Source organism: Mustela putorius, unplaced genomic scaffold, assembly GCF_011764305.1.
Source record: "Mustela putorius furo isolate JIRA1106 unplaced genomic scaffold, ASM1176430v1.1 tig00000695_pilon_pilon_pilon, whole genome shotgun sequence".
In the NCBI taxonomy this organism is placed as follows: domain Eukaryota; kingdom Metazoa; phylum Chordata; class Mammalia; order Carnivora; family Mustelidae; genus Mustela; species Mustela putorius.
The window spans coordinates 4,268,073-4,340,161 of NW_025421447.1; the positions used below are offsets into that span (position 1 = coordinate 4,268,073).

A 72,089-nucleotide genomic window follows, 5' to 3' on the forward strand; every position below is an offset into this window, starting at 1 on the left:
AAGTTGAATGGGTCTTAGGTAGCTTATCTGTAAAATGAAGATAAGTAGTTACTTACTTATTTAGTACCTGTCATATGTAGGTAAAGTTGAATGCCACCTTTGTAATTTTAGGTTTTATAGTAGAACATTAAAATAAAAAAATATTCTCACTTTAACATTATAGTAATATCTTACTTAATGAAATGATTAAAGTGAAATCTGGTCCTACCAAAACAGTTAATTTGTGTTTAATGGAAAAATACTTCATCCTTCCTTGATTTTTAAGTTAAAATTAATTAAAAATAAGTAAAATTCCTCGGTTATACCAGCCGTATTTCAAGTGCTCAGTAGCCACACATATATGACTAGCAGCTACTGACTTGGACAGCATAAGTGTAGTGCTTAAAGAAGGTAGTATAGTAAGTAATTATACTCAAGTGGATTATGTGTCACTTAGGGGAGCATATGATAGAGATAACAGTCTCGAGGATAAGTTGCAACTTTCTGGAGAACTGAAGGATGAGAAAAGAAGCCATCTGTAGAAAAAGAGGAAAAGTACCCCAGGATATTACAATAGCATAGTCAAATGCCTAGAGGCATGTTTCCTCCTGAGCTATCTATAATCTTCCATTTGACTTTGAGCATAATGGGGAAGAATGAACAGAAGTTGAAAATTGTTGTGTTTTAGTAGGACTATTTTCTAGTTGGCAAAGTACTGGGAAATATAGCCATAATATTTTACTCTCTTTGCTCTAAGTAATATCTCTATATCTACATGGAAAGTCCTATAAATAATCAAATATTGAGGGGAGCATACTGAGAAGTCATGTCAAGGGAGAGACATGAGCTGCAGGTTCAAGTAAAAGGACAGGAATAGAGTTGGAGCTGGCAAAAAGATTACTGAAACTTTGAGATCATGGAAGCCAAACAGGATGGGGCTGGTTGAAAGGAATAGAGATAATTTACAAAACGAGTAGTTTAACAATGGTTACGAAGGAGAGGAGATGTAATATTAAGGCTTTACTTGAGTTCTGGTGAATATGAATCATCTGGTTCAATAATTGAGCTAAATTTTAGTTTGTAAGAAAGAAAAGTTATCTAAAAGAGGGAGGCAAAATGGTGGAGGAGTAGGGGGCCCCGTTTCAACTGGTCTCCTGAATTTAGCTGCGTATCTATCAAACATCCATGAAATCCGTCTGAGTTTTTGTGAATATTTGTCTTTGAATTTGCATAGAAGCATGCCCTGAGAAAACCTAGTAGTGGTGAGCAAGTGAGCCTGGGATGGAATAGCAGTCAATCAGGGATCATTCATTATTGTGGGGATCTGTAACTTAGCACTGCTGTAAAACTCTGGGAGCCTCAGGATTATCCCATCAGGGTACAGGAAAGGGGCAAGAGTGCTGGGTTACATATGTAGATCCCTTCATTCATTGGTTATGGGATGGCCCTTGGTGGAATTTGGACGATGGAATATTTCCTCGTTCGTATAGACTACTGCACATAAATGGCTTATGGCAGCCAGAGAAATCCCTGAGGCAAAGAAATGGAATTGCTGGAAATTGGAGATAGAGCCAGTGTCACTGAAGATAGGGCAGGAGATATGAGTAGGGTGTCAGCAGTGTCCTATAATGTTTAAATGAGCCATGTACATTGAACAAAATGGAAGAGGGGAAGATTTATATTGCAATTAGGAATTTTGTATTACTTAGTTCTCCAGAGCAAGCTGTCCCTTATCTTTTTACTGTTGAATAATTGTTACTATTTTATGAACAATACGCTATTTGTCTCTCATTCATGAGTGTAGAAATAGAACATATATGGTGTGTGGATACTTAACTCTGTGGGAGAACCATACTTTCACTCAGTGGGAAACATTATTATGTAGGTCTGTTTTGAATTACTTGGCTCAGGCTGACATGAGTGATGTTGTTGACTTAGGAAACAATCTGGCCTGTGAGCATAATTTCGCCAGTTCTCTGGAAGTGCTTAAGTTAAGGCAACTGAACTCATAGTAATAGCATGTGCTAACATTATGAATTCTTCCTTGTGGGACATTCTTCTAAGTACTGTACTATGTACATTAGCTTAGTTAAACCTCATAATTACTTTTGTGAAATGGGAACTATTGTTATCATCCCTAATTTTCAGAGGATTCTAAGACATATAGAGATTAAGTAATTTTTCTTTGGTCATAAAGTAGTATGTGACTGAGCCAGGATTCTAATTCAGGAGCTCTGGTTTCTGAGCTGTGGTCCTGGCCATTTTGTTACAGTGTCAATAATAGTAATAGCAATTGATAACATGATAACCCTGTGATTTTACTATATGTCAGGGACTTTACTTAAGTGCTGATCATGTCAGCTAGATGTCATTAATAACTCCATTTTATAGATGAGAGAATGGAAATACAGATAATAAACGGCAGAGTCAGATAACTTACAGAATCTGATCCCAAATTCTCTTAATTACTCAGGTTGTATTCCTTGAAGTTTAATAGTTTAACTACATGTTCAACTACTTAGAGAAAAAGCATGATGGAAATAAAGAGAATAGCAATAAGTTCTCTTTATAATGTCATCTTTTAGCACATTTGACAAATACAGTTGATTACTGATGTTAATTTCTGTATTGATTAGTATGGCTGTCTGGGTTTTCACAATTTCTGCGTCTTCAAAGAACCATTCCTGTAGAGGGCAGCAGAGACACAGCAGTGGTTTCTCTTCCTACCATGCATTTTTCAGGAAGTGTGAAGGATGTTTGATTTAGGTGAGCTTTGTTATGTAATTCTCATGTATTTTATGTATTCTCAAGTTAACAGGCATAATAAATATCAGTTAAACTGAATAAGGTTCAGGTGTTCGTTGAAGGTGTGCAGCATAAGCTGGCTGACACAAAGATCTCAAAGTAGTTCATGAAGTTTTAAAGAGAAATGAGGTTTTCAGATTTGAAATAACTATTCATCTTTATGAAATAGATGGTTCCTTTGTATACTTAACCGTAGTGGTAGAACAAATGATTTAGTATCTCATAAATGAAATATGGAAAAGTTTCAATAAAGTGAGGATAAAATTTTGTATTCTTACATGGGACTATATTATAACCATTTACAGAGTGATCTTTGAAAATATTTCTAAAACTGAGCATATTTATAATTTTATCTTTGTTTATTTTTACTCACTTCTTTAAATTTATACAGACATTTGAAAGTAATACTTTTAATTACATTTTTAATGAGTTTTAATAGTGAATTGGAATAAAATGATGTGACTGTGTACTAATTGTTGATGTCTAAGAACTGTTCATTGCATATATCATATGTAGACTCGAAATAATTATGGTGATCAAAAACAGATTTTAGCAGCTGGCTTCCAAATATAATTATGTTTATATATAAACTGACAAAATTTAATGCTTGTAAAGGGAGTCTGGAGTTTTTAATAATTTTTTTAAATTATATTTTAAAGATTTCATTGTACATTGCACTTCAGAAGAAATCCATATTCTAATGTGGTCTTGTAGTAAAAAAAGGAGGAATGGTAGAGGTTATATTGATGAATGTGTATTTTTTGTTTATATTATAATTTATGTTTATACAAGGCCTACCTTGGAGATATTGTAGGTTCCATTACAGATCACCCCAGTAAATACTGTAATAAAGTGAGCCAAGTGAATTTTTTGGTTTCCTAAGGCATGTGAAAGTTGAGTTTACGTTATACTAACGTCTCTTAAGTGTGCAGTACCATTATGTCTAACAAAACAACCTAGTATTAATTAAAAAATACTTTATTGCTCAAAAGTGCTAACCATCATCTGAGCTTTCAGCATCTGATAATTACTGATCACAGATCACTGTAACAAATATCATAATAATGAAAAAGTTTGCAGTATTCTAAATTTGAAAAATTACCAAAATGTGACCCAGAGACACAAAACGAGCAAATGCTATTGGAAAAATGGCACTGATAGGTTTGTTTGATGTAGGCTTGACACAGACCTTCAACTTGCAAAAATGTGCTGTGAAGCTCAGTAAGGTGAAGTACAATAAACAAGGTAATGCCTATATATATGATCTGTATATGATAGATACATGATCTATGTGTTCATGATCTCATAATAAGCATATTTTGGTTTTTATTCTCTATGAAAGTATGTGCCCATATGATTTATAGCATCTGTTTCAGAATTTACATCCTAAATTTTCCATCTACCTTTTTAATTGTCTAAACTTCAGCTAATGAGTTACCAGGTCAGGACCTTTGTCAGTTTCTCTTAGTATAAATGTTCCTCCTATCACTGTCACCTTGTTATCCCAGGCAGAAAAATATGACTTATACTTAAAGTGAAAAAGCAGTTAACTGAGATGAGCCTGATACGACTCACATATTAGAATCAGCAGCTGTTGCACCTGTTTAGGGACATAAAGGGAAATATGCACGTAATGAATGTAGACACAAAAATAGAAACATGAAAATTTTGTAATTAAATATACAATATATGAAATAAAATAATTACATGGGATTATAGAAGATTGGGAAATAAGTCAATGAACTTGATAGATGAGTAGAAATTGAAAAGTGAAAAAGGATTTTAGAAAATGAAGTTAACCTAAGTGACTTGGTAGGATGGTATCAACGGATCCAGCAGAAATTATTTAATCTGAAAAGTGAAAAAAGATTTTAGAAAATGAAGTTAGTCTCAGTGACTTGGTAAGACAGTATCAAAAGATCCAGCAACATGTTTTATTTTATTATTATTTTTTTAAGATTTTATTTATTTATTTGACAGACAGAGATCACAAGTAGGCAAAGAGGCAGGCAGAGAGAGAGGAGGAAGCAGTCTCTCCGCTGAGCAGAGAGCCCGATGTGGGGCTCAATCCCAGGACCCTGGGATCATGAACTGAGCCGAAGGCAGAGGCTTTAACCCACTGAGCCACCCAGGTGCCCCCCAGCAACACATTTTAATGGAATTCTGTAAGTATAGGAGAGGAGAAATTGGAGCAAAATTGTTTGGAAAAATAATGGTTGAAAATTGCCCCAAATTGGCGAAAGGCACAAATGTACGTATTTAAGAAGCTCAGTGATCTCCAAACAAAATAAATACAAGAAAATCACACTTCGGCACATCATAGACAAGCAGTTGAAATGACAAAGACAGAATCTTGAAAGCACCCTGAGAACTAACAATAACAATAACTCATAGCTGACCACTTATCAGAAACCATGCTGGCTAGCAGGCTATAGAACGCCTTTACATTGCTGGAAAAACAAATTAACACAGAATTCTGTCAGTGATGATATTGTTTATGAATGAAGGCAAAATAAAAACCTTTTCAGATAAACAAAAATTTAAAGATTTTATTGCAGCAAAAATACATAACAAGAATGGTAAAGGAAGTTCTTCAGGCCAAAGGGAAGTAATACCAGATGAAATTCACATCTTCAGGATGGAATAGAGGACATGGCAATTGGTAAATATGTGAATAAATAAAAAAATCTCCTCCTCACCTCCTGTAAGTTAAACCTTATAATTTAAAGCAAAAATTACAACATTAACACTATAACATGGTATTTATGGCATATGTTGATGTAATAAGACAGTTGTAGAATAAAGGATTGGGCCAGATAGATAGAATGATGTGCCTTACTTTGTTCTTATTTTACGGGAGTGGTAGAATAGTAGCTCTATGTCCACTGTGAAAAAAATTTAACGGTGTATTTATGATTCCTACAACAAACACTAAGGATGAAAAATAAAACACAAATAAGTATAGCTAAAAATCAATAGGAAAATCAAAGTAGAGTTTAAAGTGTATTTAGAGAATATAAAAGGAGGTATAAAGATAGTAACAGATGAATATAAACAGATGAGATGAAAAGAAGACAAATAGCGTACCTGGGTGGCTCAGTGAGTTAAGCATCTTCCCTTGGGTTCAGGTCATGATCACAGGGTCCTGGGTTGGAGCCCCACATTGAGCTCCCTGCTCAGTGGGGAGTCTGCTTCTCCTTGTCCCTCTGCCCCTCACCCCCCCAACTTGTGTGTACTCTTTCTCTTCTTCTCTGTCACAAATATGTAAAATCTTAAAAAGAAAAGAAAACAAATAGTAAAATTATAGACCTAGATTAACCTATTAACAATTACATTAAATGAAAATAGGTATTTTACTGAAAAGGTAGAGCTTGATACATGGTAAAATGCAAGACCTTCCTGTCTGCTATCTACCAGAGATGCATTTTTTTCAATTTTTAAATTTTTTTAATAAACATATAATGTATTATTAGCCCCAGGGGTACAGGTCTGTGAATCGCCAGGTTTACACACTTCACAGCACTCACCATAGCACATACCCTCCCCAATTTCCATCACCCCACCACCCTCTCCCGATTCCCCTCCCCCAGCAACCCCCAGTTTGTTTGTGAGATTAAGAGTCTCTTATGGTTCATCTCCCTCCCGATCCCATCTTGTTTCATTTATTCTTTTCCTACCCCTCAAACCCTCCACATTGCATCTCTACTTTCTCATATCAAGGAGAGCATATGATAGTTGTCTTTCTCCAGTTGACATATTTCACTAAGCATAATACCCTCTAGTTCCATCCACGTCGTCACAAATGGCAAGATTTCATTTCTTTTGATGGCTGTATAGTATTCCATTGTGTATGTATATATATATATATATATATATATATATATATATATATATATATATATATATACCACATCTTTATCCATTCATCAATTGATGGACATCTAGGTTCTTTCCATAGTTTGGCTATTGTGGGCATTGCTGCTATAAATATTCACGTGAATGTAAGCCTTTGGATCACTACATTTGTATCTTTAGGGTAAATACCCAGTAGTGCAATTGCTGGGTCATAAGGTAGCTCTATTTTCAACTTTTTGAGGAACCTCCATGCTGTTTTCCAGAGTGGTTGCACCAGCTTGCATTCCCACCAACAGTGTAGGAGGGTTCCCCTTTCTCCACATCCTTGCCAGCATCTGTCATTTCCTGACCTGTTCATTTTAGCCATTCTGACTGATGTGATGTGATATCTCATTGTGGTTTTGATTTGTATTTCCCTGCTGCCAAGTGATATGGAGTATTTTTTTCTTGTGTCTGTTGGCCATCTGGATGTCTTCTTTGTAGAAATGTCTGTTCATGTCCCCTCCCCATTTCTTGAATGGATTATTTGTTCTTTGGCTAGAGTTTGCTAAGTTCTTTATAGATACTAGCCCTTTATCTGATATGTTGTTTGCAAATATCTTCTCCCATTCTGTTAGTTGTCTTTTGGTTTCATTATTTGTTTCCTTTGCTGTGCAAAACTTTTGATCTTGAAGAAATCCCAATAGTTCATTTTTGCCCTTGTTTCCCTTGCCTTTGGCGATGTTCCTAGGAAGAAGTTGCTGCGGCTGAGGTCGAAGAGGTTGCTGCCTGTGTTTTCCTCAAGGATTCTGACGGATTCCTTTCTCACATTGAAGTCCTTCATCCATTTTGAGTCTATTTTCATGTGTGGTGTAAGGAAATGGTCCAATTTCATTTTTCTACATGTCGCTGTCCAATTTTCCCAACACCACTTGTTGAAGAGGGTGTCTTTTTTCCATTGGACATTCTTTCCTGTTTCTTCAAAGATTAATTGACCATAAAGTTGAGGGTCTATTTCTGGGCTCTCTATTCTGTTCCATTGATCTATGTGTCTGTTTTTGTGCCAGTACCATATTGTCTTGATGATGACAGCTTTGTAATAGAGCTTGAAGTCTGGAATTGTGATGCCACTAACCTTGGCTTTCTTTTTCAATATTCCTCTGGCTATTTGAAGTTGTCTCTGGTTCCATATAAATTTTAAGATTATTTGTTCCATTTCTTTGAAAAAAAAATGGATGTTATTTTGATACGGATTGCATTAAATGTGGAGATTGCTTTAGGTAGCATAGACATTTTCACAATATTTGTTCTTCCGATCCAGGAGCATGGAACATTTTTCCATTTCTTTGTGTCTTCCTCAATTTCTTTCATGAGTACTTTATAGTTTTTTGAGTATAGATTCTTTGCCTCTTTGGTTACATTTATTCCTAGGTATCTTACATTTTGGGGTGCAATTGTGAATGCAATTGACTCCTTAATTTCTCTTTCTTCTGTCTTATTTTTTGGTGTAAAGAAATGCTACTGATTTCTGTGCATTGCTTTTATATCCCGACACTTTACTGAATTCCTGTACAAGTTCTAGCAGTTTTGGAGTGGAGTCCTTTGGGTTTTCCACATGTAGTATCATATCATCTGCAAAGAGTGATAGTTTGACTTCTTCTTTGCCAATTTGGATGCCTTTAATTTCTTTTTTTTTTTTTAAAGATTTTATTTATCTATTTGACAGAGAGAAATCACAAGTAGATGGAGAGGCAGGCAGAGACAGAGAGAGAGGGAAGCAGGCTCCCTGCTGAGCAGAGCCCGATGCGGGACTCGATTCCAAGACCCTGAGATCATGACCTGAGCCAAAGGCAGCGGCTTAACCCACTGAGCCACCCAGGCGCCCCGGATGCCTTTAATTTCTTTTTTTGTCTGATTACCAAGGCTAGGGCTTCTAGTACTATGTTGAATAGCAGTGGTGATAATGGACATCCCTGCCGTGTTCCTGACTTTAGCAGAAAAGCTCTCAGTTTTTCTCCATTGAGAATGATATTTGCTGTGGGTTTTTCATTGATGGCTTTGGTGATATTTAGGTATGTGCCCTCTATCCCTACACTTTGAAGAGTTTTGATCAGGAAGGGATGCTGTACTTTGTCAAATGCTTTTTCAGCATCCATTGAGAGTATCATATGGTTCTTTTTCTTTCTTTTATTAATGTATTGTATCATTGATTGATTTGCAGATGTTGAACCAACCTTGTAGCCGTGGAATAAATCCCATTGGTGGTGGTGAATAATCCTTTTAATGTACTGTTGGATCCTATTGGCCAGTATTTTGGTGAGAATTTTTGCATCTGTGTTCTTCAAGGATATTGGTCTGTAATTCTCTTTTTTAATGGGATCCTAGTCTGGTTTTGGGATCAAGGTGATGCTGGCCTTATCAAATGAGTTTGGAAGTTTCCCTTCCATTTCTATTTTTTGGAACAATTTCAGAATAGGCATTAATTCTTCTCAAATGTTTGGTAGAATTCCCCTTGGAAGCCATCTGGCCCTGGGCTCTTGTTTGTTGGGAGATTTTTGATGACTGTTTCAATCTTCTTACCTGGTTATGGGTCTGTTCAGGTGTTCTATTTCTTCCTGGTTCAGTTGTGGTAGTTTTTATGTCTCTAGGAATGCATCCATTTCTTCCAGATGGTCTAATTTGCTGGCCTAGAGTTGCTCATGGTATGTTCTTATAATTGTTTGTATTTCTTTGGTGTTAGTTGTGATCTCTCCTCTTTCATTCATGATTTTATTTATTTGGGTCCTTTCTCTTTTCTTTTTGATTAGTCTGGCCAGGGGTTTATCAATCTTATTGATTCTTTCAAAGAACCAGCTCCTACTTTTGTTGATTTGTTCTATCATTCTCTTGGTTTCTATTTCATTGATTTCTGCTCTGATCTTTATGACTTCTCTTCTGCTGGGTTTAGGGTTTCTTTCTTGTTCTTTCTCCAGCTCCTTTAGGTGTAGGGTTAGGTTATGTATTTGAGACCTTTATTGTTTCTTGTGAAAGCCTTGTATCACTATATATTTTCCTCTCAGGACTGCCTTTGCTGTGTCCCACAGATTTTGAGCCGTTGTGTTTTCATTATCATTTGTTTCCATGAATTTTTTCAATTCTTCTTGAATTTCCTCGTTGACCCATTCATTCTTTAGAAGGATGCTCTTTTGTCTCCATGTATTTGGGTTCTTTCCAAATTTCCTCTTGTGACTGAGTTCTAGCTTCAGAGCATTGTGGTCTGAAAATATGCAGGGAATAATCCCAATCTTTTGATACCAGTTGAAACTTGATTTGTGACCCAGGATGTGATCTATTCTGGAGAATGTTCCATGTGCACTAGAGAAGAATGTGTATTCTGTTGCTTTAGGATGGAATGTTCTAAATATATCTGTAATGTCCATTTGGTCCAGTGTGTCATCTAAGGCCTTTATTTTCTTGTTCATCTTTTGCTTGGATGATCTGTCCATTTCAGTGAGGGGAGTGTTAAAGTCCCCTACTATTATTGTATTATTGTCGATGTGTTTCTTTGATCTTGTTATTAATTGGTTTCTAGTTGGCTGCTTCCACATTAGGGGCATACATATTTAAAATTGTTAGATCTTCTTGTTGGAGAAACCGTTTGAGTTTGATATAGCATTCTTCCTCATCTCTTCGGATAGTCTTTGGCTTAAAATCTAATTGATCTGATATAAGGATTACCATCCCTGCTTGCTTCTGATGTCCATTAGTATGTCCATTAAATCTGGAGGTGTCTTCGGGTCTAAAATGAGTTTCTTGTAGGCAACATATTGATGGGTTTTGTTTTTTTATCCATTCGGATACCTTGTGTCTTTTGATTGGGGCATTTAGCCCATTAACATTCAGGTAACTATTGAGAGATATGAATTTAGTGCCATTGTATTGCCTGTAAGGTGACTGTTACTGTATATTGGCTCTGTTCCTTTCTGATCTACTACTTTTAGGGTCTCTCTTTGCTTAGAGGACCCCTTTCAATATTTCCTGTAGAGCTGGTTTGGTGTTTGCAAATTCTTTCAGTTTTTGTTTGTCCTGGAAGCTTTTAATCTCTCCTTCTATTTTCAATGATAGCCTAGCTGGATATAGTTTCTTGGCAGCATGTATTTCTCATTTAGTGCTCTGAATATATAATGCCAGTTCTTTCTGGTCTTCCAGGTCTCTGTGGATAAGTCTGCTGCCAATCTAATATTTTTACTATTGTATGCTATGACTTCTTTTCCCAGGCTGCTTTCAGGATTTTCTCTTTGTTTCTAAGACTTGTATATTTTACTATTAGGTGACAAGATGTGGACCTATTCTTACTGATTTTGAGGGGTGTTCTCTGCACCTCCTGGATTTTGATGCTTGTTCCCTTTGCCATATTAGGGAAATTCTCTTCTATAATTCTTTCCAATATATCTTCTGCTCCCTTCTCTCTTTCTTCTTCTTCTGGGATCACAATTATTCTAATGTTGTTTTGTCTTATAGTGTCACTTATCTCTTGAATTCTCCCCTCATGGTCCAGTATTTTTTGTCTCTCTTTTGCTCAGCTTCTTTATTCTCTGTCATTTGGTCTTCTATATCACTAATTCTTTCTTCTGCCTCATTATCTTAGCAGTGAGAGCCTCCATTTTTTATTGCACCTCATTAATAGCTTTTTTGATTTCAACGTGGTTAGATTTTAGTTCCTTTATTTCTCCAGAAAGGGCTTTTATATCTCCCGAGAGGGTTTCTCTAATATCTTCCATGCCTTTTTCGAGCCCGGCTAGAAACTTGAGAATCATCATTCTGAACTCTAGATCTGCAATATTACCAATGTCCATATTGATTAGGTGCCTTGCCTTTGATACTGCCTCTTGTTCTTTTTCTTTTTGTGGTGAGTGTTTCTGCCTTGCCATTTTGTCCTGATAAGAATATATGCAGGAGCAAATAAAATACTAAAAGGGTGGCAAATACCCCAACAAAATGTGCTTTAAGCAAATCAGAAGAGACCCCACATCATGGGAGGAAGAAAGGGGATAAAAAGAAATTCATAAAAAAAAATTAAAACAAATAAAGAAAAAATATAAAAAAGAAAAAAAATACATATATATTAGCCTGGTGACTAGAACAGGGTCACCCCCTTAATTTTGGGAGTATTTTGGTCTCTTAGAAGAAACTACCTCCCAAAATTTTAAGGAATGAAGAACATATATAAGGGTAAACACAATGAAGAGATGGAATATGCCTATAAAGAGGAAAAAAAATTTTTTTTAACTTCTAAAAAAGGAGTTGATAAATTAAGTTGATTGGGAGAATAAAGTAAAAGAAAGTGGAGAGAATTTGCTCGGGCTGGAGACTAGAACAAGCCCGTAGCTAGATTTAGCGTATATTTTGATCTATTAGAGGAAGTTGTACCCCAAATTTTTTAGAAAAACCCTATGTATATACAGAAAATAAAACTAGCTAAAATAAAGGATAAAACATGAGTATAAGAATGAAGGTTCAAAAAGATTATAATTATTTTTTTATGAAAGGTATTAAGATAAACTAGTTAAAAAACGTTAAAAGTGGAAAGGGTAAAAGTTAAAAAAATTAACAGAAGAAAAAAATTTTTTAAAAAATTAACTGCAAGCCTAAAGAATCATGGGAGAAAGCCATGAATTCCATGCTTTGCCTTCTCCTCCTCTGGAATTCCGCTGTTCTCCTTGGTAAGATCTTGTCTTGGCTGGATTTCCTGTTGATCTTCTGGGGGAGGGGCCTGTTGTAGTGATTCTCAACTCTTTTTGCCCGAGGCAGAATTGCACCGCCCTTACCAGGGGCCAGGCTAAGTAATCCAATCGGTTCACTTTCGGTAGCTTTTGTCCCCTGAATGCTTTCCATAGAGTTCCAATGTCTGTATTGATTAGGTCCCTAGCCTTCTTCCCAGAAGAAGAAGAAAGAGAGAAGGGAGCAGAGAAGAGAATTATAGTAGAGAATTTCCCTAATACGGGAATGAAAGTGGTGGCCTCCCAGTCTCCAGCCTGGTGGAACTGAGAGCTTGGGTCCCCACTCCTCAGTGCACCCTCAGAGAAAAGCGCTCAATCATTCCTATCTCCCTGGCCTCTGGCCGTGCTCCGGTCCCACCCAGGCTGTGACCAAGCATCTCTGTCTCTGGTGCACACCTCTGTCTGGAGTCTCTGAACCCTGCAGATCTCTGAGCTCTTCCAGGGGGTGTCTCCCCAGATCTTCTGGGGACCCCACACAGAGAGCAGTGGCCTGTGCCATGGATTATGGTTCAAGGTAACCCCAAGTTGAGAGCTCACTCCTCTGCTCTCTGTAGCTGGTTTCCCCACTCTAATACCTGTGAGCTCTGGGACACTCATATACCCCTGATCCTTCTGTCACTCCGCGGGACCTGGGGTCATGCTGACCCTGTGTGGACTTCACCCCGGTTTAGCCTCTAGAGCGATGTCCCTCAGTGGGGCAGACTTTTAAAAGTCCTGATTTTTGTGGGCACCTGGATGGCTTGGGGGGTTAAAGCCTGTGCCTTCAGCTCGAGTCATGATCCCAGGCTCCTGGTATCGAGCCCCATATGGGGCTCTCTGCTCAGCGGGGAGCCTGCTTCCTCGTCTCTCTCTCTCTCTCTCTCTGCCTGTCTTTCTGCCTACTTGTGATCTGTCAAATTAAAAAAAAAAATAAAGTCCTGATTTTGTGCTCTGTTGTTTGGCTGCTTGCTGGGAGCCGGTCCCTCCCCCCGCAGTCTATCTTCCCGTCACTATGGATTCACTTCACCGCTGGTCCTACCTTTCAGAAAGTGGTCAGTTTTCTGTTTCTAGAATTGCTGCTCTTGTTTTAGATCTCCTGTTGGATTTGTTGGTGTTCACAGTAGTTTGATAAGCTATCTAGCTGATCTCTGCTACCTGATGTAATCTCAGCCTGATACTTCTATGCCATCTTGACTCTTCCAGAGATGCATTTGAGATGTAATAACACAGGGATGCCTGGTTGGCTTAGCCAGTTGAGTGCCCAACTCTTGATTTCTCCTTTGGATGTGTTCTCTGGGTAATGGGATCTAGCTGGTCTAGCTTGGTCTTTAGGGTCAGCCCACTCTTCCTCTGCTTCTTCCCCCATTTCTTTCTCTCTCTCTTAAAAAAGTACATAAAATCTTTAAGAAAAATCTAATGACATAGATAGATTGAAAATAAATGCATGGGAAACAATGTAGCATGCAAGTAGTAGTTATATAAGAAAGTTGGAGTAATATTAGTAATTAGTATTATTAACATTAGGTAAAATGATTTCAAACATGTTATTGGAGATGAAGAACAGCATTTCAACATATCAGCCACAAATTTGTAAGTGCTTAATATCTGTAATCATAGCTAGAAATCTTAACAGCATACTGTCTACAAATTATAGAAAATGTAGACCAAAAAAAAATCAGTTTGAACATAAAGGATCTGAAAAACCACTATCAGTCACCTTGACATTTGTAGAATATCACATGTAACTAGAATACAATAGAATGTACATTCCATCCAAATGCATAATAATACATACCAAGATAACTCCTATATTGGGCCATAAAACTTCTCAATAAGTTTCAAAAGTTTGAAATTTTAAGGACTATAATTTCTAACTCTGGTTAAATTTAATGTAGGGACCGTTAATAATAAGATATGCAGAAAAATCCAAGTATTTGGAATTAATGTAGTTTTCCCTAGCCAGTCTACAGGTTTAATGTGATCAAAATAATTTCCCCCTGACTGGTATTATTTATTTATTTATTTATTTGAGAGTGAGATAGAGAGCAGAGGAGGAAAAGAGGGAAAGGGAGAGGGTAATTTAAGCAGATTCCATGCTGAGTGCGGAGCCAGATGTGGGATTCAATATCATGACCCTGAGATCACGACCTTAGCTGAGACCAAGTCTGCCACTTAACTGATTGTACCATCTGGGCTTCCATGGGCGTTTTTTAAAATGCCTATTAGTCTTCGCTGTATTGCTTTAAGTCAATCTAAGCTTGCATTAATTGTGAAAGACCAACTCCATATTTGTAATAATGATATTTCTCTTACTTCAAGTTACAGGAATACTGCTTGATACCGCTTTGAAACTTTTATTAAGGTATAATTGACCTATTCCATTATGTAAGTTTCAGGTATACAACAGAGTGATTCCATATTTACATACATTGTGAAGTGATCACAACAATGTCTAATTAGCATTTGTCACCATACAGTTATAAAAATTATTTTTCTTGTGATAAGTACTTCCAAGATTGACTTTCTTGGCAAGTTTCAAATATGCAGTACAGTATTTTTAACTGTAGTCAACATGCTATACATTATATCCCCATAACTTAATCATTTTATACCTGGAAATTTATGCCCTCTCTCCTTTGCCCCAGTCCTGACCCCACATCTGGTAACCACCAGTCTATTCCTTATATCTGTGAGCTTGGTTATGTTGTTTTTAAAATTCCACATGTAAGTGAAATCCCACAGTGTTTTACTTTCTTTTTCTTTATCTCACGTAACCTAATAGCTTCACGGTCCATCCATGGTGTCACAAATAACAGGATTTCCTTTTCTGATGAAAACTATTCTATTGTATATATGTACCACATCTTTATCCATCCACCTATGGATGGACAGATCACTTTGATATCTTGTCTGTTGAAAATAATGCTGCAGTAAATGAGGGGGTGGCATATATTTTTTCCAATTAGTGTTTTTGTTTTCTTAAGATAAATACCCAGAAGTGGAATTGCTGAACCATATGGTGGTTCTGTTTTTAATTTTTTGAGGGATTTCTGTACTCTTTGCTATAGCACCTATAGCAATTTACATTTTCACCAACAGTACACTCCCTTTTTTATACATTCTAATGCTTATTTTTTGTCTTTTTTTTTTAATTTCTTTTCAGCGTAACAGTATTCATTGTTTTTGCACCACACCCAGTGCTCCATGCAATCTGTGCCCTCTCTAATACCCACCACCTGATTATTTTTTGTCTTTTGATGAAGGGCATTCTAACAGGTATGAGGTGATATCTTATAGTTTTGATTTGTATTTCTGTGACTATGTTGAGCATCTTTACATGTGTCTCTTGGCCATCTGTATGTTTTCTTTAGAATAAACTATCTATTCAGGTTCTCTGTTTCTTACTTTGTTTTTCTACTAGTGAGTTGTATGAGTTCTTTATATGCTTTAGATATTAACCTTTATCAGATATAGGATTTGCAAATATATTGTCCCATTCCATAGGTTGCCTTTGTATTTTATGGATGATTTCCTTTCCTGTGCCAAAAATGTTTAGCATGGTATAGTTATACTCATTTATTTTTGCTTTTGTTGCCTTTGCTTTTGCAGTCAGATCCAAAAACCCAGAGGCCACAACCAATATTGAGGAGTATACCATCTATGTTTTCTTCTAGGAGTTGTATGGTTTCAGACCTCACATTCAAATTCCTCACATCAGAGAGATCATATAATTGTCTTTCTCTGGTCAGTTAATTTCACTCAGCATAATACCCTTTAGTTCTATCAATGTCATTGCAAATGGCAAGGTTTGTTTCTCTTCATGACTGCGTAATATTATATATATATATATATCTCACATCTTCTTTGTCCATTCATCTGTTGATGGACAACTAGGTTCTTTCCATAGTTTGGCTATTGTGGACATTGCTGCTATAACTTTGGATCACTACATTTGTATCTTTAGGGTAAATACCCAGTAGTGTGATTTCTGGGTCATAAGGTAGCTCTATTTTCAACTTTTTGAATGTTTTCCAGAGTAGCTGCATAAGCTTGCATTCCCACTAACAGGGTAGGAAGGTTCCCCTTTCTCCGCATCCTCGTCAACATCTGTCATTTCCTGCCTTGTTAATTTTAACCATTCTGTCTGGTGTGTGGTGGTATCTCACTGTGGTTTTGATTTATATTTCCCTGATGCTGAGTGATGTTGAGCACTTTTTCATGTGTCTGTTGGCCATCTGGATGTCTTCTTTGCCGAAATGTCTCTTCATGTTTTCCACCCACTTCTTTCTTTCTTTTGTTTTTAAGATTTTATTTATTTGAGAGAGAGACAGTAAGAGAGAGCACGACAGGGGAGAAGGTCAGAGGGAAAAGCAAATTCCCTGTAGAATTGGAAGCCCAATGCGGGACTCAATCCTGGGACTCTGGGAGCAAGACTTGACCTGAAGACAGTTGCTCAACCAATTGAGCCACACAGGCACCCTTCTACCCATTATTAGATTGGATTATTTGTTCCTTGTGTGTTGAGTTTGATAAGTTCTTGATAGATTTTAGATACTTAGCCCTTAATCTGATATGTCATGTGCAAGTATCTTCTCCCATTCTGTCAGTTGTCTTGGTTTTGATTGTTCTGTTGTGCAAAAGCTTTTGAACTTGATGAAATTCCAATAGTTCATTTTTGCCCTTGCTTCCCTTGCCTTTGGCGAAGTTTCCAGGAAGAAGTTGTTGTGGCTGAGGTCAAGGAGGTTGCTGCCTGTGTTCTCAAGGATTGATGGATTCCTGTCTCACAGTAGGTCTTTTATCCATTTTGAGTCTGTTTTTGTTTGTGGTTTAAGGAAGTGGTCCAATTTCATTCTTCTGCATGTGGCTGTCCAGTTTTCCCAACACCATTTGTTAAAGAGACTGTCTTTTACCATTAGACATTCTTTCCTGCTTTGTCAAAGAAGAGTTGACCATAGAGTTGAGGGTCCATTTTTGGGCTCTCTATTGTGTTCCATTGATCTGTGTGTCTGTTTTGGGGCCATTACCTACTATCTTGATGATTACAGCTTTGTAATCATCTGGAATTGTGATGCAGCCAGCTTTGGTTTTCTTTTTCAATATTCCTCTGGCTATTCAGGGTCTTTTCTGGTTCCATATAAAATTTAGGATTATTCCATTTCTTAGAAAAGAGTTGATAGGGATTACGTAAAATGTGTAGATTGCTTTAGGTAGCATAAACATTTTCACATTATTTGTTCTTCCGGTCCAAGGGCATGGAACATTTTTCCATTCTTCTCCATCTTCCTCAGTTTCTTTCATGAGTACATTTTTGTTCTCTGAGTACAGATTCTTTGCATCTTTGGTTAGGTTTATTCCTAGGTATCTTGTGGTTTTGGGTGCAATTGTAAATGGGATAAAATCCTTAATTTCTCTTTCTTCTGTCTTGCAGAAATGCAACTGATTTCTGTGCATTGATTTTATATCTTGACACTTCACTGAATTCCTGTATGAGTTCTGGCAGTTTTGGAGTGGATTCTTCTGGGTTTTCCACATAAAGTATCATATCATCTGCAAAGAGTGAGAGTCTGACTTCTTCTTTGCCGATTCGGATACCTTTTATTTCTTTTTGTTGTCTGATTATCAAGGCTAGAACTTCTAGTACTGTGTTGAGTAGCAGTGGAGAGAGTGAACATCCCTACCCTGTTCCTGACCTTAGCGGAAAAGCTCTCAGTTTTTCCCTGTTGAGAATGATACTTGCTGTGGGTTTTTCATAGATGCCTTTGATGATATTGAGCTGTGTACCCTCTATGCCTACACTGCATCTATTGAGAGTATCCTGTGGTTCTTGTTCTCTCATTTGTTAATGTATTGCATCACATTGATTGATCTGCGGATCTTGACCAAATTTTGCAGCCGTGGAATCAATCCCACTTGGTCGTGGTGAATAATCCTGTTAATGTACTGTTGGATCCAATGGCTAGTATTTTGCTGAGAGTTTTTGCATCCGTGTTCATCAAGTATTTTTTTCTGTAATTCTCCTTTTTGTCTGGGTTTTGGAATTAAAGTAATGCTGGTCTCATCAGATGAGTTGTGAAGTTTTCCTTCCATTTCTATTTTTGGAATAGTTTCAGGAAAATAGGTATTAATTCTTCTTTAAATGTTTGGTAGAATTCCCCTGGGAAGCCATCTGGCCCTGGGCTCTTATTTGTTGGGAGACTTTTTTGATGAGTGCTTCAATCTCCTTACTGGCTATGGGCCTGTTCAGGTTTTCTATTTCTTCCTCATTCAGTTTTGATAGTTTATTTGTCTCTAGAAATGCATCCATTTCTTCCAGATTGTCAAATTTGCTGGCGTATAGTTGCTCATACTGTGTTCTTATAATTGTTTGTATTTCTTTGGTGTTGGTTGAGATCGCTCTTCTTTCACTCATGATTTTATTAATTTGGATCCTTTCTCTTTCCTTTTCGATAATTCTGGCCAGGGGTTTATCCATCTTATTAATTCTTTCAAAGAACCAGCTCCTAGTTTTGTTGATTTGTTCTCCGGTTCTTTTGGTTTCTATTTCACTGATTTCTGCTCTCATCTTTATTATTTCTCTTCTCCGGCTGGGTTTAAGGCTTTCTTTGCTGTTCTTTCTCCGGCTCGTTTAGGTGTAGGATTAGGTTGTGTACTTGAGTCCTTGTTTCTTGAGAAAGGCTTATATTACTATATACTTTCCTCATAGAACCTCCTTGTGGTGTCCCAAAGATTTTGAACATTTGTGTTTTCATTTTTGTTTCCATAAATTTTTTAAATTCTTCTCTAATTTCCTGGTTGACCCATTCATTCTTTAGTAGGATGCTCTTTAGCTTCCATGGATTTGAGTTCTTCCCAACTTTTCTCTTGTGATTGAGTTCTTGCTTCAGACCTTTGTGGTCTGAAAATATGCAGGGAATGTTCCCAATCTTTTGGTACTGGTTGATACCTGATTTGTGACCCAGGATGTGATCTATTCTGGAGAATGTTCCAAGTGCACTAGAGAAGAACGTGTATTCTGTTGCTTTAGGATGGAATGTTCTAAATATATCTGTGATGTCCATCTGGTCCAGTGTGTCATTTAAAGCCTTTATTTCCTTGTTGGTCTTTACTTAGATGTCTATTTCAGTAAGGGGGGGCGTCTTAAAGTTCCCTACTATTATTTTATCATTGTTGATATGTTTCTTTAATTTTGTTATTAATTGGTTTATAAAATTGGCTGCTCTCACTTTAGGGGCATAGATATTTAAAATTGGTAGATCTTCTTGTTAGACCCTTTAAGTATGATATAGTTTCCTTCCTTGTCTCTTATTATACTCTTTGGCTTAAAATCTAATTTATCTGTGTAAGGATAGCCACCCCAGCTTTCTTTTGATGTCTATTAGCATGGTACATTGTTTACCACCCCCTCACTTTAAATCCAGAGGTGTCTTTGTGTCTAAAATGAATTTCTTTTAGACAGCATATAGATGGGTCTTGTTTTTTATCCATTGTGATACCCTGTATCTTTTGTTTGGGGCACTTAGCCTATTTCCATTCAGGGTAACTATTGAAAGGTATGAATTTAGTGCCATTGTATTGCTTGTAAGGTGACTGTTACTGTATGTTGCTTCTGTTCCTTTCTGGTCTGTGTTACTTTTAGGCCCTTTCTTTGCTTAGAGTTGCATGTTTCCAGTGGGCTGGTTTGGTGTTTGCAAATTATTTTAGTTTTTGTTTGTCCTGGAAGCTTTATCTTTCCATCTTTTTTCAATGACAGCCTAGGTGGATATAGTATTCTTGGCTGCATATTTTTCTCATTTAGTTCTCATAATAGTTCTCATTTAGTTCTTCCTGGCCTGCCAGGTCTCTGTGGATAAGTCCGCTGCCAATCTATTATTTCTACCATTACATGTTACAGACTTCTTGTCCCAAGCTGCTTTCAGGATTTTCACTTTGTCACTTGTAAGTTTTACTATTTGATGACGGGCTGTTGACCTATTTTTATTGATTTTGAGTTGGGTCCTCTGTACCTCCTGAATTTTGATGCTTGTTTCCTTACCCAGTTATGGAAATTCTCTGCTATAACTTGCTCCAATATACCTTCTCCTCCTCTCTCTGTTTCTTCTTCTTTTGGGATCCCAATTATTCTAATATTGTTTCATTTTATGAAACAATAAAACGTATTATTATATAAAACTTATCTCTGAGATTTTCCTTTCTGAATCCTGTAGTTTTCTATCTCTTTTCTCAGCTTCTTTATTCTCTATCATTTGGTCTCTTCTATATCACAAATTCTATTCTGCCTCATATATCTTAGCAGTAAGAGCCTCCATTTTTTATTGCATCTCATTAATAGCTCTTTTTATTTCAGCTTGGTTAGATTTTTGTTCTTTTTTTCTCCAGAAAGGGATTTTATTTCTCCAGAAGGCATTTCTCTAATATCTTCCATGCCTATTTTGAGCCCAGCTAGCACCTTGAGAATCATTTGGAACTCTACTCTGACATATTACCAATTTCTGTATTCATTAGGTCCCTAGCCATTGTTACTGCCTCTTGTTGTTTTCTTTTGTAGTGTATTTTCCCACTTTGTCATTTTATCCAGTTAAGAATATATGAACAAGGGAGTAAAATACTAGAAGTGTGGCAAAGACCCTACAAAAATGTATGCCAACCAAAACAGGGGAGAAAAAATGGGGAAGAAAGAAATAAAACAAAAAGTTTAATAAAACTAAGAAATATATATAGATATATTAGACTGGTGAATAGAACAGAGCCACCCACTTGATTTTGGGTATATTCTGGTCTCTTAGAAGAAATTACCTCCCTAAATTTTAAAGAAAGATAAACTTCCATATATATACAAAAATTAAGGTAAATGTGATGAAAGGATGGAATATGACTGCAAAGGCGAAAATTCAAAAAAATACTCCAAGAAAGGACAATTCCTTTAAATTGGTTGGAAAAGGAAAAGAATAGGAAAAAAGAAAAAGAGAGAGAATGTGTTCAGGCCGAGACTAGAATTAAGCCATGTACTAGATATAGGTTATATTTTGATCTATTAGAAGAAATTATGTTACTAAAATTTTAAAGAAAAAATCCTATATACGTACAAAAATAAGTTTAAATACAATGAAGGGATAAAATATGACTAACAATTAAATTTTAAAAGGATTTTTTAAGAAAAGTATTTTTAAGATAAACTAATTAAAAAACATTAAAAGAAGAAAGAGTTTAAAAAATAGAATAAGAAAAATTTTTTTTAATTGACTTTGGAAGACTAAAGGATTATGGGAAAAAAGCCATGGATTCTATGCATTGCTTTCCTTCAGCTCTGGAGTTGTGCTGTTCTCCTTGATCGGGGAGCTTGGTCTTGGCTGGATGTTCTTGCTGATCTTCTGGGGCAGGGGCCTTTTGTAGGGAGTATCATATGTCTTTGCCTTAGGTGGAATTTCACTGCCCTTGCCAGGGCCCGGGCTAAGTAATCTCCTCATGTTCACTCTTAGTAGTTTTGTTCCCTAGACACTTTCCATAGAGCTCTGGAGGACAGGAATGAAAATGTCGGCCTCTGAATCTTTGGCCTGGAGGAGCCAAGAGCTCGGGCCCCCAGTCCTCAGTGCACCCTCAGATAAATGCAGTCAATAACTCCTGTCTCCCCTACTCCATCCGTGCTCTATGCTCACCTGGCCTGTGACTGAGCGTTTCTGTCTCTGACGTACAGCGTCATTTGGAGTCTCCAAACCCAGTAGATTCCTGCCACGCATTCCTGCACCAGTCCTCCTGGAGGAGGAAGGAGGGGGTCTCTGGATCTGCCACTTGTGGGGTCGCCACTTGAAGAGCAGCGACCTGACTGTTACTTGGGTCTTCGTTTAAGGTAATCCCGAGCTCAGAGCACATTCCTTGACTCCATCTCTGTAGCTGGCTTCCCTCCTCTGATACCTGGGAGCTCTGCCACACTCAGGCACCCCTGGTCTTTCTCTGATCCCGCAGGTCCTGAGGCCACACTGTCCCCGCGAAGGCTCCCTCTGGACGATGTCCCTCAGTGGAGCAGACTTCTAAAAGATCCAATTTTGTGCTCTGCTGCTGTCTCACTTGCCGGGAGCCGGCCCCTCCCCCCACGGTCTATCTTCCCATCACTTTGGATTCACTTTGCATCTTCTACCTTCCGGAAAATGGTTGATTTTTTGTTCCTAGAATTCCTGGTATTCTTGTCTTCTATCTCCTGTTGAGTTTGTAGGTGTTTAGAATGGTTTGATAACTATCTAGCTGAACTCCTGGAATCCGATGATATTTCAGTCTCTTAATCCTCTGCCATCTTGCTTCCTCCCCATTGGTATTTCATTCTTGTTATGTAATTGTAAATACAATCTTTTTCTTAATTTATCTTTTTACCACTTTGTTGTTAGTGTATAGAAATACAAATTTCTGTATATTGTGTTCTGCAGCTTTATGGAATTTATTTATTCTGTAGTTTTTTTGGTGGAGTCTTTAGGGTTTTCTATATATAATATCATGTCATCTGCAGATATTAACAGTTTTACTTTTTCTTTCTAATTTGGATGCCTAATGTTTCTTTTCTATGCCTAATTTTTCTTGTACGACTTCCATACTATGTTGAATAAAATGGTGTTAGTGGGGTATTCTTGTCTTGTTGCTGATCTTAGACAAAAAGCCTGCAGCTTTTCACTATTGAGTATGATATTAGCAGGGTTTTGTTGTATATGGCCTTTATTATGTTAAGGTACATTCTATCTATATCTGCTTTGTTGAGTGCTTTTATCATAAATGGATGTTGAATTCTGTCATGCATTTCCTACATCTTTTGAGATGATCATATGATTTTTATGTTTTATTTTGTTTATGTGCTCTATCATGATTGATTGATTTGCAGATGTTGAACCACCTTGCATCCCTGGAATAATACCCACTTGATCGTGTTGAGTATGAGCCTTTTAATGTGTTGTTGAATTTGGTTTGCTAATATTTTATTGAGAATTTTTCATCTGTGTTCATCATGGCTGTTTACCTATAACTATCTTTCTTATGGTGTCCTTGTGTGGTGCTAGAATCAGGCTAGTGCTGATTGCCTAAAATGAGTTCAAAAGTATACCCATCACTTTTATTTTTTGAAAGAGTTTGAGAAAGATTGCCATTAATTTTCTTTAAATGCTTGGTAGAATTTACTGGTGAAGGCATGTGGTCTTGCAGTTTTTTGTTTATTGGAAATTTTTGATTACTGATTCAATCTCTTTAGTAATCCATCTGTTAAATTTTTTTTTCTTTATGATTCAGTCTCAGAAGACTGAATATTTGTAGGAATTTATTCATTTCTTATAGATTTTTAAAAATTTGTGGCTTATAATAGTATTTTGTGATTCTTTGTATTTAGTTGTAATTTCTGATTTTCAGTTCTCTCTCTCTTTTTTTCTTTTCTTTTCTTTTCTTTCTTTTTTTTTTTGTGATCCTTGGTAAATGTTTGCCAGTTTTATGTATCTTTTCACAGAGGTAACTCTTAGTTTCATTGATCTTATTTATTATCTTTTTAGTCTCTTTGATTTATTTCTACTCTATAATTTCCTTTTTTACTAACTTTGGACTTCACTTGTTCTTTTTTTAGTATAATGTTATGTTGTTTATTTAAGATTTTTCTCCTTTCTTGAAGTAAGCATTTATTTCCTGAACTGTCTGAATTGCTTTTGCTGTATCCCATAAATTTTGATATTGTATTTCCATTTTCATTTGTCTCAAGGTACCTTTTTATTTGTCATTGGTTTCATTGATCCCTTGGTTGTTCAGTAGCATGTTGTTTAATCTTCATATATTTGTGAATTTTCCAGTTTTTTTCTTGTAATTGAGTTTTAGCTTCATCTTATATTTAGAAACTATGGTTGATATGATTTCAATCTTCTTGAATTTAGTAGTACTTATTTTGTGGACTCACATATGGTCTATTCTGAAGAATATTCCATGTGCGCTTGAAAAGAGCATGTATTCTGCTTTTGGATGGAATGCTTTTCAATTCATCTACAGAGCATGTTGTATAAGTTTGATGTTTCCTTATTGATGTTCTGTCTGGATGATTTATCTGTTACGAAAGTAGGATATGAAAATTTCTTTCTGTTGTTGTATTGTTGTGTTTTGTTCTTTAGGTCTGTTAAATGTTTGCTTTACATATTTATGTGTTCCTAGTTTGGGGGCATTAATATTATAAATGTTACATATCTTTGTGGATTGATCCCTTCCTCATTATGTAATGCCTTGTTTGTTTGTTTTTAATTACAGTCTTTGCTTTAAAGTCTGTTTTGTCTAAGGATAATTATTCCAGCTTACTTTTTTTGTTTACATTTATATAGGATATCTTTTTCATTCCTTCATTTTTAGTCAGTGTGTGTTCTGAAATCTGAAATCTGGAATGAGTCTTTTGTAAGCAATATATAAAGGTCTTTTTTTTTTTCTTCTTTAAACCCACTTAGCTACTTGTCCTTTGACTGTAGAATTTAGTCCATTTATACTTAAAGTGATAATGATGGTTATGTACTTATTGTCATCTTAATTGTTTTCTGGCTGTTTTCTTTCAGTTTCTTCTCTTGGTTGCTTCCTTCATGGTTTGAACATTTTGTTAGTGGTGTGCTTAGATTCCTTTCTCACAATCTTCTTCTTCTTCTTCTTCTTTTTTTAAATAGCCCTTAATTCACTTTAATTTTTCTTGTATAAGATCTATGTGGTGGCCATAGCTGGAGCCTAGGTCCTCTGCATGGAGATTCCTGTTGTGGGTCTTCACAAGATGGTCAGTGAATTCCTGATAGGGACACTTGGTGAATACAGTCTCTTTCCAGAGGTCAGGGGTGAGATACCTATAGATATTGGAAATGGCATCAAAAGTAGCCATGGTGAAGTTGCCTGGGATGGCAGTGCAGTCTCTTGCTGAGGCTTAGCAGACATCAATACTGGCCATCATCAGTAGCATCTTGGGCCCTGGCTGAGACAATACCAGTGCCTCTGGGAGCAGGGACGAGGCATACCAGCACAAAGCCACAGTGGCCAGTCACCTTGCATGGGACAGTTTGGGGGTTACTTGTTCCTCCAGTAGCCTTGCCAAATGGGGATGATGGAAAGTTGACCATGGGATGCCTGGGTGGCTCAGTTGGTTAAATGACTGGTTTTGGCTCAGGTCATGTTCCCAGGGCTCTGGGATTGAGCCCCATATCTGGCTCCTCGCATAGCAGGGAGCCTGCTTTTCCCTTTCCCTCTACCTGCTAGTCTGCCTGCTTGTGCTCTCTCTCTGTCAAATAAGTAAATAAAAATTCTTAAAAAAGCTTGGCTAGGTTGATGGCCCCACGGATGGCAGTGGCTACCTCCTTGGAGTATTTAACATTCAGACTGATGTCAGCAAATGCCTTGAACCTGGCCTGTTGATGAGCATGCATCTGCTTTTGCATAGGCATAATCTCCAAAACCTCATCCTTGAAGAGGGATGTCCGTAGGAAGTAGTCAGTGATCTCAGATTCCGTGATAGGTAGGGAGAAGAGATAGATCTCTTCCAGGGACTTGATCTTCATGACTGTGACCAGGTGGCACAGCATGGTGATGGGGATCGACTCCTTGGCCTTGCCTCTTTGAACTCTCTGGCCTTGTCCCTGACCTAGATGCTGCTCCTAAAGCCTCCATGGAAGCCAACATGGCCTCCCATTCCAGAGCTATGGGCCCTCCCATAACACCAACATCATCTGTCATTTCTTTTCTTGGAAAAGAATCTCCTTCTCACCATCTTTTGGGAATTTACCATAGGTTTTTGCTTGGTGGTTCCCATGAGTTTTAGTATAACAACCTTTATTTATAACTGTATTTTAAGTTAATAAGTTTAAACACATTCTGAACTCATTTTTACTCCCCTCACCCCATGTTTTATGGTTTTGACATCACATTTTACATACTTTTATCTTGTGTTTCCCTTAACTAATTATTGTAGTTATTCTTATTTTTACTACTTTAATTTTTTAACTTTATGGTAGCTTTATAAGTGATTAATCTGCCATTTGTACTGAATGTTTACCTTTACTAATGAGATTCATACATTCATATGTTTTTTTGTTGTTGTTGTTGTTTTTTGTTTTTTAAATATTTATTGAAATAGTTTTCTTTTAAAATGCCCCCACTGCTGCAGCCCAACTGGCTGGCTCTCCAACGTTTCCCTCCCCATCCTGGACAGAGCTGGAGGGATCCTGAGTTTTCCAGGTGTCCCTTTGAGTCTTTCCTACCCAGGACATCTTGGAAAACAGGGAGGAGAGTACCATAAGGTCCCTAGTGGGTGCTTCCTGACTATTCCATGCCTAGGATATAGTTGATGCCTTGCACCAGGCCAATGATATTAGACTGCCAAATACTGAAGCCAGTGTAGCAGTTGCCTCTACATGAGTGAGGCCTCTCCCAGGGATTGCTGAGCATTCTCTTGAGGTTCATCTTCTGTTTGCAGTAGGGACACATCTTTCTTACAGTGCACCAGCCAAGAATGCAGAACTCAACGAATACGTGATTGCAAGACAGCTTATATATGCTATGTATGTTCTTGGTGATGCCCTCTTCACTGACATCCACAAAGATCTGCTGCCCACACATGGCACACACACTGTCTGAGAGATGTTTGGTAGGCATGCCTGACATTGTAGAACCCTATGGTAGATGCCATGTAGTCTGCACACATTTCTACAAAGTCTTGTTCAAGAATAACATAGTAGAGGCCATAGAAGACAAGAGAAATAACAAAGTCCATGGCATCTTCTGGTTTGATCTTGAATAACAGAGACCATAAAGGGTAAACATGACAGCCATGTAGCCAAGAATGCCAGTGGCATAGCTTATTTTATAGATAAACAAGAACTACTTACTTATAAACCACCCTTGGGGTATCTGTACTGTTGGTGAAGATGGCAGTGGTAGAAGTGGAGGTTGGAGAAGGTACTGTTAGAGAATGGGAGCTGGATGAGGTTGATATGTCACACCTCTCCCGAGAGAAGCAGTGGAGGGTTGAATACACATGCATGCATACCAAGCACTATAGCCATGAAACCAAGCACATTGAAATGGTCCTCATTCTTATGGCTTCTTTGGTGATGGCTCAGCTGTTCCTGGTGCAGGGGAAACAGAGGGAATCCCACTCCTACGATATGGTGACCCTGTTTCAGGTATGGGTTTTTCCCCTCTATTTCACAGGGAAGCTGCACTGGTGGAGGTTCCTAGTGATCTGGATCTTGTTCTCTGCCGACACAGAGCATTGTGAAAACCACTAATGCAGATAATTCCAAGTTTGGTTTCCTGTGTTTTCTTGTTATGAATTTGCACTTTTTGTTTTCAGCCTACAAAAGTCCCTTTAACATTTCTTGTAATGCTGTTTTAGATGAACTTGTAGGTTTTCTTTGTCCAGAAAACTCTTTATTTTTTCTTCAATTCTGAATGATGATTTTGCTGGGTGTATTTTGGATGAAAGTTTATTTCCTTTCAACACTTTGAATATATTGTGCCACTCCTTTCTGCCTGAAAAGCTTCTGCTGCAAAGCTTCTGTAGCCTTTTTTTTTTAAATACTTGTTATAGTTTTTAATTGCTGCTTTTGAGATTATCTCCTTGTCTTTAACTTTTGACATTTTAATTAGAAAGTGCCTTCCTGTGAGTCTCAGGGTTCATCTTAATTGGAACTTTATGTCTGTTTCCTTCTCTGAGTTAGGGAAATTTCCAGCTATTTCATTCATTTCCTTAGATAAATTTTCTATCCCTTTCTCTCTCCATCTTCTGTAACAGACATAGTACGAATGTTAAGTCTGATGTTTCCAGTTAGTCTCTTAGGCTACCTTCTGGTTTTGTTGTTGTTGTTGTTGTTGTTTTGTGTGTGTGTGTGTGTGTGTGTGTGTGTGTTTCCATTATTTTTTTTGCTGCTCTGATTGGGTGATCTCCAGTTCCCTCTCCAGTGCCCTGTTTTGAGTTCACTGATGATTCTGCTTTATCCAGTCTGCTTTTGAACCCCTTTAGTGTACTTCTTGGTTCAATTATTGCTTTCTTCAGCTCTATGTCTTCCATTTGGTGCTTTATTATATTTTCTAACTCTTTTTTTAAAATCTATTCTTCTTCCAAATTCAGAAAGCATCTTTATGATCCTTTGAATTTTTCGTCAGGCAAATTATGTATATCTCTGTTTCATTAAGGTTTTTTTTGGTGGGGAGAGTTTTTTTTTTTTTTTTAATTTGGAGCACATTCCTGTTTTTTCATTTTGCTTCACTCTTTGTGTTTGTTTCTATGTATTAAATGAAGCTGTCACCTCTCCCAGTCTTGAAAATGTTTCTTTTAAGAAATGAACCTTGACATTCAACCTCTCCCTAGTTCTTGGTTGTCTCTTGGTCCTTTATGATTTTCCAAGCAACATAATTCATTTTTAATAGCTTCCAGTCATTGAGGGTGTGCCCAAGGGGCATGTATCAGTGTCCCAGAGGGGAATATCTCAGCTAACACCTAAACCCAGCCGACTGGAAGCCAGATCTTTAGACAGCAGCTTTTAAAATACATACATACACACACACACACACACATACCTATACACACACACACACACACACAGTTTTGTGGGACCACAAGCTTAAGGCTTGCTGGCTACCAAAGCATGAGATCTGGAGTTGTGCTCTGACCAACAGTTTTAAAAATCAGTACTCTAGGCTAGTGTTTAAGCTTCTTTCTGGGACATACTGACAAACTATAGTGAGGGAGAAGAAGGGCACAATGATGGTGTCTCTCTGCCTATGTTCTGTGTGAGTACCTCCATAGCCTCTAAGATGTGTGCCAAACCTGAAGCCTATTCATTAATCTGAAGCAATAGGAAAAACTTGAGAGTACCACAAAGGGCCACTGACTGGTGAATGAACAAAAGGTGGCCCATCTGTACCATGGAATTCTACTCAGCAACAACAGGAGAGAAATCTGATTGAAGCTATAGCATGGAGGACCCTGAAAAGCATGCTAAGTGAAAGAAGCCAATCACCAAGGACTACATACTGTCTCATTTGATTTATGTACAATCTCCAGAAAGAAGCCATGTATAGAGACAGAAAGCAGATCAGCATTGTTTGCGGCTTGAGGAGGGAGCGAAAATTGCAGAGGGGCTGGAGGTGTGGGGAGGTGCAGGAAGCCTCTAAAACAAACTCGGGTCCTAGCTGAACAACTCTGTCATTCTAGGATACTTTTTATAATGGGTGAAATACTTGCATGTAAATTTCACTTTTTAAAAAAAAAAAAAGAAAGAAGGTGACAGTCTCCCATTAGTGGATTCTGGGGTCCCCAGACAAACATTGCCTGGTGAGGTGCCACATCCTGGAGTCCCAGCAGGTGGTGAGTTAGAGCCTGGTTTCTGACCTCCCAGCTGGACTCAGGGATCAGGGCCTATGCCTTCGGCCTCTGGCCCTGGCAGTTCCCCTGGAATCCACAAGGGGGCAGACCACTTAAGGGAGGAGACCTCCAAGTGGCACAAGACAAGGGGGTTGCAGGCAAAGACAGGCGGAACCAGCTGCTTAGAGATACGGGGAGGAAGTGAGGGCTGCAGAGCACATGAGAGCAGCTGGCAATATCTGGGTGGGTTTTGTTGTTGTTGTTGTTATTGTTGTTGTTGTTTTTAAAGATTTTAAAGGGAAGAGTCAGGGCCATTCTGTTACTTGAACTCAGTCCAGAGAAGCCAGAGCTTTCACTGAGGCCACGTTCTACTTCCTGCCCTGGCTCCTAAGATCTCTGGGCCTCAGTTTCCTCATGTGTAAGGTAAGATTGGTATTCACATTCTCCCAATTCCCTTCCTGCTCAGTTTCTGTGAGTGCATGACGATCTGAGGTGCCCGTTAAGTAGCTCTGGGGACTGCAGCTGAGATCTCACTTGGGCCCTTCTCTGTGTCCCCCCTGTGGGAGCCTGAGCCGAACCTAGACTGAAAACCGAGTATGGAGGGAGCAGATGGAAGATAGAACATCAGCAGGCTTGGGGGATGAGAATAACCCAAAGAAGGATAAGGCAATGGTGGGGCAAGTGGTTGCCAATGGAGGTAAGAACAGGGACACGTCGAGTTCAGAAAAGTCAGGGGAAACTGAGGAATGCATACAGCAGGAGCCATCTCTGCAAGGACAAGCCTGACCTGATCAGTGAGGACTAGGGAGTAACTTAGTCCACAATGAACCTGTGCACTGCTAAGGAGCCCCATATGATGAATCATAATTTGATTGTACTGCTGGGAAGCACCAGTTCCAGAAGGAGAAGGATGTGACCACGAGGCTCTGCCAGAGAACCCTAGCTTCGACCTTGGAGCTGCCCTCACAGTGGCTGTTTTCAAAGTAATTGTGGGTTTAGGGGGATCACGGATGGATAAGTGTTGGAGATGTCTATTCTTACTGCAGTGAGTTCTACACTAAGGTCAGGAAGGACTGGGGTAGGGAACCCTTCCATCTGAAACCACATGATATTAATAAATTCTTTTTCTTTCTTTTTTAACTTAATATTTCTTTTTTTAAATTTATTTTTTATTTATTTTCAGCATAACAGTATTCATTATTTTTGCACCACACCCAGTTCTCCATGCAATCTGTGCCCTCTCCAATACCCACCGCCTGGATCTCCCGACCTCCCACTCCCCGCCCCTTCAAAACCCTCAGATTGTTTTTCAAAGTCCATAGTCTCTCATGGTTCACCTCCCCTTCCAATTTCCCCCAACTCCCTTCTCCTCTCTAACTCCCCATGTCCTCCATGCTATTTGTTATGCTCCACAAATAAGTGAAACCATATGATAATTTACTCTCTCTGCTTGACTTATTTCACTCAGCATAATCTCTTCCAGTCCCATCCTTGTTGCTACAAAAGTTGGATATTAGTTCTTTCTGATGGAGGCATAACACTCCATAGTGTATATGGACCACATCTTCCTTATCCATTCATCCGTTGAAGGGCATCTTGGTTCCTTACACAGTTTTGCGACTGTAGCCATTGCTGCTATAAACATTGGGGGTACAGATGGCCCTTCTTTTCACGACATCTATATCTTTGGAGTAAATACCCAGGAGTGCAATTGCAGGGTCATAGGGAAGTTCTATTTTTAATTTCTTGAGGAATCTGCACACTGTTCTCCAAAGAGGCTGCACCAACTTGCATTCCCACCAACAGTGGAAGAGAGTCTCCCATTCTCCACATCCCCTCCAACACATGTTGTTTGCTGTCTTGCTAATTTTGACCATTCTAACTGGTGTAAGGTGATATCTCAATGTGGTTTTAATTTGAATCTCACTGAGGGCTAATGATGATGAACATTTTTTCATGTGTCTGATAGCCATTTGTATGTCTTCCTTGGAGAAGTGTCTGTTCATATCTGCTGCCCATTTTTTAAATATGATTGTTTTGTGTGTGTTGAGTTTCAGGAGTTCTTTATAGATCCTGGATATCAACCTTTTATCTGTACTGTCATTTGCAAATATCTTCTCCCATTCCGTGGGTTGCCTCTTTGTTTTGTTGACTGTTTCCTTTGTTGTGCAGAAGCTTTTGATTTTGGTGAAGTCCCAAAAGTTTATTTTCACTTTTGTTTCCTTTACCTTTGGAGACATATCTTGAAAGAGGTTGCTGTGGCTGATATCGAAGAGATTACTGCCTATGTTCTCCTCTAGGATTCTGATGGATTCCTGTCTCATGTTGAGGTCTTTTATCCATTTTGAGTTGATCTTTGTGTACAGTGTAAGAGAATGGTCGAGTTTCATTCTTCTACATATAGCTGTCCAGTTTTCCCAGCACCATTTATTGAAGAGACTTTTTCCACTGTATATTTTTTCCTGTTTTGTTGATTATTTGCCCATAGAGTTGAGGATCCATATCTGGACTCTCTACTCTGTTCCACTGGTTTATGTGTCTGTTTTTATGCCAATACCATGCTATCGTGGTGATCACAGCTTGTAGTAAAGCTTGAAATCAGGTAACGTGATGCCCCCAGTTTTATTTTTTTTCAACATTTCCTTAGCGATTTGGGGTCTCTTCTGATTCTATACAAATTTTTGAATTATTTGCTCCAGCTCTTTGAAGAATACTGCTGGAATTTTGATCAGAATGGCATTAAACGTATAGATTGATCTAGGCAGTAGAGACATTTTAACAATGTTCATTCTTCCAATCCAAGAGCATGGAATCATCTTCCATCTTTTTGTGTCTTCTTCAATTTCTTTCATGAGTGTTTTGTAGTTCCTCGAATACAGATCCTTTACCTCTTTGGTTAGGTTTATTCCCAGGTATCTTATGGTTCTTGTTGCTATAGTAAATGGAATCAATTCTCTAATTTCCCTTTCTGTATTTTCATTGTTAGTGTATAAGAAAACCACTGATTTCTGTACATTGACTTTGTATCCTGCCATGTTGCTGAATTGCTGTATGAGTTCTAGCAGTTTGGGGATGGAGTCTTTTGGGTTTTCCATATAAAGAATCATGTCATCTGCAAAAAGAGAGAGAGTTTGACTTTTTCATTTCCCATATGGATACGTTTTATTTATCTTTGTTGTCTGATTGCTGTTGCTAAGACTTCTAATACTATGTTGAACAAGAGTGGTGAGAGTGGGCATCCTTGTTGTGTTCCTGATCTCAATGGGAAGGCTGAAAGCTTTTTCCCATTGAGGATGATATTTGCTGTGGGTCTTTCATAGATAGATTTGATGAAGTTCAGGAATGTTCCCTCTAACCCTATACTTTGAAGAGTTTTAATCAGGAACGGATGCTGAATTTTGTCAAATGCTTTTTCTGCATCGATTGAGAGGATCATGTAGTTCTTCTCTCTTCTCATATTAATTTGTTGTATCACATTGATTGATTTGCGAATGTTGAACCATCCTTGTAGTCCAGGAATGAATCCCACCTGGTCATGGTAGATAATCTTTTTCATGTGCTGTTGGAACCTGTTTGCTATGACCTTGTTGAGAATCTTAGCATCCATATTCATCAGTGATATTGGTCTGAAATTCTCCTTTTTGGAAAGGTCTATGCCTGTTTTGGGAACCAGGGTAATGCTTGCTACATAGAAAGAGTCTGGAAGTTTTCCTTCTGCTTCAATTTTTTAAAACAGCTTCAGGAGAATAGGTGTTATTTCTTTGAAAGGTTGATAGAATTCACCAGGGAATCCATCAGGTCCTTCGCTCTTGTTTTTGGGGAGGTTTTTGATCACTGCTTCAATCTCGTTACTAGATATTGGTCTATTCAGGTTGTCAATTTCTTCCTGGTTCAATTTTGGGAGTTTATTGTTTTCCAGGAATGCATCCATTTCATGTCGGTTACTTAGCTTATTAGCATATAACTGTTGATAATAACTTCTGATGATTGTTTCTACTTCCTTGGTGTTATTTGTGATCTCTCCCTTTTCATTCATAATTTTATGAATTTGGTCTTTCTTTTCTTTTGGATTAGTGTGGACAATAGTTTATCAATCTTATTGATTCTTTCAAAAAACCAGCTTCTCTTTTCATTGATACATTCTACTGTATCTCTGGTTTCTACCTCATTGCTCTGAGCTCTAATCTTGATTATTTCCCTTCTTATGTGTGGAGTTGATTTGGTTTGTTGTTGATTCTCCAGTTTTTAAGGGGTAGAGACAGCTGGTGCCTTCTGGATTTTTCAATGTTTTTGAGGGTGGCTTGGATGATTATGTATTTCCCTGTTATGGCCGCCTTTGCTGTATCCCATAGGTTTTGGACTGAAGTGTCTTCATCCTCATTGGTTTCCATGAATTGCTTAAGTTCTTCTTTGATCTCCTGGTTGATCCAAGCATTCTTCAGCAAGGTGGTCTTTAGCGTCCAAGTGTTTGAGTTCCATCTGAACTTTTCCTTGTGATTGAGCTCCGGTTTCAAAGCATTGTGATCTGAGAATATGCAGGGAATAATCTCAGTCTTTTGGTATCTGTTGAGTCCTGATTTGGGACCCAGTATGTGGTATTCTGGAGAAGGTTCCATGTGCACTTGGGAAGAATGAGTATTCTGTTGTTTTAGGGTGGAATGTTCTTTATATATCTATGAGGTCCATCTGGTCCAATGTTTTATTCAATGCTCTTGTTTCTTTATTGATTTTCTGCTTCGATCATCTATTTCTGAGAGAGTCGTTTTAGGATCTCCTACTATTAATGTATTCATATCAATATGACTCTTTATCTTGATTAACAGTTTTCTTATGTAATTGGCTGCTCCCATATTGGGGCCATAGATATTTACAATTGCTATATCATCTTGGTGGATAGTCCCTTTAAGAATGATGTAGTGTCCTTCTGTATCTCTGACTACAGACTTCAGTTTAAAATCTAATTTATCTGATATGAGAATCGCTACCCTGGCCTTCTTTTGAGGCCCATTGGCATGAAAGATGCTTCTCCAACCCTTCACTTTCAGTCTGGGTGTATCTTTAGGTTCAAAATGGGTCTCTTGTAGACAACATATGGATGGGTACTGTCGTTTTATCCAGTCTGCAACCCTGTGCCATTTTATGGGTGCATTTAGGCTATTCACACTGAGAATGATTATTGATAGATATGTTTTTATTGACATCGTGTTACCTTTGAAGTCTTTCTTTCTGTAGATTGTCTCTATATTTCTGTTCAGTGCTATTCTTAGGATTTTTCCTCTTTTATATACCGCCTTGTTAATATTTCCTGCAGTGTTGGCTTGGTGGTTGCATAGTCTTCTAAGCCTTGCCGGTCTTAGAATCTCTTTATCTCCATCCATTTTGAATGTCAGTCTTGCTGGATAAAGTATTCTTGGCTGCATGTTATTCTCATTTAGTGCCCTGAATATATCTTGCCAGGCCTTTCTGGCTTGCCAGATCTCTGTGGATAGGTCTGGCATTATTCTGATGGGCTTTTCTCTGTAAGTAAGGAGCCTCTTTGTCCTAGCGGCCTTCAAGAGATTTTATCTGCAATTATGATTCCTCAGTTTGACTATCAGTTGCCCTGATGTTTTTCTGGAATCTATAATCTTCCTTGGAGACCGTTTCGCTGGTTCCATTTGCAAGACTGGGAAAATTTTCCTGAAGAACTTGTTCCACTATATATTCTAGAATTCTTTCTTTCTCCTCCCCTTCAGGGATTCCAATAATTATGACCTTTGAACGTTTCATGGCATCATTTATTTCCCTCTTTCTATTTTTGTGGCTTCTAAGCTGTTTGTTCCAGGCTTCCTCCTGATCCTTTCTCTGGTTGTTCTCCAGATCACTAATTCTATCTTCTGTCTCAGTTACTCTAGCTTTGAGAGAATTTAGATTGATTGGAACTCATTGAGAGCATTGTGAACCTCATCCCTAGTAGCTTTCAGCTTTGCCCTAACATTGTGGACATCATCTCTGGTCACTTTCAGCTCGGCCCTAATCAATTCCGTTTGGTCATCCATGGCTTTCTCCAACCTAGCTATTGCCTGGATAATTCTTAGCCGGAATTCTCCTATTCATTTTGGTGAGAGATGGCTAATGGATGTGGCTGGATGTATCAACCATGGTGCAGTCAAGGTGCACCCTGGAACACTTCTGAGCAATCAGGATTCCCCACCCAAATGAGAGAAAAAAGAAAAGAAAAAAAAATTAGAGACAGGAAAGAAAGGGAAGATAAAAGAGAAGGTTCAGCTGAAATGGGCCCCAAGGTAAGATTTATGAAGTATACAAACAAAAACAGACAAACACAAAGACTGAGAAACGTATATGACAAGAGAAATACACACACACATTTGTGTGTGTGTGTGTATATATATATATATATTATATATATTATATATATATATATATATATGCAAAGGTAGGAAGAGCCTCGTCAAAAAGAACCCCAAGTGTAAGATTTATATACTATCAGGACAAACAGAAAAACACAGAAACACTGGTGGAAGAAAAAGATGGGGGAATGGTTAAAAATTCTCAGTGTGGGTGAGGAAGGTTGTTTTGATTTTTCCTGTATGTATCTTGGTATCTTTGTTAAATGACTCAACTTTTCTAAGATAAAGGGCGATTAAAAATTGGTTTACCTATTGGGGTAGTATTGATTGGGGAAATGGGATTACTTTGAAGTTTAACTCTATATGAATATTAGAAAATAGAAATAAAAAGGAAAACTAGACTTAACTAATCTAAAAGAATAAAAAATTTCAAAAAATAGAAATACAAAAGAAAAGCATAGGTTTATGTATCAAAAAGTTCAGGTTAGAAGATTATTATGGAATTTGATGCACTCGACAGCTCACTGTGATTGCAAATAGTTTAAAAAATTATCTATGTAAAAAAAGACATGAACCAGAATAGTGGGAGTTGGTTAAAAATAAAAGTTGTTCTATGAAGTTGTGGTGGTTGTTCTCTAGTAGTCTTTTTTTTTTCTTTGTTGGTTTTCTGGGGGAGGGGCCTGCCACGTGGGTTTTCAGTCAGTGATGTTCCTGAGTTAAGTCCTCCCCCCGCCTCAAGGGGATGGGCTCTGAGGAAACTTTTTTTTTTCCTGGCTTTTGTTCTCTGGTGGTTTTTATGTTTGTTCACTTTTTTTTTTTTCTCTCACCTTGACCGCTTTTGATGGTTTTGTAGTTTTAGCGGAAAGCAAACTGCACCCTAACCTCCCTCTCAGAGAGGAGCCTCAGTCTGGCTGCAGAGTCCAAATAAGTTCCCGCTGAGCCGCTGGCAGAGCAGGTTCCAAGTCACGGTCCCTGGGGACACAGGATCTTTTGCTTGTACCCAAAACCTTGGCAGCAGCGGCTGTCTGGGCAACTCCAGACCGCCAGAGAGGTTCAAGGAAGCAATTGCACACTGAGATTTTCCCGTTGGCCCCGGGCTGGGAATGCCTGGTCTTTCTGGGTCTAAGAGCGCCTGGCTTGCATGCACCTCTTTCAGGGGAGGCTGTGGGTCGTGGAGGTGTTTCAGGCTCTGAGAACAGGGCTCAGGACCGAAAGCACGAGGCTGGGCCTTCGTGCACCTCTCTCAGGGGAGAGTTTGGGGAGTTCGTCTTAGGCTCTGAAACAATGGCGTGAGTTTAAGAGCACCAGCTGGGCCTTTGTGTACCTCTCTCAGGGGAGGATGAGGGCGCTCGCATCTCAGGCTGTATAGCAGGGCTTGCGCATTCTGTCCTCTGGAGATGCTCCCAGCCCCTCATAGGAGCAGGATTCCTTGAGTTCTTGGGGAATGTTGGTGGCTTAGGGACCAAGACCTGGTTTCTCCGCCACACTCTCTCTGGCTCAATGCCAGGGGAGGCTGTCCTGGGACCGGGGACTTAAGCCCCTGTCCATAGCTGCCCGGATTCCCACAATCCCCCCCTCCATGATCCTTTGCTCTTTTGGAGTGCTTTCAACCAGTCTCCAAGTTAATGCTGGTCCCCAGACGCAGGGCACTTTCCCTCCTATTAGGGGTATTACTTTCCAGCGGGTCGCCTCTGGTGGCTCCCTCCCCTTTTGTTTATCTTCTGATATCAGTCCTCCGTTCCCACTCTGCTTTACCTGCCCACTGGTGTCTTCTGCTCCTGTACAGATCCAGACGTGTATAATTCTGATCTCAGGCTGATTTCATGGGTGATTGGAGTTCTTTGGTAGGTAATCAGCTCACTTTAGGGTACAGCTTTAAAAGGCGCCTCCTCCTACTTTCCTGCCATCTTGACCTATTGGGACTGATTCTTTATAAAATTGTAACAGATTAGTTTGAGCAGAGCAGTTAGTAACATTTTGCTACTTACAGTGCTTTCTTGGGCAAAGAGAACATAAAAGGAAGCATGTTTATAAAATTCATTTCTAATTTACGTGCATTAATTTTGTTCTTAGGGAATATTGTCTATGGACATCCCATTTTGTATTTCCTATAAACTGGTCAAATTAACAGAACCTAGAAAAACCAAGCAACTATCTGAGCTACAACCATCCAGCTAACTTCACATAAAATGAAATAAAAATAAATGTTATTTTTATAATAAATGCAGAATGTGGTTGATATCTATAGCAGAAAAATGTGTAGTACAGGATGAGGGACAACGAACCATTAAAACTATTATTTGTCTTCAGAAATTCTAACCTTTCCAATATTTTATGTATACTCTGAATTTTTTTGTCATTAAAAATACTATCACACTGGGCACAGCTGATCTTCATAATATTGTGAATTAGACCAAATTTCTAGACTCAAAATTTTAGAGTCTAGAAAACTTATAGAGGTAATTTTCTCACTCCTAGGAAAGTTGAGGGAAGACCTAGGTCTTTTGATAATACAACTAGGTTTTTTAAGTACACTAACTTGTTTAAGATGTGTTATGAATTAATAAGTAATTTTACCTGGTTTATACATGTATTAGTCACTTAAATAGCAATACAGGAAATAAAAATGTTCCTCAAAGAAATACTGTTATTATTAACTTCTTCATTGGTTTGAGAAGACCATAAATCATTCAGAAACCAGACTGTGGTCATAAAAAGCACATAGATCACCTTGATTTTTAGAAAATATCACTGCATCTGGCTTCCTGATCTGTGTCATAAATGACATTTAAGATAAAAAGGAAATACTAATGTTTTCTTCTGCTCTGCACCACACATTCTGACACTTGATTTTATTTTCATTTGTTTCACCTCCAAGATTTTACATATACTCTGATGTCCTTATATAGATTAAGATCTTTTAGAAGAGAAAAACGTTTTTTTTTTTCTTTTAACACATTCACCATGACTTTAAGAACAAATGGTAGATGTGTAAAACTTTTAGTTCATTAGGTGACCAAATAAATGTAAGTGGGTATGTGGATAGTTGGTATTATTAATAAAAACTTTTAAAGGAAATTTACAAAATTTATTAATTCTCCAGAAAGGAAATACTTTCACTCTGTTTTATATTCATGAAATTTAATTTCATGGTCATCAAAGAGTTCAAACTTGTTGGTGAAAAAAAAAAGTCTTCAACCTAATTAATGTCATATTTTGGAAATGTAAAGTCTATGCTTTGAATACTGATATTTCTGGTAAAGAATAGCAAAAGTAAGACTTGTTAGAATTTGAGAGGCAATGTACTACCTTTTAGTTACAAAGAATATTGATCCATACTTGGAACTTTTATGTAAGTCTTCAGTGCTGCACCATTGCTACTTAAATCCATTTACAAGTTACTATAGCATTGCTCCATTCTAAGAGGAGGTAATTTGTCCCTGTTCCCTATAATCCAAAATGTAATAGTTCACCTGAAGATTGTTGAGTAACCCAAGGGTTGACTCCATGCAATCTCAAAATGATCTTGCTTTCAACAGCAGATGGACACATCTATGTAGATATGTAGATACGCAACTCAATTTTTTTTCCAAATTTTTCTTCACAATGCATAATGGATTTATGTGTATGTAAATAGTTGTCCCATGAAAGCTTAACCTTATGTTTTAACTACTTAAATATTCCATTGTGCTGAACAAATTGTTTTGTTTTGTTTTTTGTTTCCTGTAATTGGCTACTACAATGTTTTTCAGAGTTTTTTTTTTTTTAACACTGTTTTGTCCAAATCCTCCTTGTGTATTGTCTTTTCTAGTTGGTCCATGTTTTTACCTTTGATCCTACAAGTCGTGTTCTGCTCTCTCTAGGATTTAGGAATGCCTGCTTTATCCTTAAAATCCATCTTAATTAAATTCAAAACTCCTGTATTGAGTTAGGAGCTGTGTTCAGCTCTGAGGCCAAGTAGGAGAACAGTACTCTATGAATTTCCCTTGGAAGTAGACAACAGAATAGGAAAGGAGGCATGGAAACAAATACTTATGATAATCTAGAGATGTAAGAGTTAGGAAAATATTTGCTTTATGGGATGAAAGGATGATAGTGCTACTACTCTGCAGAAGAAAGCTTTCAAGTTAATGTGCTACCAATAACCATCTTACTGTCTTATATAAAGCCATACTCTATAAATCTATATAATATCCCCAAACTTAATGTAATTAGGAGTTAATTGTTTCCTTATTTTCTCCAACTATTACGCTTGAAATATATCACTTAATTTCTTAACCGATTCCCAAGCATACAGCATACTTTAATAAATGATTCAAGAACTACTTTTATGGTCCTCTTTGAAGCCAAGACTGTAGAATCACCTCTCTGCAGTGGCTCTGAAAGTTCTGAGAAAGCATTACAGATGACTTAGAAACCCCACATATGTCCCATAGTTTCCTGATAGTAGAGATCACACTGAAAATGGAGATCAGTTGCTACATTTTAATTTTGGAAAACCCCAGATAATATTGATATTGACAAGAGCTTGAGATACGTGGTGTGTGTTTGTATATATTTATCTATATATGGAAAACATGAGAATGAGAGCCTTAAATGATTATTCCTTATGTGGTTTATTGTGGTGGTTGATTTTCAGTCTTCATAATATCTTATTTTCAAAATACATTCTGGTTCTTATCTTCTTAGCTTTAAAATATTATTCTGAGGTATAATTTGACTTTAGGACTATTGACTTATTGAACTAGCTCTATGGTCTTGGATACACTGTTTTGAATTTCCCTGGTAAGACTGAAACATGTCTTGTTCCTGGTCATGTGTCAGGTGGTCTGTATGTCAGCATTAATTAGGGTATCAACCATAGCTTTTGGCTTCAATTTCGTTTTTGAGATTTGATTTAAGAGGTTGAGAAAGTTTACTAGTATTCTTAATTTACTGAGCAGTTTTATCATGAATGTATGTTGCATTTTCTCAAGTGCATTCACCACATCTTTTGCAGTTAGCATATAATATTTCTCCTTCAATTTTAATGGAATAAATTAAATATGTAGATTTTTTTTTTAATGTTGACAACTTTGCCTTTGGGATTATTTTGTTCAGCTAGCTTCTTTCAAATTTTTTGTTACTGAGTCATCTAAATACCCAATATGGGGTTTGAACTCACATCAGGAGTCACAGGCTCCACCCATTGAACCAGCTCAGTGTCCCTCTATCAATGTGGAAGTTTATATCCTGGAATTGGACCCCTTTTTCTTTTTTCTTTACTGCACTTAATGCTATAAATCTAAGCACTGAATAGCTTATGAGACAACTTTTAATAAGCCGTGTTTTCCTCAATTATTTTTTGATGTTTTTTGTTATTTTCAGACCCATGATCCATTAGAAATAGATCATATAATCTTCAAGCATGTGGAGATTTTCTAGATGTATACTATCAGTGACTTAGAATTGGATACTACTGTAGTACAGCACAAATTCTCTTCTAACAAAAATGTGACATGTTTTTGTGGCTCATCAATATGACTTTTATCACTATTTCCATTACGTTTGAGAGAAATGTGTATTTTACCAATATTCAGTGTGATGTTATATAATATAAGTCAAAATAGGACCTCTCTTCCAATTTGCTATATATTGACTGACTTCCTTTGCCTAATTAAAGACTGAGGAAGGATATTAATGAGGCCAACTACTGAATTATGAAGAGGTTTTTTAGTTTAGTTTTGTTTTTGTGAAATTGTTGTATTTACCATATATGTATTCTTCCAGGCATTGTTATCTATTCAAAATTAGTTTTCTATATGGCATCTTTTCTCTTCAGTCTAAAGAGATTCTTTTAACTGACTTGATTTAGCAGGTCTGCTAGAGATATATTCTTCCACATTTTGTCTGAAGTGTATGTATTCATTGATTGTTACCTACTATTTACAGTTCTCTTGAAAGCCCCCCCCCCAAAAAAAAATGCCTAATGTGATTTTTTTTTATTGTAACATTTCCATTCAGTGCTTTTGAAAATTTCCATCTCTTTATTGAAAAGCATTATTTCCTATGACCCTGCAATTGCACTCCTGGGTATTTACCCCAAAGATACAGATGTAGTGAAAAGAAGGGCCATCTGTACCCCAATGTTTATAGCAGCAATGGCCACGGTCGCCAAACTATGGAAAGAACCAAGATGCCCTTCAACGGACGAATGGATAAGGAAAATGTGGTCCATATACACTATGGAGTATTACGCCTCCATCAGAAAGGACGAATACCCAACTTTTGTAGCAACATGGACGGGACTGGAAGAGATTATGCTGAGTGAAATAAGTCAAGCAAAGAGAGTCAATTATCATATGGTTTCACTTATTTGTGGAGCATAACAAGTATCATGGAGGACAAGAGGTGTTAGGAGAAGGTAGTTGGGGTAAATTAGAAAGAGAGTTGAATCATGAGAGACTATGGACTCTGAAAAACAATCTGAGGGGTTTGAAGTGGCGGGGGTGTGGGAGGTTGGGGTACCAGGTGGTGGGTATTATAGAGGGCACGGATTGCGTGGAGCACTGGGTGTGGTGAAAAAATAATGAATACTGTTTTTCTGAAAATAAATAAATTGAAAAAATAAAAAAAAAGAAAAGCATTATTTATTCCCTCATGATACTTACTTCTCTAAATTATTTAACATGTCAATTGTAATTACCTCAATCCATTTCTGATAATTCCAAAATCTGGTCATTTCTGGGTCTGATATTATTTTTATGATAGTAATATGTTTTTACATTTCTTAATATTTCATTCAATGTGAGGGACTTTGTGTAAAAAAAACTGATAAAATTGTTTCCCATAAAAATGAGACTTGTTTCATCCGCCACATTACTCCTCTGGGATTGAAGGATAGAGTGCCGGATGCCTTGTGTAAGGTTCAGCCACCTGTTAACTTTCTCCTGCTCCTCTACATACATCCTTACTCTACCAGGCCCCTTGCTGTCCTTTGACAACAAGTGACCCTTATTCTCATGCCTCAACTCCAGGCACAGACAGTAATTCACCATGTTTAAATTTCAGCTGCTTTTCTCTTAACAGCATTTAGGGAGGTTTCTTCCTCCTCTCACTTCTCTGCTAAAGGTTAAATCCACCATGGATCTCATCTAGCAGGGGACTTGTTACTTTTCTGTATTCACAGGGTTCATATTCTCATGTCTATATTCTAATGGCATAAAATAACTATGACTTTGAGTATTATTTGTCTTGAAATAATTATTGGGTCTCAAGTGTCATTCTTTAGTGATCCTTTACTAGCCTGGTACTATTTTAAAAATGGCACATGGAGATCGGGTCTTAAATTAGTTGTACTTGAAACTACTGTGAAAATGTGTATCAGTACTTGTGCTTAAATACCCACTGTGGTATTTTACTCACCCCTAACTGTGCCCCCAAACTTGTAGTTTGCTTGAGCAAATTATTGGGAATAGAAAAAGGAAAAGACAATGTAACATGTATTCTGAGAAATACAGGTTTATGTTTTCTAAGGAATCAGGCCATAAGGCTTCCCAACTGAGTCTAACAGATGCTGAAAAAAATAGAGTTGATAAGTTTGGGACCACTCCATATAAACATTCATTCCTGCTATTAGAGTAAAAATGAGAGTGAGCCATCTTATAGGAGGTCATTGAGTGGACAATTCTTATATCTTGCCAAATATTAATATTGATATTAATCAAAACACTCTGATTATATACTATGCAAAAAAAAAAAAAGACGATAATCACCAAAAAATAACAACAAACATAAAAGACATTGGGGTGTATCTGCTTGACCCGTAAAAATCCTGTCAATCTGAAAAGAGGGAACCAGGCCATACTTTAGAAAAGATAGTTGATTAATAATCAGAAGACAACTTATTTTGGTGAAATCCCATTGCTTTATTTTAACTTTTGTTTCCCATGCTCAGGAGACATCTAGAAAGAAGTTGCTATAGCCAATGTCAGAGTTTACTTCCTCAGTTCTCCTATCGTACTTCCATATTCTCCTATGGTTTTATGTCTCAAATTTAGGTCTTCAACCCATTTTGAATTAATTTTGGTGTATGATATAAGAAAATGGTCCACTTTCATTCTTTTGCCTGTTGTTATCAAGTACTTTGTCAAAATAAATCCTTCTGCACAGTGAAGGAAAAAACACACTAAAGGCAAATTACAGAATAGGATAAGATATTTGCAAGTGACAAATATGATAAAGGGTTAGTATCCAAAACGTATAAAGAACTTAAACTCAAACCCCCAAAATGAATAATCTAATTTAAAAATGGGAAGGAGACATGAATAACCTTTTTTCTAAAGACATACAAATGGTCAACAGGCACATGAAAAGATATTCAACATCACTGATGATTAGAGATATACAAAACTATAGTCAGCTATCAAGTCAAATGTGTCAGAATGACTAACCTCAAGAACAGATGAAATAACAGGCATTGGCAAGGATGTGGAGAAAGGGCACCAATCTTGCATTGCTGGTGGAAGTGTAAAATGGTGGAGCCATTCTGGAAAACAGCATGGAGTTTGGTCAAAAAGTGAAAAATAAAACTACCGTACAGTTCAGCAATTTTACTACTAAGTATTTACTCAAAGAATCTAAAAATACCAATTCTAAGGGATACATGGAGCATTATCTATAATAACCAAATTACAGAAACAGTCTAACCATCTGTCAACTGATGACTGGATGAAGGGGTGGTGCGCGCGCGCGCGTGTGTGTTTGTATGTGTAATTTCATTATTTTTATGGCTGAGTAATATACAGTGGGATATTATTCAGCCATTAAAAAAAAAACTTGCCATTTGCAGTGACATGGATGGAGCTAGAATAAATAATGCTAAATGAAATAAGCCAGTCAGAATAAGACAAATAGCTTATGATTTCAGTCATGTGTAGAATTTAAAAATCAAGGGAGTTCAAGAAAAGGAGAGAGAGAAAGACCAAGAGACAGACTCTTAACTATAGTGAAAAATGGATGGTTACGAGTGAGAATGGGTGAAATAGGTTACGAGGATTAAGGAGGGCACTTGTCGTGATGAACACAGGGTATCTTACGTAATGTTAAATCACTATGTTGTATACCTGCAACTAATATTACACTGTATGTTAACTAGCTAGAATTTAAATAAAAACCTAAATTCATTTTAAGTTACTTTTTAAAGTTCATAGTAGAACACAAATTCATGTAATTCAAGCAAAAATTCATAAGGGAAGAAAACAATGTAAGAAAAAAGGAAGTGAGTGAATAATGCAGAATTCAAATTATTTAGTAATAAAATGATGTATTACATTGATATTGTAAATGAGGCAGAAATTGGGCTTTAAAAAATCAAAAAGACACTCACCATTAAAAATAGTGAGGAAGAAAAACATGGCTGTCAAGGTGGTCATATTTACAGAACAAGTTTTTTCAATGATAGATGATAGAACAATTTGAACAGACAAATGTAAGCCATAATTCTGAGATGAATGTAATGTTTTAAGACAGTTTTTTGATTTTTTGTAGTAATGGTTTTACTGTATTTTACAACATTTTTTAACAACCACAGAAAGAATAAAGTTTTTTTTTTTTTAAAGATTTTATTTATTTATTTGACGGACAGAGATCACAAGCAGGCAGAGAGAGAGGAAGGGAAGCAGGCTCCCTGCCGAGCAGAGAGCCCGATGCGGGGCTCGATCCCAGAACTCCGGGATTGTGACCTGAGCCGAAGGCAGAGGCTTTAACCCACTGTGCCACCCAGGCGCCCCAAGAATAAAGTTTTTATCATGCAGAAATCATCATGGTTTTCAAGTACAAAATTCTATAAAATTGTCACCATATAAAATTTATATTTTGAAATAGAAATTAACTCTAATTTTATAATCAGCATAATAAAAACTATTGTGTTCACTTTTCAGAACCTAAAACAATAGCTTCAATATAGTAGTTGTTACTAAAATTTATAAACAAATAGCTTTTGTTTAAAGGACTATCATTTCTAAAAGCAAAAAAGGAAAACACACTGTAATCACACTGCAGCTATACTGTTAATTTTTTATCTAAAGCTTCCCAGACTTTTATCATAAATGTGTATGTATATTTAGAATCCTATTATATCTACACTAAAATGCATATTTAGTAGGATTTGAATATACTTCTCAATCCTTCCTAGCACAATATTTCAGAGATTCTCAAAGCCCGAGCTGGGTTGAAAGAAGGGATGTTTAGCTCCAAACTGTGCTGGAGTCCAAGTATTTGAGGAGCTACACAAAAACCATTAAGGGGCTTCCCCGTCTTCCTCTGATCCTGCGCACGCTTGAAAATGAAATCTGTTGCTTCAGTAATATCAAATCTTTTTCCCCCTAAGGGAAAACATGAATATGAGTGTCCTCCAGCAACTCTGAGTTGAGTTACATATAAAAAATGTTTGTTTTCTAGTTCCAGCAGAGAGCAGCACGCCCATGGATCCCAGAGCCCTCCAGGCCCTGCAGCATGATGCTGGTGGGTGAACGTGGGGGCCTGGTAACAGGTCGAAGGCTGTGACCTGCAGAGACCCAGCACCCTTGCCATGGTCGTCCACCGGCCAGGCTCAGATTGAAGCAGCTGTGAGCTCTGCACCCCGACCCCACCTTGGCACAGGTGGTGGTGGCCTCTTGGAGCCCAGACGTCGCCTGCTGCCTACGCCTCCGGTGCAATTCTGTGGGGCCTCCGCAAAGCCCCTGCCCAAGCCCCCCGGGCGTGTCGCGCCTTTGGACTTCCGTGTACAGGAGCAAGAAGAATGGCGGCCACGTGAATGCTGCCCACTGGGCCATCAAGGGTCTGAGAAGGTGGGTCTGTGGGGACGCTAGCTTGGCCACCTTTGGGCCTTGCAGCCGCATAGGTCCGGCCCTGGGAAGACCTCTCCGTTCCCACTGGACGAAACCTCACCCTCCATGGGGAACGGTGGACAGAGGCCCTAACAGGCCCAGAAGGACGGGTGGAACGTTTAACGGGCCACAGGCAGTTGGTCTTCGTTCCACCAAACATTGATGTTGGAAGATCGACATGGGAGAATTATCTACAGCGTTTGGCCAATGGGAAGACGACCCTTCGGGAAGATTTGCTGGCCATTTTTAGAAGGCCTGTGTACATAATATGACAAAGCTGCTCTCCGCTCCCCACCGCCCAACCTTTCAAAGGAAAACTTTTGCCACATCTAAGCCTTCTAGATGTAAAGAGGTTGCCTACATATGATAAAGTAGAGTTAGAAAAATCACGTTTTGTAAATGCTTATTTTTTTTTTAAAGTCATAGAAAAGAACTGTCTTTTGAAAAAGACTTTGAAATGGAATTGCTAGACCACCTCTTAAAGGGACACCAGGAGTTGAAGAGATCCAGAGCTGAAAGAGTTAAATTGTGTGGAGCTTCTGCTAACTTGCTTTTCTGTAACTGCTCTGCTGCTTTGCGGGTTGAACCTTGAGAAGTAGGAGCATGGCCTTCCCTTTGTGTTTTCCTCCATTCCCCCGAGGCCCCACATCCTGACCACGGTCCCTGCTTAAGAGATGTCCTTGAATTATGCTTGGGGTTAGCAAAGAGGAGAACTGCTTTGTCCTAGTTTCACAGCCACCCAGCTACACCCGGATGATAAGATATGGCTAACTGAAAAATGTAAACTGTGCAGAGCATACCAGGAACTGTAACTATGAGGTCACTGTGATTATGGCTTTGTGACAAGCCTTTGTCTAAAAAATGCATAAAAACCCCATACTCCCTTGGGGAGTATGCAGAGCCCCAGCATGCTGGAACAATAAAGCCCGTGCTGTTGCAGAAAGAGCTGTCTTGGTGTCATTCCTCTGCGCCTCCCTAGGTTGAGGTCTTCTTGACCCTAACAGAGTGACACACATCCACATTTGTTCAGTAGTTAAGAGGACATGAGGTAGACGACCTCGAGCAGGAAGAAAAGAAGGTTCTATGCCAGACTCCTCATATTTAGAAGACATTTTCATATTACAACCATTGTTTTGTGTCTGTATTTTATCCCTCAACTACTGTATATATAGATGACAATGCTAAGTACATTTTTGAAATATCTACTCTTTCCAGATACTCTGAAGTGCCTGATAGGTGTTGAAAATAGAGGTAGTAAAAAGACATTCTAATAAATATCTTTTTGTTAACATTCATAGGGAATGCTCTTTAATTTGGGGGGAATGGCCAAAGCACCTCTTTTTTTTGTTTGTTTTTGTTTTTGTAATTTTTAAAATTTATTTTCACAGTAACAGTATTCATTGTTTTTGCACCACACCCAGTGCTCCATGCAATCCGTGCCCTCTCTAATACCCACCACCTGGTTCGTCCAACCTTCCACCCCCTCAAAACACCTCTTTGAATAGTACACATTGTGTTTGTGCACTGGTTCAAAGGAGGAGGGAGGAGAGCTCTGCCAGTGTATTTATAGTGAGGGAAGATTAACCATTGTCCTTTATGTTCCAGCATTTTGGTTTACTTAGCTGTGTATATAGTGTATATACTAGATAAGTGAGTCCTAATTTTCATCATCTAGTCTTTCTAGATCTTAAAGAGGTTGGCAGTGTATGACAAATTAGTAAAATTAGCACATTCTGTATGCATTTCATTGAAATTCAAAGGAAAGCATTTCTTCTATAAGTGACTCTTGGCTGAGCAGTACATATTCTGTGATATTTGTGCTGGTTCAGGGAGGAAGGAGAAGAAAGAGCAAAGGACTTTATACCAGTATGTTTGTAGTTATGGAGGATTAACCAATGTCCCGTATGTCTGCATTTTGTTTTACTTAGCTGTGTATGTAGTGTATATAAAGGACAAATGAATCCTAATTTACAACATCTAGTCTTTCTAGATATTAAAGAGGTTGCTAGTGTATGACAAAAGTAGTTAGTAAACAAATGCATTGTGCATACTTTGTGTTTAAGTTCATAGGAGAGACTATTCTGAAACCAACTAGAGGAAGTGAAATTGTTAAAAGCCCCTCTAAGCATTACAGATGCTTACTTCCCACTAAGTTGATAGAGATGAGAAGAGGAAGGGTTCTAAGCCAGAATTCAGTGCTACTATGTATGTAGTGAGCAAATTTTAAATAAGTCCTTACTTGAAACATCCAGTCTTCTGGATGTTTGAAAGTGAACATGTTAGAAGTAGAGTTGCAACACCCTTTATTTTTAATTTATGAGAATGTTTGTATTTTGGGAATGGAGTTGTTAAACTTGATGTCTTGGAGAGTATGCTGACTTTTCATTGCATTCACTAGGGTATGTGGATGGAGGAAGGGAAGGAAGTGAGGAGAAAATGGTTCTGTGCCCATGAGTCTTCAAAGCTCTGTATGTGCATTTTAGTTAACATTGCTGTATGTCAAAGGATAAACAAGTCATAATACCCAAAGTATATTAAAAGTAGAGGTAGTAAATACTCCCTTTATGACTGCCCTTTTGTTAGTTTTTAGGAAGTACTGTTCTGGGAGTGTCTGTCAATAACCTCTTAGAGCCAGATGTAGTCCTAGATTTGGTCATTAAAATGGTGGAGGGAGGAGAAGAGGGGTGAAGGGAAGGGCTTTTTCCTAGTTCTTTCCACAAAGAGGAGACCATTTTAGGTTATAACCATAGATCTGTGTGCGTATTGTTATGAAGTACCTGTGTTTGTTGTGGGCAAGTTTCATTATTTTGTAACACCTAAGCTTTTTGGATGTCCTGAGGTGACAATGTGTGATAAAATGTACAGCTAGTGAATCAACACATTTATAAGTTTCTTTTTGTTATTGTTGATAGGAAAGAAACATTTTGGACACAGAATTGTTATGCTGTCTCAGAAATGTCAGGACTTACTAGGTTGGCAGCAGAAGTGCAGAAGGAAGTATAGAGGGAGAGATGTATGTGGATGTGTTCATTCTTCTATTGTAATAACTGTTATTGTGTGTGCATCTCTTTCAATGGAAATATACCCCCTCGCTAATATTTGAATAAATTGGATAATGAATTCTTTTAGAAGCATTATACATTGTGTACTCTTACTTAGGTCTGTTTTAATTGCACATTATGGGAACGCAATGTTTTAATTGTCACCCTGCCAGTATCTTTATCTAGAGACCTGTTGCCATTTTTGTCTTTTCTGAATTTTTTGTCACCAAGAAAGGCAGGATTGCATTTTTTCTTTCAGATGGAGTTGGTGTGGTGTATTCTTGGTTATCAAAATACTCATAGTTTGGGGGCTTTGAAATGGTAAATATCCATGGTGTATAAAAAAGCATGATACAGGGGCGCCTGGGTGGCTCGGTGGGTTAAGCCTCTGCCTTCAGCTCAGGTCATGATCCCTGGGCCCTGGGATCCAGCCCCACATCCGGCTCTCTGCTCAGCAGGGTGCCTGCTTCCCCTTCTCTCTCTGCCTGCTGTTCTACTTGCGATCTCTCTCTCTATCTCTGTCAAAAAAGCATGATACATAACTATGATCTTAATTACATTAAAATGCTTACTTTTGTAGATACACACATGGGACCTAGAAGTCAAACTGTAAACTGCTTATGATTATGGGTGACTTTGTTCTTTGCTTCTTGTGTTTTTCAATTTCCTTTTATGCACATGTTAACTTTTAAAAAATAATTTTTTAAAAACCTAAAAAAGTTTGTTTTCTTTCTTTCTTTTGCTTACTTTCTTTTATTTGCTTTCTTTCAAAGTTTATTTCTTTGAAAAATGGTTTGCTTTCTATTTAGCCCATCTGGTGTCATAAGAAAACTCACTTTTGGGGCTTCTGGGTGGCTCAGTGGGTTAAGCCTCTGCCTTCAGCTCAGGTCATGATTTTAGGGTCCTGAGATTGAGCCCTGCATCAAACTCTGTGCTCATCAGAGTGTCTGCTAACATTATTAATTTCATAATTTAAATTTCAAAAACAGACATGTATACAGTACATTGATTTGTTTTTTCATATTTAATATACAACAATGGGTATATACATGGCACAAAATAGTGAGGGATCATAATTGAAAGCTGGAGTCCTAGCCCAGTCCCATACTACTTCACACAAATCTGTTACCTCCTTATCACTGAGTAACATGGTCTGTGTTCTTTATTTACCTTTAGAAATTTTCTCATGACTGACAGCTAGGATGGCTAAGAGTGAAGATCAAATTCACCATCCTGTCACTAGTAAAAATTTTTTACTTCTGGGATATTTAAAAGATATGTTGCAACTTCTATTTTTTTTTTCCTAACTGGTTAACATGCTGCCTCTTGATTTGCCTCTCAGATTAAGAAAATTCCTCTATCTATAATTCTTTCTCCTTCACATCAATCCTTTTCTGGCAGTTATAATCTTTATTTTCATGTTGCCTAGGTTGACTAAAATTTACACTGCTGAATATTGACACTTCCAGCCAAGATGAAAAACAATAAATGTTAAAAATTTTATGACTTAGAACCATGGTACTTGCATAGGCAGCAGTATCCCAATCTGTGGGTCAGTGTCCTAGCTCTGAGCTACTCAAGAATGGAACTCACATGTTCTTGAAATGGATTCTCTCTTCTTACTCATCACCAAGGTCTCAAAGGTGTGATTTTTTACATTTAGTTTATATTCAAATCAGGTTTGTATTTTTCCAGATTTTCTATTTCACCTTTATGCCATGCTTATTGACTAAAGTAAAGAGGGCTTTCTTTAGCGTGGACTATTTGTTACATACATCCTTATTGGTATCTAATTGGTTCCTTTTCTTCAAGACTATTTTTCCTTTAGATGTCATACAACTCATGTTCTTATTTTAATGTTGTATTTCAAGGTCTCCTTAGTGCACATACCAAGTTATGCTGGAACTCTAGTTGAACTTCACTGTTGTGGGTATAGCCTTCCTTTGTTTTACTTTTCACTTATATTGTTCTTATTAATATGTTGGACAACATCCTTAAAAAGAAACAAAGATAGAGTAAGAGGTAGGCAGGCAGGAAAATACACAGAGCACGGAAGACATAGGAGGAGAGACAACAAAGGAGGTAAAATTTCTGTCTGGTGGTCTTCAGAGACAGAATTTAAGTTTGAATCATATTTTACAATCAAAATGTTAAAGATACCCCACAATTTTATTTGTAGACTCCACTCTGATGCAAATCTGATGCAGTTCTCCTGAACTTTCTCTTTAGAAACTTAATGCTCTACATTTCAAAGTTATGTATCAAGGGGAAGGTTTAATTAGTTATATATTCCACCCATTCTTAAGGGCACTAGGCATTCCTTTTATTGTGAAATTTGTGGGGTGTTTTTCCCCCTCAGCTTTTCTAAATGGCTTCTCTGCCTACTGTAGGTATTTGTCTTTCTCTTTCTTTTCCCCTTTTCTCCACAGCTCAAATTCATGACATTCATATATGGACACTATTGGAATGCTGCATTAGGCTGTTTTTCTCTCAAAATCAGTCTCCCTTAGTCTTCTTAATTCTGAATAAAATTTCCTTTTTTTGCATTTTTTTAATGTTTAAAAAATTTTTAATTTACATAATGAGTATACAATTTTTAAACTTTCTTCCCCACCCCATCCTACTTTTTTTGTAGTTCATTTTGTATAATATTATGGCATTATATAACAAATACATTCTTGAGTCATTCTGAAAATATGAATTTGAAATGTTTACATTTTCTCTTGAAGCCTGCAATTCTAATTGTTTTTATTCCTTTCATGCTATTAGTTCTTCTTGGTCATTCCTTACTCTGCTGCTGATTTTCATCATGCATGTAGCAGTAAGAAGATAATTTAGATTCTGGAACCAGCATCTACCATAGGATCTCTAATTCTTTCAGGAATTGTGGTAAATTTCTGTTGAGGTGTGTAGCTCTCCACGGACAGGGGTAAAGTCTTTCCTCTGGGTAATCTCTGTCCTCTGTGGAATCTAAAATGGCCAGATACAGGATATGGGACCAAGAGTATGAGTGGAGAGGTGTCACCTATGCCACTTGTTCCACATATGGACTTCCTAGAAACCACTCTCAATCCCTGCTCCTCCCCAACCCCAACCTTTCAGCCTGTCTTGCTTTTTCCAGAGCTGGATCCAGGAGCCTTTCCAGATAACCTTCCTGGCCACTTCGTCCTCTGCTTCATTAGTAAAGAAGTGCCCACCGTCTCTTATTCTCCCATATATAGATTTAATTCTGTTACCCACTGTGCTTCCCATCCCCAGCTCACTCATACATCCCCAGATTTCTTGGCTGTGGCAAGCACATTTTTAAGTGGGTCTAAAGATGGATACATGTCGATACATGTGCTCAGATTCCTCTTCAACAATTACCTTTGTTCCTATTTTATCCATTCCTCTCTGGAATTTTCATTTTCTATTTTTTGATGAAACTTATTATTTTGAAGCTCCTGCCTATTTAGAAATAGCACAATAATTTTCAATTAAATAATGTCTTTAAAAAATGTATTACTTATTGTGTCACCAGTTCTTCTTGAATCTCTTGTTTCCATTCTAGGCTTAGTTTTGTCTTGGCATAAACCATGTGTAATACGTTCTATCATAGTCTACTAGTAGTAAACATTCTTGTGCATTCTTTTGTCTGGATATGCTCTTTTTATCCTTAGTCTTGAATGATACCTTAGTGGCATATGAACACCTAAATTGTTATCACTGAGCACATGGGAAATGTTCTCTAGGGTCTGGTCTGTATTGTAAACGTGAATCCTGACACTGATCTAAATTTTAGTCATGTCATGTTTAGAATTACTACCTTTCTCTCTTCTGGAATATCCTTTGTTTTAATTTTCTCCTTTTTTTTTTTTTTTTTTTTTACTATAATGTACTCATATAAGGAGTTCTTACCTGTGTGTGTGTGTGTGTACATGCATGTGTTTATGGAGAAAGAGAGAGAGCCATGTATCTCCCTTTCTATATATTTATGGAGAGAATAATTTAAGCTTCCTTAGTGTGAAGATGAATATTTTTCAAAAGCTCTAGAAAATGATTATTTTAATGCAGCCTCTTGAAAATTTCTTATTTCATTTTGTTTAATTTATACTATAATTTTCCATTCTATTTTAGTGTCTCTTATCACGTTTCCCCCCCTATTTTTTGTATTCTTTTAGAAATGATACTTATTAGATGTGATGGAAACATGAGTTAATTATACAGTGGTAACTGTGGTGCAATATATAGATGGATAAAATCAATATATATAAAATGCTGTATGTGGAATAACTGTAAATAAATCTGGGGGAATCCCTATGGGAGGTGTTGTGGTCAGTTGATCCAGGGCTACTCAGTTACTTTCTAAACTTTATAAAGATACCCTTGAGTTTTGCCCTTTTTGCTAAGTATTCTGCTGAATTTTTAACATCTAAGAACTGTATTTTAACTTCCATAAATTCTAGTGGTTATATTACGCATCTTCTTCCCAGTGTCCCTGGTGTTCAACTGTTTTTTTTTTAGTTTTGAATATTTATAATATTTAATAAAATTGCCTTAACTTCAGATTTACATAATTTAATTTTTTTAATATTTTAAAATTATTTTCAGCATAACAGTATTCATTGTTTTTGCACCACACCCAGTACTCCATGCAATCCGTGCCCTCTCTAATACCCACCACCTGGTTCCCCCAACCTCCACGCCCCACCCCTTCAAAAGCCTCAGATTGTTTTTCAAAGTCCATAGTCTCTCATGGTTCACCTCCCCTTCCAATTTCCCTCAACCCCTTCTTCTTTCGAACTCCCCTTGTCCTCCATGTTATTTGTTATGCTCCACAAATAAGTGAAACCATATGATAATTTACTCTCTCTGCTTGACTTATTTCACTCAGCATAATCTCTTCCAGTCCTGTCCATGTTGTCACAAAAGTTGGTTATTCATCCTTTCTGATGGAGGCATAATACTCCATAGTGTATATGGACCACATCTTCCTTATCCATTTGTCCATTGAAGGGCATCTTGGTTCTTTCCACAATTTTGTGACCGTGGCCATTGCTGCTATAAACATTGGGGTACAGATGGCCCTTGTTTTCACTACATCTGTATCTTTGGGGTAAATACCCAGTAGTGCAATTGCAGGGTCATAGGGAAGCTGTATTTTTAATTTCTTGAGGAATCTCCACACTGATTTCCAAAGTGGCTGCATCAAACTTGCCCTTTCTCCACATTCTCTCCAACACATGTTGTTTCCTGTCTTGCTAATTTTGGCCATTCTAACTGGTGTAAGGTGGTATCGCAATGTGGTTTTGATTTGAATCTCCCTGATGGTTAGTGATGATGAACATTTTTTCATGTATTTGATAGCCATTTGTATGTCTTCATTGGAGAAGACTCTGTTCATATCTTCTGCCCATTTTTTGATATGATTGTCTGTTTTGTGTGTGTTGAGTTGGAGGAGTTCTTTATAGATCCTGGATATCAATCTTTTGTCTGTACTATCATTTGCAAATATCTTCTCTCATTCCGTGGGTTGCCTCTTTGTTTTCTTGACTGTTTCCTTTGCTGTGCAGAAGCTTTTGATCTTGATGAAGTCCCAAAAGTTTATTTTCGCTTTTGTGTCCTTTGCCTTTGGAGACATATCTTGAAAGAAGTTGCTGTGGCTCATATCGAAGAGATTACTGCCCATGTTCTCCTCTAGGATTCTCACGTTGAGGTCTTTTATCCATTTTGAGTTTATCTTTGTGTATGGTGTAAGAGAATGGTCGAGTTTCATTCTTCTACACATAGCTGTCCAATTTCCCAGCACCATTTATTGAAGAGACTGTCATTTTTCCACTGTATATTTTTTCCTGTTTTGTTGATTATTTGCCCATAGAGTTGAGGGTCCATATCTGGGCTCTCTACTCTGTTCCACTGGTCTATGCGTCTGTTTTTATGCCAGTACCATGCTGTCTTGGTGATCACAGCTTTGTAGGAAAGCTTGAAATCCGGCAATGTGTTGCTTCCAGTTTTATTTTTGTTTTTCAACATTTCCTTAGCAATTCGGGGTCTCTTCTGATTCCATACAAATTTTTGGATTATTTGCTCCAGCTGTTTGAATAATACCAGTGGAATTTTGATCGGAATGGCATTAAAAGTATAGAATGCTCTAAGCAGTATAGACATTTTAAAAATGTTTATTCTTCTGATCCCAGGTATCTTATGTTTCTTGGTGCTATAGTAAGTGGAATCGATTCTCTTAATTTCCCCTTCTGTATGTTCATTGTTAGTGTATAAGAAAGCCACTGATTTCTGTACATTGACTTTGTATCCTGCCACGTTGCTGAATTGTTGTATGAGTTCTAGTAGATTGGGGGTGGGGTCTTTTGGGTTTTCCATATAAAGAATCATGTCATCTGTGAAGAGAGAGAGTTTGACTTCTTCTTTGCCAATTTGGATACCTTTTATTTCTCTTTGTTGTCTGATTGCTGTTGCTAGGACTTCTAATACTATGTTGAACAAGAGTGTTGAGAGTGGGCATCCTTGTCGTGTTCCTGATCTCAACGGGAAGGCTGAAAGCTTTTTGCCATTGAGGATTATATTTGCTGAGGTCTTTCATAGATAGATTTTATGAAGTTGACGAATGTTCTCTTTATCCCTATACTTGGAAGCATTTTATTCAGGAACGGATGCTGGATTTTGTCAAATGCTTTTTCTGCATCAATTGAGAGGACCATGTGGTTCTTCTCTCTTCTCTTATTAATTTTTTCTATCACATTGATTATTTGCGAAAGTTGAACCTTCCTTGAAGCCCAGGAGTGAATCCCACCTGTTCATGGTGGATAATCCTTTTAATGTGCTGTTGGATACTGTTTGCTAGGATCTTGTTGAGAATCTTAGCATCCACATTCATCAGTGATATGGGTCTGAAAGTCTCCTTTTTGATAGGGTCTTTGCCTGGTTTGGGGATCAAGGTAATGCTGGCTTCATAGAAAGAGTCTGGAAATTTTCCTTCTGCTTCAGTTTTTTGAAACAGCTTCAGGAAAATAGGTGTTATGTTTTTCTTTGAAGGTTTGGTAGAATTCCCCAGGGAATCCGTCAGGTCCTGGGTTCTTGTTTTTTGGGAGGTTTTTGATCACTCCTTCAATCTCGTTCTTAGATTTTGGTCTATTCAGGTTGTCAATATCTTCCTCGTTCCATTTTGGGAGTTTATAGTTTTCCAGGAATGCATCTATTTCATCTAGGTTGATTAGCTTATCGGAGTATAACTGTTGATAATAACTTCTGATGATTGTTTCTACTTCCTTGGTGTTCGTTGTGATCTCTCCCTTTTCATTAATAATTTTACGTATTTGGGCTTTCTCTTATGATAGTTGTCTTTCTCTGCTTGACTTATTTGGCTTTCTCTCTTTTCTTTTGGATTAGTGTGGCCTATGGTTTATCGATCTTATTGATTCTTTCAAAAAACCAGCTTCTAGTTTCATTGATACGTTTTGCTGTATCTCTGGTTTCTACCTCATTAATCTCAGCTCTAATATTGATTATTTCCCTTCTTATGTGTGGAGTTGGTTTGATTTGTTGTTGATTCTCCTTTCTTTAAGGTGTAGAGACAGCTTCTGTGTTCTGGATTTTTCAATTTTTTTGAGGGAGGCTTGGATGGCTATGTATTTCCCCCTTAGGACCGCCTTTGCTATATCCCATCGGTTTTGGTCCGAAGTGTCTTCATTCTCATTGGTTTCCATGAATTGTTTCAGTTCTTCTTTGATCTCCTGGTTGATCCAAGCATTCTTCAGCAAGGTGGTCTTTAGCTTCCAGGTGTTTGAGTTCCTTCGGAACTTTTCCTTGTGATTGAGCTCCAGTTTCAAAGCATTGCGATCTGAGAATGTGCAGGGAATAATCTCAGTCTTTTAGTATCGGTTGAGTCCTAATTTGTGACCCAGTATGTGGTCTATTCTGGAGAAGGTTCTGTGTGCACTTGAGAAAAGTGAGTATTCTGTTGTTTTAGGGTGGAATGTTCTGTATATATCTATGAGGTCCATCTGGTCCAATGTTTTATTCAATGCTCTTGTTTCTTTATTGATTTTCTTTGATGATCTATTTCTCTGATAGGCATGTTAAGATCTCCTACTATTAATGCATTCATATCACTATGATTCTTTATCTAGATTAACAGTTTTCTTATGTAATTGGCTGCTCCCAAATTGGGGGCATAGATATTTACAATTGTTAGATCATCTTGGTGGATAGTCCCTTTAAGAATGATGTAAAGGTCCTTCTTTATCTCTGACTCCAGGCTTTAGTTTAAAATCTAATTTTTCTGATATGAGAATCGCTACTCTGGCCTTCTTTTGAGGCCCATTGGCATGAAAGATGCTTGTCCATCCCTTCGCTTTCATTCTGGGTGTATCTTTATGTTCGAAATGGGTCTCTTGTAGACAACATATGGATGGGTCCTGTTTTATTCACTCTGCAACCCTGTGCTGTTTTATGGGCGTATTTAGGCCATTCACATTGAAAGTGATTATTGATAGATTCGTTTTTATGGACATCGTGTTACTTTTGAAGTCTTTCTTTCTGTAGATTGTCTCTATATTTATATTCAATGCTATTCTTAGGATTTTTCCTCTTTTATAGAACACCCTTTAATATTTCCTGCAGTGTTGGTTTGGTGGTTGCATAGTCCTTTAAGCCTTGCCGGTCTTGGAATCTCCTTATCTCTCCATCCATTTTGAATGTCAGTCTTGCTGGAGAAAGTATTCTTGGCTGCATGTTCTTCTCTTTTAGTTCCCTGAATATATTTTTCCAAGACTTTCTGGCTTGCCAGTTCTCTGTGGACTGGTCTGACGTTATTCTGATGGGCTTTCCTTTGTAAATAAGGAGCCTCTTTGTCCTAGCAGCTTTTAAGAGATTATATCTGCAATTATGATTCCTCAATTTGACTATCAGGTGCCTTGATGTTTTTCTGTAATGTATAATCTTGGGTGGAGACCATTCAGCCTCTAGTACATGAACGATGATTCTATTCATGAGATTGGGAAAATGTTCACGAAGAACTTGTCCACTATATCTTCTAGACTTCTTTCTTTCTCCTCCCCTTCAGGGATTCCAATAATTCTGACTTTGGAACATTTCATGGCATCCTTTATTTCCCTGTTACTGTTTTCATGGTTTCTAAGCTGTTTGTTCCAGGCTTCCTCCTGATCCTTTCTCTCTATCTGTTTGTCCTCCAGATCACTAATTCTATCTTCTGTCTTAGTTACCCTAGCTTTGAGAGAATTTAGATTAGATTGGAATTCATTGAGAGCATTGTGAAGCTCATCCCTGGTAGCTTTCAGCTGTGCCCTAACATTGTGAACATGATCTCTGGTCGCTTTCAGTTTGGCCCTAATCAATTCCGTTTGGTCATCCATGGCTTTCTTCAACCTAGCTATTGCCTGAATAATTGTTAGTCTGCATGCTCTACCGACATATTGTCTATATTGATAGCCATTAGTTCTGTTGCAGAAGGCCCATTCTCTGTATTTTTCTTCTGTTGGGCATTCCTCCTCTTGGTCATTTTGATGAGAGATGGCTGAACGGATATAGCTGGGTGTATCGACCATGGTGCATTCAAGCTGCACCCTGGAATGCTTCTGAGCAATCAGGATTCCCCACCCAAATGAGAGAAAAAAGAAAAGAAAAAGAAAAAAGAGAGAGGGAGAGACAGGAAAGAAAGAGAACATCAAAGAGAAGGTTCAGCCCAAATGGGCCCAGAGGTAAGATTTATGAAGTATACAAACAAAAACAGACAAACAAAAAGAGTGATAAAAGTATTTCAGGCTTTACTACAAAGCTGTAATCACCAAGACAGCATGGTACTGGCAAAAAACAAACAAACAAACAGACACATAGACCAGTGGAACAGAGTAGAGAGCCCATATATGAACCCTCAAGTCTATGGTCAAATAATCTTCGACAAAACAGGAAAAAATATGCAGTGGGAAAAAGACAGTCTCTTCAATAAATGATGCTGGGAAAACTGGGCAGCTATATGTAGAAGAATGAAACTCAACTATTCTCTTACACTGTACACAAAGATAAACTCAAAATGGATAAAAGACCTCAACGTGAGACAGGAATCCATCAGAATCCTAGAGGAGAACATAGGCAGTAATCTCTTTGATATGAGCCACAGCAACTTCTTTCAAGATATGTCTCCAAAGGCAAAGGAAAAAAAAGCGAAGATGAACTTTTGGGACTTCATCAAAATCAAAAGCTTCTGCACAGCAAAGGAAACAGTCAAGAAAACAAAGAGGCAACCCACAGAATGGAAGAAGATATTTGCAAATGACAGTACAGACAAAAGGTTGATATCCAGGATCTATAATGAACTCCTCAAACTCAACACATACAAAACAGACATGCATATCAAAAAATGGGCAGAAGATATGAACAGACACTTCTCCAATGAAGACATACAAATGGCTATCAGACACATGAAAAAATGTTCATCATCACTAGCCATCAGGGAGATTCAAATTAAAACTACATATGACCCTACCATTGCACTCCTGGGTATTTACCCCAAAGATACAGATGTAGTGAAAAGAAGGGCCATCTGTACACCAATGTTTATAGCAGCAATGGCCACGGTCGCCAAACTGTGGAAAGAACCAAGATGCCCTTCAACGGACGAATGGATAAGGAAGATGTGCATATACACTATGGAGTATTATGCCTCCATCAGAAAGGACGAATACCCAACTTTTGTAGCAACATGGACGTGACTGGAAGAGATTATGCTGAGTGAAATAAGTCAAGCAGGGAGAGTAAATTATCATATGGTTTCACTTATTTGTGGAGCATAACAAATATCATGGAGGACAAGGGGTGTTAAAGAGAAGGAGGCTGGGGTAAATTGGAAGGGGAGGTGAATCATGAGTGACTATGGACTCTGAAAAACAATCTGAGGGTTTTGAAGTGGCGGGGGGTTGGAAGGTTGGGGTATCAGGTGGTGGGTATTATAGAGGGCACGGATTGCATGGAGCACTGGGTGTGGTGAAAAAGTAATGAATACTGTTTTTCTCAAAATAAATAAATAAATTTTTTTTAAAAACTACATTGAGATATCACCTTACACCAGTTAGAATGGCCAAAATTAACAAGACAGGAAGCAACATGTGTTGGAGGGGATATGGAGAAAGGGGAACCCTCTTCCACTGTTGGTGGGAATGCAAGTTGGTGCAGCCACTTTGGAGAACAATGTGAAGATTCCTCAAGAAATTAAAAACAGAACTTCCCTATGACCCTGCCATTGTACTCCTGGGTATTTACCCCAAAGATACAGATGTAGTGAAAAGAAGGGCCATCTGTACCCCAATGTTTATAGTAGCAATGGCCACGACCGCCAAACTGTGGAACGAACCAAGATGCCCTTCAACGGATGAATGGATAAGGAAGATGTGGTCCATATACACTATGGAGTGTTATGCCTCCATCAGAAAGGACAAATACTCAACTTTTGTAGCAGCATGGACGGGACTAGAAGAGATTATGCTGAGTGAAATAAGTCAAGCAGAGAGAGGCAGTTATCATATGGTTTCACTTATTTGTGGAACATAACAAAAAGCATGGAGGACATGAGTAGTTAGAGAGAAGGGGGCTGGGGTAAATTGGAAGGGGAGGTGAATCATGAGAGACTATGGACTCTGAAAAACAATCTGAGGGTTTTGAAGTGGCAGGGGGTTGGGAGGTTGGGGTACCAGGTGGTGGGTATTATAGAGGGCACGGATTGCATGGAGCACTGGGTGTGGTGAAAAAATAATGGTACTGTTATGCTGAAAATAAATAAATGAAAAAAAATTTTAAAAGCATATAACAAGAAAAATAATTATATATATATATATATGCAAATAAGGGAAGAACCTTATTTAAAGGAACCCCAAGTGTAAGATTTATATACTATCAGGACAACACAAAATACAGAAACAATGCTGGAAGAAAAAGATGGGAGAGTGGTTTCAAATTCTCAGTGTGGGCGAGGAAGGTTGTTTTGATTCTTCCTGGATGTTCTTGATATCTTTGTTAAAGGACTCAACTTTCCTAAGATAAAGGGGGATTAAAAATTCATTTACCTTTAGGGGTAGCATTGATTGGGGAAAGGGGATTACCTTGACGTTTAACTCTATATGAATATTAGAAAATAAAAATATAAAAGGAATAAACTAGACTAAAGTAAACTAAAATTTAAAAAAAAGAATTTTAAAAAAGATAAATGCAAAAGAAAAACACAGGTGTACATATCAAAAAGTTGAGGTTATAAGGTTATTATGGAATTTGATGTACTGGACATCTCGCTGTGATGGTAAATAGGTTAAAATTATCTATATTAAAAAAATGAGGGGCGCCTGGGTGTCTCAGTGGTTTAAGCCGCTGCCTTCGGCTCAGGTCATGATCTCAGGGTCCTGGGATCGGGTCCCGCATCGGACTCTCTGCACGGCAGGGAGCCTGCTTCCCTCTCTCTCTCTCTGCCTGCCTCTCCATCTACTTGTGATTTTTCTCTGTCAAATAAATAAATAAAATCTTTAAAAAAAAAATGAGCCAGCATAGTGGGAATGAATTAAAAATAAAAGCTGTCCTATGAAGTCATGATGGTTGTTCTCTTATAGTCTTTTTTTTTTCCTTTCCAGGTTGGTTTTCCGGGGAGGGGCCTGCCACGTGGGTTTTCAGTCAATAATGTTCTCTGAGTTACGTCCTCCAGCCCTCCCTCAAGGAGGTAGGCTTAGAGGAAACTGCTTTTTTTTCCAGGCTTTTGTACTCTGGAAGTGTTTATGTTTGTTCAGTTTTTTTTTTTTTCCTCTCTCGCCTTGACTACTTTTGATATGTTTTGTAGGTTTAGAGGAAAGCAAACTGCACCCTGACCTCCGTCTCAGAGAGGAGCCTCAGTCTGGCTGCAGAGCCCAAATAAATTCCCCCTTGGCCCCTGGCAGCGCAGGTTCCGAATCGCGGTCCCTGGGGACGCAGGATTTTTTGCTTGGACCCAAAATCATGGCATCAGTGGCTGACTGAGCAGCTCCAGACCGCCAGAGAGGTTCCAAGCAAGATGGCACACTGAGATTTTCCCGCTGGCCCCGGGCTGAGAGTGCCTGGTCTTTTGGCCTGAGGGCACCAGGCTGGTGCCTGTGCATACCTCTCTTAGGGGAGGGCTCGGGCGCGACTTGGACTCTGATAGCATGGCACAGCACTCCCATGGGAACTGCAGAAAGGCTGTGCTTCTGCTGTCTGGCGAGGCTCCTAGACCCTCATGGGAGCTGGACCCCACGTGCGCTCAGGTGCGCTGGTGGCTGGTGGCTCAGGGACCAAGACCTGGTATCTCTGCCACACTGTCTCTGGCTCTGTGCCAGGGGTGGCTGTCCTGGGTCTGGGGACTTAAGCCACTGTCTCTAGCCACCCCGATTCCCACAATTTCCCCCCCGGGATCCTTTGCTCTTTTTGAGTGCTTTCTACCAGACTCCAAGTTAATGCTGGTCCCAAATATAGGGCACTCTCATATTAGGATATTACTTTCCAATTGGTCGCCTCTGGTGGCTCCCTCCCCCTTTTGTTTGTCTTCTGATATCAGTCCGATGTTCCCACTCCACTTTACCTGCCCACTGGTGACTTCGGCTCCTGTAGAGATCCAGACGTGTATAATTCTGATCTCAGGCTGATTTCGTGGGTGATTGGAGTTCTTTGGAAGGTAGTCAGCTCACTTTAGGGTACAGGTTGAAAGGGTGCCTCCTCCTACTTCCCCGCCATCTTGTCTCCCCCCCTGGTGTTTAACTTTTTAATATATTTCCTTTTTTAGGTTTGTAAGCTAAGTCATTGTAGAGTATTTTCTGTTACTCTTTTCCCCCCAATGTTCTAAGATTCATTGCTTATGCCCCATTTTTGTTTTTGTTTTTATTTTAATTCCAGCATCGTTAGCACAGAGTGTTAGATTAGTTTCAGGTGTACAATAGAGTGAGCAGTTCAGCAATTCTATACATCACTCAGTGCTCATAGTGATAAGTGTACTGTTTAGTCCCATTGCCTATTCCCCTGTACTCCCCCACCAACCTCCACTCTGGTCACCATCAGTTGGCTCTGTATAGTTTGTTTTTTGGTTTGTTTCTCTCTCTTTTTTTTCCCTTGTTCATTTTTTTTTTTTTTAATTCTTCCTGGGGGACATCTGGGTGGCTCAGTTAGTTAAGCATCTGCCTTCAGCTCAGCTCATGTTGCCTAGGTCTTGGGATCGAGTCCTGCATCATGCTCCTTGCTCAGCAGGGAGTCTTCTTCTCCTTCAGCCTGCTGCCCCCACTGCTTGTGCATGATCTCTCTCTCTCTCTCACACACACACAGACACACAAATAAATAAATAAAATTGTTTTTAAAAATTAAAATTCTAATTTCTACCCATTGTGAGTTATATAGTATTTATCTTTCTCCAGTTTCTTTCACTTAACATTATATTCTCTAGCTCCATACATGCTATGCACATGGCAAGATTTCATTGTTTTTATGGCTGAATATTAATCCATTGTGTGTAATAAGTATGCACACACACATATGTACACACACACATGCACACACATATACCTTCTTTATCCATTCATCTATCTGTGGACACTGGCTGCTTCCATTCCTTGACTATTGTAAATAATGCTACAATAAACATGGGAGTGCATGTATCCTTTGAATTAGCATTTTCGTATTTTGGGAGTAAACACCCAATACTGTGATTACTGTATCATAAGGTAGTATTGTCTTTAACTTTGTATGGAACTTTCCACAGTGGCTGCACTATGAAGACTTGATTGTAGAGCAGGTGGCTCTCTGTAGAGCAGGTGGATTTGATCATATTTATATTCTGGTTTGGCAGTGTAAGTTCAGACTCTGATTTCTTGGTAGCATAGGCCAAAAGTTAGTTCATTCGTTTGTTTGTTTTCCATAGTGAAAATTTAGTTTTTATTCTCTTACCCCTCCTAGAGAACCTTGACTTTGAGTGTGTATTAGCCTCCCTCATGGCTTCTTGATCAGTGGCTGGAGCTCTGTCTCCTGTCACTTGGGGCAGCCTCAGGTGAATCTGTGTAGAAATCTCATTTGCAGTTCCCTGGTATGTGCAGAGGTAAAACCATATTTTATAATTTTCTTCCATATTATCTATCACTGTAGGATCTTTTGGTAGAAAACAGTCTTATTCAGTTCACCATGCCATTGAGCATTCTGAAGAATAGGTTACAAATAGAATTTTCTGTTTTCCCACACAGAAAGATTTTTGTTCTAGATTTGGCTTTTTCTTTAAGTGGCTAGATTGCAAGTACTTAAGGCTTTGTGGGTCATACAGTCCTGTATATACTCTGTAGTTATAGCATGAAAGCAGCCATAAATAATACACAAGATAACTGATTTAGGCTGTATTTCAATAAACCTTCACTTATAAAATCAGTGACTGGGCTGGATTTTTCCCATAGGTCATATTTTGCTGACCTCTGGCTAAGTGAAATTTTTATTCTGATTCTCTAAACAGAATTCAGGAATATATGGTTCTTTATAAGAACATATTAATTTACAAGAGTTTTTTTTTTAAATGTGTACAAGTCCAAATATATGCAAATGTATAATAGTGTCTGTGCATGAGTATATGGCTATGGGCAAGAGTGTGTCGGATGGGATTATGTACATGCTTCAGTGAATTATTTTCTTCAGATTCTCTCTGTTCCTTTCCCTTTGCCCCTCCCCCCTTGAACTTCCCCTCCCTCTCCTTAAAACAAGTGAACCTTAAAAAATACATATTTATACATGTGTATATATGGTTATCTGTGTGTAGGTGTGTGTGTGTGTGTGTGTGTGTGTGTGTGTAATCAATTGGTAAATGCAACTGACCCATGTGGGCAAAGACTAAACAATCACCTGCTAATGATGACGTAGTTTTATTTATAAAGGGAAAGAACCACTATTGACTAATATTAATCCCTCATAAATTTCTTCCATTTTAGACAGCCGTGAAACATATTTATTTTCTTTCTTTTTTGTGTTATGTTATTCACCATAAAATACATGATTAGTTTTTGATGCAGTGTTCCAAGATTCCTTGTTTAAGTATAACACCCAGTGCTCTATGCAGTTTGCCTTCCTTAATACCCACCACCAGGCTTACCCCTTCCCCACCCCTCTCCCCTCTGAAACCCCTGGTTTGTTTCTCAGAGTACACAGTCTCTCATGTTTCATCTCCCTCCCCCAATTTACCCCAACTGACTTTATCTTTCCTTCTGCTAATGTCCTCTATTTTATTCCTTATGTTCCACAAGTAAGTGAAACTATATGATAATTGACTTTCTCTGCTTGACTTATTTCACTCAGCATAATCTCCTTCAATTTCATCCATGTTGATGCAGAAGTTGGGTATTCATCCTTTCTGATTGCCAAGTCATTTTTTTCTTCCTTTTTTTTTCCAATTTTTTTTTAATTTATTTGACAGAGATCACAAGTAGGCAGAGACAGAGAGGGGGCAGGGGAAGCAGGCTCCGCACTGAGCAGAGAGCCCAATGTGAGGCTCCATCCGAGGACCCTGGGATCATGACCTGAGCTGAAGGCAGAGGCTTTAACCCACTGACCCACCCAGGCACCCCCATTTTTTTCTTTCTATGCACTGTCACCCAGCCAATGTTGTCTGGTCACCAGCTTCAAATTTATATACCCCAAATAAGGATTCCATATTTATGTTTTCCTTTTAAAGCTGGAGGTATTTTTCTATTTACATAAATTTGAAAACCTGTCATATTAGCCATTTAAGGGTCCAGATTAAAATCATGCTTTAAGAAGTGGGTCTGGGAGGGAAGGCTCAAAGGAAATAAAAGTCTTGAAAAAAATGGAAATGTTTAACCACAATCCCCCATCCTGTTCCTCCATTCACCTACTAACTAATTCATCCTGATAAATGTTTATTTATTACTTATGCAATGCTAGACTCTATTTCAGAAGTAAAGATTAATAAAGGGAACAGAATAGACTCTACCATTTTGGAGCTTATATTCTAGTGGAAGAACTCAAACAAGGAAGTCCTACAGAACATGCACAATACAGTCCTATGGTCATGAATGCTGTGGAACAATACAAATCAGGAAGGAGGATAAGGACTTTGTGTGGGGAAGGACAGGGGAGACAGGAGAACTCTATGTGTATTAGAACAAAAGCAGTGAAGAATGTTATGGGTTTGGGTTTCTTGGTGCTAACCTACAGAAACAGGACTAAAGAGTAAAACAAATTTGGACCTGATGGTCTCAAGGCTAATAATCATGTCCAAGACAAAAAGAACCCCTTTTTGTGAACAGTTGCTTGTCTGTTTATTCTCTTATCTTTTCCAGTAACTTGTGAGAGCTCATTTTTTTCTTCTGTTCAATCTTTGTTTAGTAGAATTTTCATGTCAATTCTTGGCCAGTAGAGGCCCCGTTGCACTACTTATTGGGAGCAATACTTTCTTTTCTTGACCTTTTCTGTATAATACACTGCTGTGAAGATTGCAGAAGGGGGTGAGATTTTGCACTAGACGCTGACAATTTAGCCTGCCATAATTTTATAGATGGTGGCAGAACATAGAAGACTCCTGGGCCAGAGACAAAAAACTGTATTACTCCTGGCCTAGCAGGAAATACAATATGGGCAGGATGGGAGAGCAGCAAACCTGCTTTACCTCTTCCTCAAAAGGAGACATTATCTTGAACAACCTAGCAGAGAAATGTATCTGCCTCTACCCTGGAAAGAGACACTCGTTCTTCTAAAGCTGTTTTCTATATGAAACTTGGAAAAGGTAATTGAGAACAAAAGCTATCAACAGCTCTTCACAAGGTGTGTAGAATCACAAAAGACCTGTGGAGAATTGTTCCCCCAACAGCTTCTTAACTGATTGGCAACATTCCAAGTGACAAGACTTGCTGTCATCCTAGCTATCTTGTCTTCATCTCTGACCACTTCCTTGATTCTGTGGACTTTCCAAATCCAAGATTCTGTACTTCTTATTTTATAAAATGTAATTAAAATTATATTAAAATACAACCAACCTGCATCTTAGAGAAATTTGATGAAGCAGAAATTTGGTTTAAAATGTTGAAGCTTCTCCTATAATATTTTGGGGTATAATATGTTTTTATCTATTTTCATGCCATAAGGAAGAGTTGTGAAAAATAATATATTTCCATGTGTTAATAATTGATAATGGATTGAATTAATTACCCCTGCCAGGACATTTGTGTTTTAAAAAGTCTATAGTCATAACCAAAGGAATGGTCATTATCTGTACTAGCAATAAAGGTTAATGGAAAAGTTATCTTTTTCAAAAGATAGATAAGATGGATCAGAAAGAGCCTTTGTGAACAATCTATGGAACTCCATCTAATTTAGAAAAGGACTTTATCATGGGAGTAGAGTGCGTGACCTGAGCTGCCAAAAGCAGGTGACCCAGACCTGCTTTATCCAGAGAAGCTCTGCTTTCTTTGTTGTGTGGTGGATCCCCACTACAGGTTTCTTTGAATTAAGAGCTTTCCAGCTCAAGAAAGGACAACAGCAGCAGCGGCAGCAGCAAAAATCATGAGAAGGTCTAATTTGTTGATGATTTGGAGCTGTCTATACTTGAGTTCTTGCCTCCTCTTGTGAGGAGGCAGTATTTGGAACAGATTATTTCTACCTTTTTTTCCTGTTAACCACAGGACTAAGTTTTAAAATCCAAACCTACCACATTAATAACTGGAAAAAATAACTAGCTTATGGTAATACAGTAGCTCTATATTCTAGAGAACAAATGTTTGATGGAATGTGTAAAAACACTTAAAAATATTTAGATCACCTGGGGAAAACATGTCTTTCAATTTACTTAAGGGGCATTTACTGCTAATTTCTATTATCCATGTTCATAGAAGACACCTTTTCTTTCTGTTATATTTGGTGGGACAGAATGCAGTGTCCACGAATACTGGAAACTTGCTACAATCTAAGAATGCGACTTTGGATTTGTATAGTCAAGCCAAGTAGGATGTGCATAATTGGTGGAAATTTCCAGAAAAATTGGTTCTTCCTCCTATGATTGATTGTATTCCCAGGATATCCAGTTATTTCGACTCAACAAGTTATACCAAAGACCTCTGTTCTGGTGACTCAATCATTAAAACTCCATGACAGAAAGATAGTTGATTATAAGATCCAGTAGAATTACTATTTCCCAGATTTTAAAAAAAAAAAAAAAAAAAAAGCCCTTTTCTCCTTGGGTTTTGTTTTTCTTGTGGGGAAAAAAAAATAAAAAAGCACAGGCTTTCCTTTTATTCTCACCTCCCCCAAGTAATCATTTTTAAAGTTTAAAGCTAATTTTAATTTCAATTTGGTTATTACCCTTAAGGAGAAAGGAACTTTTAATAATTCCTTAAATAGCATCCATATTTTTAATGTATGTAGAAACAGAAGCAAAGTATTCCTGTCTATAGTAAATTCTTCCTGGTCAGGCTCACTCCTCTGCCCCTCACCTTTCAGGCATGTTTGCCATTAGTCTGCATGCTCTTTTGCTAAACATGGAGTGATCAACTGTCTACTTTGGTTGACAGCATTGAGTCCTGTCTAGGGCTAGGCTGCCTCCCTCCAGGAGTTACATAAATAAATTCCTGTCACTTCTTCTACTGCCCATTAAACCTAGGAAATCAACATGCTTCTCTGCACATGTGGGCTCCCAAGAAGACGTGTCCTACGAATTGTCAAATAAATACTGCTTGATAACTGAGTCAGTTACAGTTTCAAGCATGTGAACTTGCTGTTCTGGACCACACCATAAGTGCAGAATGTTACTACAGTTTTAATGTGGATATTAAAAAAAAGAAAAAAGAAAGAAAAAACACTACATACTCACAGGAATTCTTAAAAATGGGCTCCATTCTCCAAAAAGTAAATAGCCTTTTGCTTTTGTCTCATTGAGTCTTCTGACCATTTACTCTGCATATCTCTGTGATTGCTCTTCAAACAGTTGTAGTGAATTTATTTTAATTTTTTATTTCCTCTTATTGTCTATATTTTAGCCTTATATAGTATTGAAGTAATCAACTTTGCAACTCTTCAGTCAGTTTTGGCATTTGTATCTGTCTAAAACTGTCTTTCAAAACATCTCTACTTTCAAATTTACTAGTTTAAAATTTATATATAAAAATATGTTCATTCAAAAATTTACTTCTTAATTTATAATGTTGTTCATTTGGGTTTCGTATTTTTTATCAGCACTTTGCCCAAGAGTACTTTTTTTTTTATTAGATACTATGAATGATTGCTTTTTCCTAGTTTATATGTTTCTGGGTTTGTTTTTATTTTCACTAAATAATTAATTTAAAAACTATGAAATAATCCAGACTTGGAAAAAAATTTGTAGCTTTAAATTCATATGTTAGGGAAAAAAAAAAAGAAAACTGAACTAATTTAGATATCTATTTTATATAGAGAGAAAGCAAACTGAAAAATTAAAATTAAAAATAAAAGTGGCAGTTAATGATATTGAAAACAACAAAAAGAACACACAAGTCAATTAAAAAGTAATTTTTCAAGATGACTAACGAAATTAAGAAACACAAAAGTAAAAATCACTATTTAAAAGATATGTTACTGTAAAGGCCTACTTAGGCAGAGGGAGCCATTTTGTTGTTTATGCAGTAAACTTAGATTGACCCTATGCGATAGACTTAGATTGACCCTGCCCCTCCCAGAGGAACTTACTTGCAAAGCCTAGATACAAGGGCAGGTCAGGCCAGGTGGAGACATCCAATCAGTGGAGCATGCATACTGTCTCCCTAGCTACCAGGGAGAGTGGGCCCTGCCTTTTGGACGCCAATTCTGACCAAGGTGATAGGCTAGTTCAAATATCTACTAGGGTAAATGGTAATCTCATTGGCCACCTATGTGTAGCCAGGCTCAACCACATGGCCTTTGCTCTATAAAAGTTAGTCTGTGAGGCGGGGAAGGGTCTCCTCTTTGTTAGAGACAGCCCTGACTGGTCAGTTTGATTCTTGATGCTTGGCACAAAATAAAGCTTTGCTTGACCTTTGCTTTGTATCAGTCTCATTCCTTTGACCATGGACCCAACAGTTACTACCAATCACACATACTTTAAAAATGGGAAAATATTATAAATAACTTCCTGCTGATAATTTTAAAAAAAGGGCCATGTACTGACAATGTCTAGGAAAATAGAGCTTATCAAAACTACACGAAGAAAATTTGAAATCTAATATTCCTTTAACTATGAAAGAAATATCCATAATTTCAGATTCTCCCTGAAAGGAAACTCTGGATTAAGGCAACTATTCTGAATAAGTAAATGAGTAAGTAATACCAATGTTTCATAGACTATTTCAGAGGATAAAACTTTAAGATAAACTTTTCAGGTCAACACAAATCTGAAAACTAAATACAATTCAAATACTCCCCAAGTTACTCCATATATTCAATGTGACAACAGCATTCCAAATTGTATTACAGTCTTATTGTAGAACTTGACAAGTGATTTTAACTTTATGTGAAACTTTGAAGGCCAAGGATAGACATGGGGAAATAGAAGATAAGGAAGATGTGCTTTACTGTGTATCCAAAGTTTTGAGAAGCTAGGATTTGGGGTTCTAAAAAAGAGAAAGAAACTGTTGGAACTCAAAAGAGTTTAGATGAAGCCCAGGACATGATTTAAAGGGGAAAAAAAATAAATGGTATTATGAAACATTGGGAAAGAATTGTTCTTTTCAGTAAAGGGTGCTAGACCAATTGCATAACCTTGTGGAAGAAAATAAAGCTTGGTGTTCACTTTATATCACATACAAAATTCAATTACAACAGAAATCAATAGGTAAAATGCTAAATAATTAAACTCCAGGAGGTAAAAAAGGCCGATAGCTATCCAGTGGTCTGGTGATAGGCCAGATTTAATCAACAGGACATTCAAAAATAAGCACTAAACATAAAGGTAAAAACTGACAAATGGATCTATGTGTCGGAGATATATGCCAAACTATTTGGAACTGCATTGTTTATTAATCAGAAAAGTAGAAACAACCCAAATTCCCCTTAGCAGCAGGATGCATACATAGACTGTTTTTTATTAATAGAATGGAATTCAGTAAATCATTAAAAATCAACAAACCACAGCTCCCTACAACAGAAATGGATCT

General features: G+C 37.9%; 1 long non-coding RNA gene and 2 pseudogenes across 1 annotated transcript; 1 reads left to right on the forward strand and 2 right to left on the reverse strand.

Moving 5' to 3' along the window:
- Positions 1–25,043: 25,043 nt before the first annotated feature.
- On the reverse strand, positions 25,044–25,963 carry LOC101681635 (annotated as a pseudogene).
- Positions 25,964–26,645: 682 nt separating this feature from the next.
- Positions 26,646–29,131, reverse strand: LOC106004611 (annotated as a pseudogene).
- Positions 29,132–29,907: 776 nt separating this feature from the next.
- On the forward strand, positions 29,908–47,852 carry LOC123392918. Its single transcript, XR_006607616.1, has 2 exons — positions 29,908–30,114; positions 46,482–47,852. It is a non-coding gene; the product is annotated as an uncharacterized LOC123392918 (long non-coding RNA).
- The last annotated feature ends 24,237 nt before the right edge of the window (positions 47,853–72,089 follow it).